Source organism: Myodes glareolus, chromosome 14 (assembly GCF_982192425.1).
Source record: "Myodes glareolus chromosome 14, mMyoGla1.1, whole genome shotgun sequence".
Lineage (NCBI taxonomy): Eukaryota > Metazoa > Chordata > Mammalia > Rodentia > Cricetidae > Myodes > Myodes glareolus.
This window is the reverse complement of record NC_142039.1, coordinates 76,390,946-76,463,034: the sequence shown is the minus strand read 5'-3', so window position 1 is coordinate 76,463,034 and position 72,089 is coordinate 76,390,946. Positions and strand designations below refer to the sequence as shown.

The following is a 72,089-nucleotide window of genomic DNA, read 5'->3' as shown; positions in this document are numbered from 1 at the left end:
TAATTTTTTCTGAGTTCATCATGTGGCTTGGTACCTTTATCATTGACACATTCTCATCTTGCTTCCTCTGAGTCTGGGTGATAATTGTAGACTGAGCCCTTCCTCTTCCCAGAATTCTCCTGTTCTGGTTGCCCTGCCTATACTTCCTGCCTGGCTACTGGCCAATCAGCATTTTATTAAACCAATACAAGTGACAAATCTTTACAGAGTACAAGACCATTGTCCCACAGCATCACCCTTAACTGCCCACTGGGAAGCCAGGAAGGAACTGGAGTGCTCACTCATGTCAGCTGTGGAACAGCACACAGCTCACTATTTGACTAAGTGTTCTGCCTTGTGGATTGTGGCTAGAGGTGATAGCTGCTTGTAGGTGACAACCCTGTCTTGTAGAAGTACTGCTTGGTGAGCTTTAAACATGACTGGTGTCCTTGAAGGGCAGGTGTTCCAGGGGAGGAATCGTGACAAAGCCATCTTGCTGCCTTCTTTCTAATTCATGCAATGTGTGCTTTGCTTCCAGCCAGAGTAACATGGATGGCAACATAAAGTACCCAAAGAGTGAAGCGACCACTGTGCCTTTGTCTCAGAGCCTCCTGCCCCAAGATGTGAGCTGCCTGATGGTGAGGAAGAAGGTCTGAAGTGGGGGAAGGGAGCAGAGCAGAAGGGGCCTCAACATCACAGGATCCAACATTCCAATCCCTTCAGAGCCACACTGTGGTGTGAACCCCGAGGCATGATCACACTAAAATAAAAAACCTTACAAATACTTTAACCCATGTTCTCAGCTCCTTTATATTAATAATTCTCAGAATGACATTTAGATACAACTTTTAGAAAGAACAAGTAAAGCTATGCCTTTAAAATAAAGTTTTATTTAAAATGCACTATCCTAGTTTCTATTTCTGTGCAAATTAAATTTTTAATTAATTTATTTGTTTTACATACCAACCACAGTTTCCCCTCTCTCTTCTCCTCTAGTTCCCTCCCTCCACCTCACTTCTACCCACTCCCATCCACTCCTGCTCCGTCTCCATTCAGAAAATATAATGCCTTCCATGCAAGTCAAGAAAGCATAGCATATCCAGCTGAGGCAGGCCCAACCTTCTCCCCCTTGCATCAAGGCTAGGCAAGGCAACCCACCATGGTGAATATTTACCAAAGAGCTAGCTCGTGTGTCAGGGACAGGTCCTGCTCCCACTGCTAAGGGTCCTAGAAAAGACCATGCTACACAAATGTCACCCAGATGCAGAGGGCCTAGGTTGATACCATACCATTTCCCTAGCTGTGGAGAGTCCATGAGCTCCCAATAGCTTAGGCCATCTGTCTCTGTGGGTTCCCCTGTCACGATCTTGAACCCCTCCCCATTGTTCATATAATCCCTCCTACTTCTCTTCAACTGGACTCCAGGAGCTCTGCCTAGTGCTTGGCTGTGGATCTTTGCATCTGTTTCCATCTGTTACGGGATGAAGGCTCTATGATGACAGTCAAGGTAGTCACCAATCTGATTACAGGGGAAGGTCAGTTCAGGCACACTCTCCACTATTGCTAGGAGTCTTAGCTGGGGCATGGAATGAGCCCCCACAGATTTCTGCAGCAGACTTGACTCTGGAGTGTTATTTCCTAGCTTTTGATCTGCCTTTTGTGATTGTTGCCTGCTGCCCCTGAATCTTCTGTTTGAAGTCTTATGTGAGAATCTTCCTGGGGGATCAAAGCCTATGAAAGCTTAGTTTAAGGAACCCCAAGAAAACTGTGGTATTCTTAGCTGAGAATTTGCATTTGGTCTTGTCCCTCTGGGGGACTCAGATCAAAGACTTTGGTATCAGAATTGACTTGATACCAGTGTGAATCGTATTAGAATAAAAAGGACCCTTTGCTCATATCTCAATCTGAGAGAAGCTGAGTCCTCCTGCAATTGGAAAGGCTAAAATCATCCTTAAGGTGGCTCTGTACTTCTTCCCATAAACTTGTGTGAACATCCATACCGACACCAAATAGACACCACTGGGTTCATCCTTGTGGGTTCCTAGGAATCTCCCTAGCACCAGGTTTCTCCCATAATGGCCTCCTCTATCAAGATATCTGTTTTGTTACTCTCCTCCTCTGCCCTGACCTCAACTAGACCATCCCTATCCCTCATTCACAGCCCCCATCCCCTCTTCCTCTCCCCCTCTACCCCTACTCCCAGTGTACCCAGGACATCTCATCTATTTTCTCTTCCCAGGGAGATTCATGTGGTCCTCTTAGGGTTCTTCTTGTTACCTAGTTTCTCTGGGACAGAGGATTGTGGCCTGGTTATCCTATGTTTTACATCTAATATTCACTTATGAGTGAGTATATACCATATTTGTTCTTTTTTTGGGTCTAGGTTACCTCACTCAGGATCTAGTTCTATCCCATTGCCTATAAATTTCATGATGTCACTGCTTTTTTCCACTGACTAATACTAATATTCCATTGTGTTAATGTATCACATTTTCTTTTTCTATTCTTCAGTAGATGTGATCTAAGTTTTTTCCAGGTTCTGGCTATTACAAATAAAGCTCCTATGAACATATCTGAGCAAATGTCCTTGAGATTTGATTGAGCATCCTTTGGGTATACACCCAAGAGTGGTATGCTGGGTCTTAATTGATTTTCAATTTTCTGAGAAATCACCATAATGATTTCCAAAATGGCTGTACAAGTTTGCACTCCCACCAGCAGCGAAGAGTTTCCCTTACTCCACATCTTCTCTAACATAGGCTGTCATTAGTGATTTTAATCTTAGCCATTCTGATAGGTGTAACATGGTATCTCAGAGTCATTTTAATTTGCATTTCCCTAATAACTAATGATGTCAAACAATTCTTTAAGTGTATCTTTCCCATTTGAGATTCTTCTGTTGAAAATTTCTGTTTAAATCTGCACCCCATTTTAAATGGGATTATTTGGTATTTTGATGTGTATTTTCTTGAGTTCTTTATATATTTTGGAGATCAGTCTTATGTCAGATGTTGGATTGGTGAATTTTCCCATTCTGTAGGCTGTTGTTTTGTCTTATTCACCATGTCCTTTGCATTAGAGAAGCTTCTCAGTTTCAGGAGGTCTCATGTAATAATTGTCTATCTCAGGGTCTGTGCTACTGGTGTTCTATTCAGGAAGTGGTCTCCTGTGCCAATGCATTCAAAGCTATTTCCTACTTTCTCTTCTATCAAGTTCAGTGTAACTGGATTTATGTTGAAGTCTTTGATCCACTTGGACTTGAGTTTTGTGCATGGCAAGAGACATGTATCTATTTGTATTTTTCTACATATTGACATTCAGTTATACCAGCACTATGTTTTAAAGATGTTTTCTTTTTTTCATTCTACAGTTTTGGCTTCTTTGTCAAAATTCAGGTGTTCATAGGTGTGTAGATTAATATTAGGATCTTCAACTTGATCCACTGGTCCACATGTCTGTTTTTATGCTAAAACCAAGCTGTTTTTATTACTGTAACTCTATAGAGCTTGAAGTCAGGGATGGTGATGCCTCCAGAAGTACCTTTATTATAAAGGATTATTTTACCTTGAAGAAGTCAAACTTTTGCTCTTTGCAAATGATATGACACCATAAGAGACCACAAAAATTCTACCAGTGAATGTCTACAGTTGATAAACATCTTCGGTAATGTGGCAGGATACATAACTAACTCAAAAAAATCAGTAGTTCTCCTATATACGAATGATAAATGGACTGAGAAAGAAATCAGAGAAGCATCACTGTTTATGTTAGGAACCAATAATATAAATTTATCTTGGTGTAAATCTAACTAAGCAAGTGAAAGACCTGTTTGACAAGAAGTTTAAGTCTTAGAAGAAAGAAATTTAAGAAGATAATCAGAAAATGGAAAGATCTCCCACACTCTTAGATAGTTTGGGTCAACATAATAAGAATGATAATCTTACCAAAAGCAATCTACAGATTCAATACAATTCCCATTAAAATCCCAACACAATTCTTCACAGGCCTCAAAAGACCAATACTGAACATCATATGGAAGAAACAAAAAAAAACCCAGGACAGCTAAAACAATCCTGTACAATAAAGGATGACCATTTTCAATATATTAATCCTACTGATTCATGAACATGGGGCAATCTTTCCACCTTCTGATAACTTCTTAAATTTCTTCTCAATGATTGATGATTTTGATGATATTTTGCCCTTTGGGAATTATTTCTTCCTTTTGTTCTAAGTCACTATCAATCTTTTTATGTAAGCACTTAGTGCCATGAATTTTCCTCTTAGGACCACCTTCATTGTGTTCATTTTTTGGACATGTTATGTATTCATATTTATTTAAATTTGAAAAGATTTTAATATATTTTTGATGTCTGTCTTGACCCAATTTCATTCAGTAGTAAGTTGTTCCATTTCCATGGATTTATAAGATTTCTGTTGTTGTTAATATTTAGCATCAATCTGTGATGGCCAGAAAGAATAGAGGGTGTTATTTCAAATTTTGCATATTTGTTGAGACTTACATTATGTCTACGTATATAGTTGATTTTGGCGAAAGTTCCATGAGGGCTAAAAGAAGATAGCAGAGAACAATAACCGTAGATTATATCTTGAGCACATAGCCAAAAATCAGGAACACTGCAAACATGCAGAGTTTCCTTTAATTTTGATTGTAATATGGAATTAAACTGTATGGCTATCTGTATATATCAATTTCTACTTATATTTTCATTCAATTCGACTTGGGGAGATTAAATGCATCTTTTAGGAAAGTATCCATCTGTTCATTCAATTCTGCTTTTAACAAACATCCAAAAATCTTCAAATCTCAATTATCAGACAGACAAGTATTCAGTAAAACTCCAGAGAACATCAAAAGAACGTGGCCATACAAATATGCTTTTATCTTTTTGTGTGATATATCAAAATAGAAAAAAAGTTTCTGATCACATATATGTTTTCTGTATTTTATAGGAATGTATATTTTCTCTAATTGCTCAGCCAAAGCCACTGCGTTGTTTTCTTAATTTTGTCCCATCTGCTTTGTAGTCATCTGCACAGCTGTGCTAGTCAGAGTAATGGTGAAGTCCACACAGCAGCCTCCTCCTGTCCACTCAAACCCTGTGGCCATTTCATTCTGGGTGCACGGGGCATCTGGTTCTTGGTTTGAGCAACTCTCATACTTTTTCTAAAGCTATAGGTTGAGATACTGATGGCCGGCTGAAGTATCTTTGACACCTCTCTTTCCTGTTAGTTAATTTTTTTATTTATTAAAAATTTCCACATCCTCCCCATCTCACATTTCCCTCCCACTTCCCCCACTTCTCCTCCCCCTCCCTCTCCAGTCCTAAGAGCAGTCAGGGTTCCCAATGGAATTAAAACAAAGACCCAGATATTAATCCACAAACCTATGAACACCTGATTTTTGACAAAGGAGCTAAAGTTATACAATGGAAGAAAGAAATCATCTTTAACAAATGCTGCTGGCATCACTGGATGTCAACCTCTAGAAGAATGAAAATAGATCCATATCTATCACCATCCACAAAACTCAAGCCCAAATGGATTAAAGACTTCAGTATTAATCTGACCACACTGAACCTGAAAGAAGAGAAAGTGGGAAGTAGTCTCCAACACATGGGCACAGGAGACCTCTTTCTACGTAGAATCCCGGTAGTACAGACAATAAGAGTAACAATGAATAAATGGAACCTCCTGAAACGGAGAAGCTTCTGTAAAGCAAAGGACACTGTCATTAAGACAAAAAGGCAACCTACTGATTGGGAGAAGATCTTCACCAACCCCGCATCAGACAAAGGTCTGATTTCCAAAATATATAAAGAACTCAAGAAACTAGACATTAAAACTCTAATTAATCCAATTAAAAAATGGGGTCCTGCTAGTTATTTTATCCTTTCTGAAGACGCTCCTGTCTGTCATAGGTTGAGGTTCAGGCAATGCAGCCACAGACAGGCAGGTACGCGTTGCTGGATTCTTCGGGTGTACTGTCAGCAGTGTCTTCACACGCTTAGGCTAGCACATGCTCTCCATCCACATACAGAATCTGAGGTAAGACTGTAGGGTCTACTGTGTGTCATCAATGGGTTCATCCTATGACAGCTCTGTTGTTTCTGAAGTACTCAATTATACAAAACAGAGAACATTCCATGAGCCTTGTGAGTGTCAGATGAGCTACATTCTCTATGAAACAGCTTCGGTCAGGGGTCTGGTTAGTCTTCAGAACTATGTTTCTTTTTCTGGGATGCTTAACACACTGGTCGAGCTAGCTTATTTCTCTATTCTGTGAGTCAGGCTGAGGCTTCAGGGAAGGGCTAGCCACTGCTCCTGGAAGGAAAGGGTGGAGCCACAGGCTACTCTTCTCTTACACCACTAGACTCCTTTATAAATAGCTCTTAGGAGACCCTGCACATCACAACCCTGGTTTCCACCTGTGAACAGGAGCTACAGCACTTCAGGTGGGAGCGGAGACAAGGTACACAGGCCCTGATCCTATCAAATCATGCTCCAAAATCATTCTCATTGCTTTGCTCTGGTTACCTGGCTCTTCTTTCTCTAGATTTTTTTTTTAGAGTTTTTGTTTTTTAAGAGAATAAAATGGTTATCTTCTCTCTCTTCCCTACAAGCTCTCTCATGTACTTTTTCTGATATAACACTTCTGATTCTTCTTTAAACTCTGACCTCTCCTTTACATTAATTGTTGCTACTTGCACATATACATATACATAAATATTCCTGACTATAACTTAGTCAGTATGCATAGTATTACTTGTGTGTATGTTTTCAGGGCTGACCATTTGGTATTGGACAAGTCCTTGTTCACCTGATCAGTGCTGTCTTTCTGCTTGAGAATGGCCTCAGCTGCTCTATCACCTGATCCCAGTTTGGATGCTGAATGGGAGGAGTGGAAGATGAATTATGAAAAAACCTACAGCCTGGTTGGTAACATGGGCACTGTCCAGAGGGATTTCAGAAAGAATGGCCCCTGCTGTTAAGAGTCTATAGATATAAACATGGCCACAGAGGCCAGCCATCTCTCAGGACTTGCTAAAGACATTCACTATAAACTCAAAGTGGTCGGCTTTGCTCATTCTCTGGGTGTGGAGGATGACTGGCTGTTGTGTCCTGAGATCCCTCTCCATGCCTTCTCTTGACTTGTCTGAAGGAAACACTGTCTTTTCCATGTATCAGGATGAGGAAAAATACAGAAGGACATTGTGGGAGGAGGAGAAGAAGAAGATTGATGAACACAATGCAGAATATGGGCAGGACCAGACCGGCGTCTATGCAAGCCTGAATGAATTTAGTGACATGGTGACTGAGCTATGGATTGTTAACTGTTTCTTCTCTGTACATCTTTCCAGTATCTGTTGGTTTTCAATGTTTTATTTGCTTTTTCATGAAGACCTATGAAGAATTCAGGAAAGTTTGCTGTGGAAACTTAATGTGGACAGAAGAAGACCTGGATTGTGATAATCATGAATATAAGGATTTGACAAAGAACAACAATGTAACACTTGAGAAGGATCAGGTATGACTCTGTCACAGTTCTACCCTCAAGTACCCACAGGGAAGCTGAGAAGGAACTGAACTTCTCACTTCTACCAGCTGCAAAACGGCATACAGTTCACTGTTTGACTAAGCATTCTGCTCTGTGGACTGTACCTACAGTTGATAATTTGGTTATAGGTGACAACCAATTCTTCTTTCTCAGGGTACCTGTACTACTTGTTCAGTTTTAAACATGGTTGGTTCCCTTGTCAAAAATGTGTTACAGGGGAGGTAATGACAAAACGACCTTGGTGCATTCTTTCTAAATAATGCAACAAGTGTGTTTCTTCCAGCCCGAGTAACAGTTCTGGCAGAAATGGCAACATTATTTTAACCTCGGGATAAAACAATCTATGTGCCATTGCCTCAGGAGCCCTCTGCTTCAAGAAGTGACCTGTGTGATGGTAACAAGGCTGAACAAGGGGAAAAATAGAAGACGAAACAGCAGGGGGCCTCTCCTTTATGGAGGCTAGCCTGTGATGTGTGGATTCCAACTCTGAAACCATTTAAGATACACACTGTGATATGAAATCTAAAACATGATTACTCTACAAACACTACAATACAAACCCTACAATACTTTAATCTGTGCTCTCACTTACTTTATATTATTGATTCTCACAAAATTTTTATTTTTTAACAAAAAGAATATAAACCACAATGTCTTAAAATTAAATGTTGACTTTAAATGTAATATTATGCTTTCTTTCTGGTTTTGTTTCAATAAGATTTTTCATCATTAAAACCTCCTCCTTGAAGGTATAACTGGCTATTAGGGTGGCTAACAGGAGTGGAGAGTTCTCTCATTACAGAGTCAATTTCCCATCCCTGGTGGAGCTCCGTTTTCATGGTTTCAGGTGCCCACTTTCAGCGATGATCTGAAAGTCGACAAGGGATTTTTCTGGGGTTCCAACTTGCTAATTTCCACTAGATAACCAAGTATAATTGGTGATTGGAAAGCATCCAGTGCAGAGAAAGCACCTTCGGCCCCACTGGCCTGAGGCCATGTCATGAACCTCATTTTATATGAACATAACAGTGACTTGTAGCATGAATAATAAGAACCCAGAGACAGATATTAGGGTTCAAGCTGAAGATCAGAAAAGCAAAGCAGCCAACCGCTGGCTTTTACCTCAGACTAAAATAGGTGATCCTGCCTCCACAAATCCTCAGATTGAGACCCAGCTGAGACCTGTTTTATATTTCTCTCTGTTGCTGGGATTAAAGGCATGCACCACCACCACTGGGCCTCTAAGGTTAACTAGAGCAACTGCTGGGATTAAAAGTGTGCACCACCACTGCCTGACCCATATGACTGACTAGAGTGGCTGTTTTGCATCCTGATCATCAGGCAAGCTTTATTTATTAAAGCACAAATACTATACCACTACAGTGACCTGTACTGGCTGTGCTGTGACCACATAGAAGTAATCTAAGGGTTATGATCTGAGGTCACAAGAGTGTAGTGTATTCGCTAGTGACCCTATCAGAAACCAATAGTGCCCACTTGTGCATGAAGATTCATGATTGTCTCTTGCGGCAATTGCATTCAGTCTAACCTCTGAAGTCATCAGTTTCCATCATAGTTTCAGGAGGGTTCAAATCTCCAAAATCCACTTTTTCTTACACTTGACAAAGTCCATTAACTGTGATTACCTTGTGTGAAATTAACACAATAACAGCACATTGCAGACTTCCAACAGACAAATGAACAGAGTTTAAATTTCCATTCCTGTGACGCGCTTCCTGACCAGCAGGAATGGACGATCACAAAATCAAGAATCCTTCTCAATCACAATTTATTAGAGCTACTTGATTGAAAGGGGGAATGGGGAACAGGGATGACGAGAGAGCGAAAAATCCAAAGACAGCCGCTTTTCTAGGGTGAGAGGCTCGAATGCTGATTGGTTGATGCCATTCTGCTAGTGCCCAAAGCCACAGGACAGGTCAGGAAACCAAGTCTCTGATATGCAAACAAGGCTCCGAGCAAACTGGCCTGGACGGCAGCATCAAAGGATTTGTATACCTCCAGGCTGTAGGCACTAACTCACCAAGGTGACATCCTGGCGGCTCCCTACACGGTCCAAAATGGAATTATGGGGACATAGCAAAGAATGAAAGGTCCAAAGCAAGACAATAATCAATCAGGTAAAGCACCACTCCCAAACCCCATGGCTGACACTGATAATTGAGTCCCTCAGCTACAGCTCCTGCAGAACCTGTAGCCTCTCTTGAGCTAGCTCTTGATATGTTCTGCTTTCTTTAGTGGATATCCTGTGGTTCTAGCCTCAGCACGTCCTGTAAACTCCACTGCAAGTTAGATTTCACCTTCACAGTTTCACGAGGCCCCATCCAGAACTGTTTGCAGAGTCTCTGACCTGAGAGCAAGTGTCTCACCTCAGTGTCTCTCAGAATCCATGACTCACCAAATTTTGGGATTCTCACAAGGTACACCACCTGATTTTCAGGTTTACCCTGGGGTAAAACTGGGCACTTTGGGATCTTCAATACATCACTTCTGTGCACTGATACTGGGGACACATTTCCCTGGGGAGTAGTTTCCCAGAGGCTGGAACAGTCAACCCACCCTGACTCTCCATTGTTACAGGCATGCTCGTGAGTCTGGAAGGGAGCCACTCTCACTTCCATGATCTTAAGTCTCAGCCATGAAGCTCACAAACACACGTGGATAGTTACAAGAAAGCAGAGCATTTGCTACATGAGAAGTAACCAAGCATTTGTAGGAATGTTAGAAGGCAGACTTGCTAGGGGTGTCCAATTATGACGTCTCTCTTGCTACCTTTCCTATATTAATATCTGGAATTCCCACTACCACCAGGCTCCTGTTCCATATTCTCCTGCCTCATTACCAGCTAAGGACAAACATGTGAGACCGTGGGATGTAGTGTATGTTCAGACCACAGCTGCTCTACTCTTACAGTTCATCTCCGTGAATGAATGTTGTCAACAGGATTGCCCTCCTGTATATAAAACAAATATTCCTTATATACTATATATGCATAATATATAGCTGAGTTATATGTGTGGCTGTTTGTGCTGAATTCCCAAAGTTGTACACAGGTCAGCCAGCCCCACTTTTCTCATGGTGCCAATTACATGCAAAAAAATCACGAGACCAATACATTTACCAAAAAGGAAATCAGACCCGGCACCTTTTCATGCAATACTATGCGCAGTAAGGCTGAACTCCAGCTACTGCCCAACCCTCTGTTCTACTGCAGGGTATTTAATAACCTATGCTTACTTTTCTGCCCTAAGCAATGAACGTATTTGACATCAGCAAATCCCTTTCTTGGTCTCTTAAACTTACAATGTCTTCTTCTATTTTCATGCCCCCCTTCTCATTTAATTGCTTACTTATGCTACCCTGCCACACACACTTAGACCCAAGTTCAACACATCTTAATACCTGTGTTGTTTGTCTTTAACACCCTGGTTTCATTTGCTGAACACAATCATATCCATTTCCATGTGTTAACTACAAATGTTATAATGTCATTTTCTTCATGTATAAAAGAAAGTATACTGAATAAGCACATTGTGCTTCTTTTATTCATCCATCACTTTGTGGATGACCGGACTGGTCACATGCACGTCTTAGCTGTTGAGAGTGGCGCAGCAGTGAACACAAGAGTGTGAATGACTCAGGTATGTTGGTTTAGCATCTCATGACATACTGTCTTTCAGCTATAATTTCGTTTCTTGAGAAACCTGCACATTGAATTCCCAGTGTCTGCAGCGGTCCACATCCCCGTTGGCCGTGGACACTGACTGTTTCCCCGGACTAGCACTTGTCATGACTTTTGATCCCCTGGCACTCTGACTCTGGAGGAGAGAGTCTGTGAGCAGTTTGAATCTGCATTTCCCTTCTTGCTAAGGACATTAAACTTTAACTTTTTTAGCTATGGACAAACCTCCTTAGATAACTTGGCAGTTCATTCACTATTTTTAAAACTATATTTTCTTCAATTTTTGAGATTATAATGTAATTATACCATTTCCTTCCTCCAAGTATTCTTATATATTTCCTCCTTCCTCTATTTTTCAGTCTTCCTCTATTTTTCAGTCATGGTTCATTTTTTTCACTGCTTACTACTACATCTATGTGGTGTGTGTGTGTGTGTGTGTGTGTGTGTGTGTGTGTGTGTATGTGTGTGTTGTATTTGTGTGTGTGCTTCGTAGAGTTATACCAAGATATTTTATATTATTTTTGGCTATTGTGAAGGCTGTTGTTTCCCTGATTTCTTTCAGCCCATTTTTCTTTGAATACAGAAAGGTTATTTATTATTTTTTTTCATTGAATTAATCTTGTACACAGTTCCCTGAAGGTATTTATCAGCTGTAGGAGTTCTTGGTAGAATTTTATAAGTCACTTATGTATACTATCATATCAACTGATATGATACATTATATCAAATATAGGCTATATGATACATGGTGTTGTCATAATCATATATGATACTATATATGATATATGACATTATCATATGAAATAGTATGATATTAATGATATATTGACTTCTTTTTGTTTTTGTTTTTTGTTTTTTTGTTTTTTCAAGTTGAAAGAAGTAAGTTTAGTACAGTAACTTACAATGTTACCCGAGACTCAAGGTCAGATGCATCAGAGAAAGTCCTGTCTTACTCTTTTTTTTTCTATTTATTTTTTTATTAAAAATTTCTACCTCCTCCCATTTCCCTTCCCCTCCCTCTTTTCCTGTTTGTATCTCCTTGATTTCCTTTAGTTGTTGCACTGCTCTAGCTGAAACTTGAAGTACTATATTTAATAGACATGGAGAAATTAAACAGCCTTGACTTGTTCCTGACTTTAGTGAAATTGATTTGAGTTTCTCTCCATTAAATTTGATGTTGGCTATAGGCTTGTTGAGTATCACCCTTATTTTGTTCAGTTATGTTCCTTGTATCACTGATATAAAACTTTTATGATGAAGGGGTGTTCGATTTGGTCAAAGGCTTTTTTAGCATCTAATGAGATGATCATGTGGTGTTTTTCTCTTTCAGTTTGTTTATATGGTGGATTACATTGACAGATTTTCATATTTTGAACCATCCCTGCATCTTTGGGATTAAGTCAACATGATTATGATGGATGAAATTTTGATGTGTCTTGAATTCAGTTTGTGAGAATTTTATTGAATATTTTTGCATCTATGTTAATGAGGGAAATCAGCCTATAATTCTCTTTTCTTTTTTGAGTCTTTGTGTGGTTTGGGTATCAGGGTGACCTCAGAAAATGAAGTTAATAATGTTTCTTCTGTTTCTGTTTTGTGCAATAATTTGAGACGTATCGATATTAGGTCTGTTTTGAAAGTCTGGTAGAATTCTGCACTAAAATTGTCTCACCCTGTTTTATTATTATTATCATTATCATTATCATTATTATTATTATTATTATTATTATTATTATTATTATTATTACTAGGTTTAGGAGGTCCTTATGTCTATGTATTGCTTTCATTGGTTAATGAATAAAGAAACTGCCTTGGCCTAATCAATAGGACAGAACTTAGGTAGGTGGAGAAAATTAAACAGAATGCTGGGAGGAAGAAGGCAGAGTCAGAGAAATATGCCATGGATCCGTCAGAGTGATACTTGTTGAATCTTTGCCAGTAAGCCACTGCCACATGGCGATATACAAATTAATAGAAATGGGTTAAATTAAGATGTGAGAGTTAGCCAATAAGACACTAGAGCTAATGGGTCAAGCAGAGATTTAATTAATACAGTTTCTGTGTGGTTATTTGGGGTATAAGCTAGCTGGGCAGCGGGGACTAACAAGTGGGCCCTCCCTCAGAAACAATTGGGAGACTTTTTTCCTTTTTTATTTAAAAACTTATTTTTTATTTTACAAACTAACTCCAGCTTTCTTTCCTCCTCTTCTCTCATCCCTTCCTCCCCCACTTCCCAGCCCCCATCCACTCCTCATGGGGGTAAGGCCTTCCTTGGGGAGTCAACAATGTCTGGCACAGTCAAGTTTAGGCTGAAGCAAGCCCCTCCCCCCTGTGTCGAGGCTGAGCAAGGTATCCCACTTTAGGGAGTGCATAGTATGAGTAATAAAAACCCAGAGACAGATAGACACTGGTGAATTAACAGAACATTTGAAAACTTTAGAACAAAAAGAAGCAAACTCACCTAAGAGAACTAGACGGCAGGAAATAAACAAATTGAGAGCTGAAACCAACAAAATAGAAACAAAGAAAACAATACAAAGAATCAATGAGACAAAGAGTTGGTTCTTTGAAAAAAATCAACAAAATAGACAAACCTTTATCCAAACTAACCAAAAGGCAGAGAGAGAATATCCAAATTAACAAAATCAGAAATAAAAAGAGGGACATAACAACAGACATGGAGGAAATTCAGAGAATCATCAGTCATATTTCAAAAACCTGTAGTCCACAAAATTGGAAAACTTAAAGGAAATGGACAACTTTCTGGATAAATATCACTTACCAAAATTAAATCAAGACCAGATAAGCAAACTAAACAGATCTATAACTGCTGAAGAAACAGAAACAGTCATCAAATACCTCTCAACCAAAAAAAGCCCAGGACCATATGGTTTTTAGCTCAGAATTCTACAAGATTTTCAAAAAACTAATACCAATACTCTTCAAATTATTCCACACAATAGAATGTAACATGAGGGGCCGGCTTGTTGGGGTTTCTGTCTGGTCCAGTACCCCAACAAGCCAGCAAATCCCAAGGAAAAATCACACACAGGACTCCATAAGGTTATTAACTGATTGGCTCATTAGGTCAGGCTTCTTGTTAATTCTTGTAACTTATATTAATCCATTATCATTATCTATGTTAGCCATAATGGCTCTGTACCTTTCTCAGCTGGGCAAGTTACATGCTGCCTCTTCAGTGGTCTGCGCAGGAGTGACTGAGGGAGCTTTCTCCTCCCTAGCCTTATCCTATTCTCATTGCCCCGCCTCTACTTCCTGTCTGGTTGACCCGCCTATACTTCCTGCCTGGCCAATCAGCGTTTTATTAAAATACATGATTGACAGAATACAGATAATTATCCCGCACCAATAGAAACAGAAGGAACATTGCCAAACTCTTTTTATGACGTTACAATTACCCTGATACCAAAACCACAGAAAGATATTACTAAGAAAGAGAATTGTTGTACCCAAGTCGAGACCCCCAGAGAGACTACCACCCGGATCCAGTCAAGTTCAGAATGCAAAAGCAAGGTTTATTCAGTGCGCTCTCCAGCCTGGCTGGGGGCTCGACCACTACTCAATGCAGCACAGTAGGGAAGAGATCCTTCATCATTTGGGGTTGACATTATATGGCAAAAACCACAAACCAGGTTTACTGGGGGTCAAGGGGTTTAGTTTTGCTAAGTACAGGGTATGAACTCCTTCTGCTTCTGTGCATGCCCCTTGCCCTCTCCCTGAGCAGTTATTAGCAGTTATTTTCTGCTTCTGTCTAGACCACAAAGCTGGGTGTTGACAGGGGTCTAGCTGTTAGGGACAGTTGGTTTTTTCTCTGCTGACTCCTATGATGTTGCAAAGGGCATGTGTCTTAACCAGATCCTAATCAAGTAAAGCTTCTTTAAGTTTTCCAAGTCTTTACAGAATTACAGATCAATCTCACTCATGAACATTGATGCAAAAATACTAAATAAAATACTGTTAAATCGAATCCAAGAACACACCAGAACCATCATCCACCATGATGAAGTCGACTTCATCTCACAGATGCAGCGATGGTTCAACATATGAAAATCTGCCAACATAATCCACCATATAAACAAACTGAAAAATAAAAATCACATGATCATCTCATTAGATGCTGAAAAGCTTTTGACAAAATACAACATCCCTTCATGATAAAGGTCTTGGAGAGAGCAGGGATACAAGGAAAATACCTAAACATAATAAAGATAATATACAGCAAGCCAACAGCCAACATCAAACTAAATGGAAAGAAACTCCCAGTGATTCCACTGAAATCAGGAACAAGACAAGGTTGCCCACTCTCTCCATATCTATTCAATATAGTCCTTGAGGTCCTAGCTAGAGCAATAAGACACCAAAAGGAGATCAAGGGGATAGAAATCATAAAAGAAAAAACCAAGCTCTTACTGTTTGCTGATGATATGATAGTTTACATAAATGATCCCAAATATTCTACCAAGGAGCTTCTACAACTCATAAACACTTTCAGTAATATAACAGGATACAAGATTAACTCATAAAAAAATTAGTAGCCCTCCTGTACACAGATAATAAAACGACTGGGAAAGAAATCAGAGAAACAGCCTTCACAATAGCCACAAATTGCATAAAATATCTCAGAGTAACTCTAACCAAATAAATGGAAGACTGGTATGACAAGAACTTTAAATCTTTGAAGAAGACACCAGAAAGTGGAAAGATCTCCCATGCTCTTGGGTAGGCAGAATTAACATAGTAAAAATGGCAATCTCACCAAAAGCAATCCACAGATTCAATGCAATGCCCATCAAAATCTCAGCAAAATTCTTCAAAGACCTCGAAAAAAACAGTACTCAACTTCCTATGGAAAAGCAAAAAACCCAGGACAGCCAAAACAATCCTGTACAATAAAAGAACTTATGGAGGCATCACAATCTCTGACTTCACACTCTTCTACAGAGCTACAGCAATGAAAACAGCCTGATATTGGCATAAGAACAGACAAGAGGACCAATGCAACTGAATAGAAGACTCAGATATTAATCCACACTCCTTCAAACACCTGATTTTTGACAAAGAATTAAAAAAAATCAAATGGAAAAAAAAGAAAGCATATTTAACAAATGGTGATGGCATAACTGGATATCAACATGTAGAAGAATGAAAATAGACCCATATCTATCACCATGCACAAAACTCAAGACCAAATGGATCAAAGACCTCAACAGAAAGCCAGTCACACTGAACCTTATAAAAGAGAAAATGGGAAGTAGCCTTCAATGCATGGGCACAGGAGACCGCTTGCTAAATATAACCCCAGTAGCACAGACACTGAGAGCAACAATAGATAAATAGAACCTCCTGAAACTGAGACGTTTCTGTAAAGCAAAGGACACAGTCAATAAGACAAAAAGGCAGCCTACTGATTGGGAAAAGACCTTCACCTATCCCACACCAGACAGGGGCCTGATCTCCAAAATATATAAAGAACTCAAGAAATTAGACATCAAAATTCCAAATAATCCAATTTAAAAATGGGCTACAGAACTAAACAGAGAATTCTCAACAGAAGAATCTCAAATCGCCAAAAGACACTTAAAGAAATGTTCATATTCTTTTCATTCTTAAGCCTATGTAAATTGTAAAACACACTGGAAACCATATAGAGGTTTGTTTGTTTTCCCCCCATTGGGACCTTTTTTAAATCTTTTGTCTTTTAGCCTTTTTACTGTTAAGCAACTACACCTGGATCCTCTGCATGCACTATAGGCTGGCCCCACCCACTCTGGGGTTGGGTCCTGAAAGTCAAGCCCGAAGCTTGCAGGCTGGTGAGGTCAAATGTGCCTGACCAGGAGTTGCAAGAAACTTTTCTAGCTAAGGAAGCTCCTACTTGCATCACCACAAGCGGTTTTTGCTTAGCTTGCCATTTCTAGTTCTACTTAGCGCTACTAGCTGAACAGTAGAACCTCTTAAAGGAGTCATGTCCTTTTTCTTTCTCTTTTTTTTTTTTTTTTTATTCCAGCGTTCTTAAGCCCTACATGGAAATTTGGGCACATGTTGAAATGCCAAAATGTAGTGTGATGTTTTACTCTTTTTGATTTTGGGGGTGGGGGGGCAGCAACCCAGCTCCCAAAGAAATCACACACACAGGCATAATCTTTCTTATAATCACCTAGCTTTAGCTTGGCTTGTTTCTTGCCAGCTTTTCTTAATTTAAATTACCCCACTATCTTTTGCATCTGGGCTGTTTCCTTTTCTTCTGCATGTCTCACTTTCACTCTTACTCTGTGGCTGGCTGAATCGCTGGGGGGTTGGGTGACTGAGTGGCTGGCTCCTGACATATTCCTCTCCTTGTTCTCTCTTTGTTCACTTTCTTCCTCATTTCTCCTCCTATTCTGTTTTCTACCTGCCAGTCCTGCCTACCCTTGTTCCTGTCTTGCTCTTGGTTGTTCAGCTCTTTATTAGACCATCATGTGTTCTAGACAGGCAAAGTAACACAGCTTCACAGAGTTAAACAAATGCAGCATAAACAACAGTGATACACCTTTAATCATTAAACAGATTTTCACAGCATTAACAAGAGTAACACACCTTAAAATAATATTCCTCAACAATTATATACTTAAAGAGTATATTTTAAAAATCCCGTAGTGAAGTCTGAAAATACACAAAAAAGGTCGTTTGAAATGATGAAAACAGTGCAAGACATAAAAGTAGAAGTAAAATCTCTAAGAGAAACCTAAAATGAGATAAAACAAGAAATGAAAACTTTAGGAAGTCAAACAAAACCCTCTGAGGTGAATCCTAACAACAGAGTACATGGAAGGGAACATCTCAGACAGTAAAGACAAGGTAGAAGAAATGGATACCTCAGTCAAAGAAAACATTAAGTCTAAATACATCCAGGCAAAACATCCAGGAAATGTGGCAAACTATAAAAAAAAAATCTCTGAGTAAAAGAAACAAAGGAAGGAGAAAAAATTGAAGTCATAGCACAGAAAAAGGTTTTCAACAAAAACAAAGAAAATAACCCAATGAAGAACGTGCCTATCAAGATACAAGATCCTTATAGAACACCAAAAAGACAGAACCAGAAAATAAATTCTCCAAGACACATAAAAATCAAAGCACTAAACATACAGATGAAAGGAAGATGTTAAATGATGCAAAGGAAAAAGACCAAGGAGTATGTGAAGGCAGGCCCATTGGAATAACACTGAACGTCTCGAGGGAGACTCAAAGACACAGAGGGATCTGGACAGATGTACAGACTCTAGGAGACCACAGGTCTCAGCACAGCCAACTACACCCAGCTAGACTTTAAATTATTGCATGATGAAACCAAATTCAAGCACTCTCTTCAAATCCAGCTCTGCAGAAGGCACTGGAAGTTAATTTAGCTAAGCATAAATACTCACCGCCGCTGGTGTGAAAAGGACAGATCTGATCTTCTTAGCCCCTTTACTCCTGCTGCCAGAAGCCCTGCTGCAATCATGGCAAAGTCAGCCTAAGAGAGCAGCCCTCCGGTCTTTCCTCAATATCATTTATTATTATTTAAACACAAGGACAGAACACTAAGCCAAGATTAAACCATAACTACTTTCCCAAACCCCAAGGACACTGTGAACATGCAGAGATTTTTTACATTTTGTTTGGAATTAAGAAGTAAACATTGTTTCTATTAATCCTTATATTTCAATTTGCTGTGCAGACTTCCATCCACTATGGTTGCCTAGGGCCAGCCTCCAGCAGCAATGAGAGTCAAAATCAGAAGCAGAGGCAACTTTATCCTAATTTTACCTATGTTAATTTTTCCATTAACCTAACCTCTGACATAATTCTTTACTGTATTTATTAAAGACCCTCAATCATCAAAATCCTATTTCAACTAATAATACTATTGTATAAAAGCATTGCTTCAGTTAAACAGTACAGCTTGGGAGGAAATTGTCTTCATAGTAATCCACAGGTAAAAATGTTCAGGGGAACAGAATATTTCCATGAGACAAACACACTACGTTATAGGAAGTGCGGGTCTCCCCACACCCCTCACACCATGCCACAGAGAAAGATGGCAGCAGCAAACATACAAAGACAGCAGTAGCAAGAGACATTCTTTTTTCTTTTTTTTATTTATTAGAGTCTTTAAAAAAAAATACCAATCCAAATTCCCACTCCCTCCTCCTCCCATTCCTTCCACACACCCTCCCACCCCACCCCCAAAGGCAAGAGACATTCTTTCTTTTTTTTTTTTTTTTTTTGGATCCACAATGGTTTATTACTGAATAATAAAATTCTATCATTTAAGTAAAGTCCCCCATCTCATTTTAAGGAAAATGGTTTACATTCCTCGCTTCTGGATAATTTTAGTAGGAATATATATGTATATGTGCAGTACTAAGTGAACTCAGTGGGTTTTTTATTTTTTTTCCGTTAGACTTGTTTATTCAAGTATCCGAAAACACTCTTTCCACTTCCTCCCCTCCTCCCAATACCCTCCCGCTCCCCCCACTCCCCCCACTCCCTCTCCTCCTCCCTCACCATTCCCCAGAGCAGTCAGGGTTTCCTGCCCTGTAGGAAATCCAAGTTCCTTCCCCCTCCCTCCAGGTCCAGGAAGGTGAGCACCCAAACAGGCCAGGATCCCAAAAAGCCAGTCCATGCAGACGAAACAAGACCCAGTGCCATTGTCAATGGCTTCTCAGTATTCATTTGGACCTTGGGGGCTCAGTCAGCCCCCATGTCAACCACATTCAGAGAGTCTGGTTTGATCTCATGCTCGTTCAATCCCAGTCCAGCTGGCCTTGGTGAGCTCTCATTCGATCAGTCCCCTTGTATCAGTGGGTGAACGCACCCTTCGCGGTCCTGACTTCCAGTGCTCCAATGTGGGTCTCCGTCTCTATCTCCATCCACCGTCAGATGAAGGACCCCTCTGATTTTGCTTTCCTTGCTCACGATCTCCCTCCCTCTGCTTCTCATTTGGGCCTAGAGAGTTAAGTCCAGTGTTCCAATATGTGTCTCTGTCTCTATCTCCATCCATCGCCATATGAAGGTTCTCTCTGGATAGAACTTCTCCGGCAAGAGACATTCTTGAGCCAAGGCTTTCAATGCCTTGCTTACCTGAGTTTAACCCAGCAGTTTCAGTTCCTGGTGGGCCGATCCCCTGGTCCTCTGACGTGGCCAATGGCAATCCACCCTGACTGAGGGGAAGGCACACACATTCTCTTGGGCTGAATCTAACCAATTCTGCCTGGAACCAACATATGAAATCCTGACATTTCAATTATCTGTCTGGCGATTACACAGTAAAACTTCATAAAACCCCAAAGAAAATGGGCACGAATCTACTTTGTTTTAACATTTTCCTGTAATATATAAAATAGGAATAGAACCAGATCTCTTCCCATGCAGCAATTTACATTCTCGGTATTTTTCAGTCACACTGTATCCTCTTTTATGATTTTTGCTACATCTGCTTTGTAACCACGTGGCCAGCTGTGTTAGCCAGAGAAATGGGGAAGCTCACACAGCAAGTTTCGCGTGTCCAGAGTCATGGTAAAGTTTTGCGTGTCCAGAGTCATGGTAAAGTTTCACGTATCCAGGCAAACCCTGTAGGTCACCTTTTTGAGCACATGAGGTATCTCTTCTTTGATTTGAGCAACTTCAATGCTTTTTCTAAAGCCATGGAGCCTTAGACTGAGAAACTAATGGTCAGGCTGAATGACAAAGTACCTCTAACATCTCTGTTTCCTCCTGGTTATTTCCTCCCCTCTGCAGACGCTCCTATCTGTCAGGGACTGAGTTTCAGGTAAGGAAATCACAGGCAGATACACACTGTTGATGTTTCAGAAGTGCTGTCTGAACGCCTTCACAGTTCTCCATACAGATACAGAACCTGAGGCAGGACTGCGGCACACACGAACTGTCCCCAGTGGGGTCTCCTCCCCACAATTCTGCTGTTTCTGAAGACGTTCAGTTATACAAAACAGGACATGTGTGAGTCTTAGGACTGGCAGAAAAGCCACATCCTTTATGACACAGTTATGGGGACTGGTTAGTCTTCAGAGTTGTGACTTCCTTCCTGGTGTGCATGAGTCATTAGTCAAGCTAGTTTAGGACTGCACCAGTGCACCACACTGAGGCTTCAGGGAAGGGGGTAGGCTTTGCTCCAGGAAGCGAAGGGTGGAGCCACGGCCTGCTCTGCTCTTGCAACACTGGACTCTTCTATAAATAGCTCTTAGGAGGCCTGCACACCACAGTCCTGGTTTCCACGTTTTTGACAGAAGCTGCAGCCCTGCAGAGACAAGCGAGGTACAGAGGCTTTGCTCTGGTTACCTGGAACTTCTCGTCTTTCCTGCCTTTTGTTTCTCTTTATTTTCTTGTTTGTTTGTTTGGTTGGTTGGTTAGTTGGTTGGTTTTGTTGTTTTAAGATACTAGTGGAATTACATCATTGCTACTCTCTCCTTTTCCTCCCTCATGCTCTCAGAAATACCCTTCCTGATTCATTTTAAAACCTGGCCTCTTTTTTCATTTATTTTAACTATGTGGCTATAGGCACATACTCCTAAATATAGCCTGATAAGTATGCATAATTACTTGTGTGAATGTTTTTAGGGCTGACCATTTGGTATTGGGCAAATCCTTGTTCACCTGATCAGTGCTGTCTTCCTGCTTGAGAATGGCCTCAGCTGCTCATTCACGTGATCCCAGCTTGGACGCTGAATGGGAGGAATGGAAGAAGAAATTTGAAAAAACCTACAGCCCGGTTGGTAACATGCACCCTGTCCAGAGAGATTTCAGAAAGAGCGGCCCCTGCTGTAGAGAGTCTATAGACATAAACGCGGCCACAGAGGCCAGTCACCACTAAGGATTTGCGAAAGACTTAAGGTGGCCATTGTGGCTAATCCTCTGGGTGTGGACAATAGCTGGCTGTCGTCTCCCTGGTTCCTCTTGACTACGCTCCATTTGGTCAGCTTGTGTGGGGGTTAATAAGAAAAAAAATACCATCTGCTGAATTTGTTTCCAGAATGAAGAAGGACACCGGAGGGCACTGTGGGAAGAAAATAAGAAAATCATCGAGAAACACAATGCAGAGTACGAACAGGGCAAGACCAGCTACACTATGGGCCTGAACCAGTTTAGTGACATGGTGAGTGAGAAACGGGTTACCAGCTCTGTGCTTCTTCACTTCGGATCTTTACGGTTAGTCTCCTGTTTCTCAATATTTTCGTTTGCTTTTCCATGGAGACGAACGAGGAATTCAGGACAAGCTGCTGTGGAAGGCCAAAGTTTACACAAGATCTGCCTAAATCTGAGACGTTAGAAGAGAACAACTGAGTGACATCTGAGACAGATTAGGTACGACAGTGTCTCGTCCCTCACGGACATCAGCTGGGAAACAGCTGGTACTTCACTGCTGACTGAGTGGTCTGCTCTATAGAGTGTGGAGAGAGTTTATACTGGGGTGTGGATGATGTTAATTTTCTTCTTAATTGGGGTGCTATAGTTGGGCATTAAACCATGGCAACCATGAAGGCGCTCTGACAAAGTCACTGTGCTGTAGTGTTTCTAACACAGGTATAAGTACTTTTCTTTCAGTCAGAATAAGGAGAGGGGATGATTGACAACAATAAGATAGCCTAGGTGTGAGGTAATCTTTACTCCTTTACTCTTTCATTGCCTCAGGAGCTTTGTGCTGCCCAAGATGATGCTGAGGAGAAAGGACCTTCAGAGGAGGAGCAGGAGGGGTCCTCTCCATCACATTGTCCAGCATGTGCCCTGCAGGAGAAAACACTGACTTCATTTAATAGCAACATTGTGATAAGAATGACCAGGCATAGTCATGCTAATAAAATGTTTTTTATAACAATATCTTAAAATTAAAGCTTGACTTTAAATGTAGCATTATGCTTGCTTTCTGGTTTTATTTCAGTAATATTGTACATCATTAAAACCTTCTGCTTGAAAATATACCTGACTGTGGGATGGTGTTCTAGGAGACGGATGGTTCTCTCATCATAGGGTCAGATCAGCAATGATCTGAAAGTCAACAAGGAATTTTCTGGGGTTCCAACGTGTTAATTTGCCTTAGTTGACCAAATATAATTGGCCACAGGGATGAATTCAGAGCAGAGAAGGTACCTTCTGTTCCACTGTCCTGACCTCTGCCACAAATTTCATTTTATAAAACATATCAGTGACCTGTTCTAACTGTGCTGTGACCAAGTACAAGTCATCTAAAGAATAAAGGCTGTGGTCAAACTAATGTAGTGAATGCTCAAGTGACACTCTCAGAACCCAACAAAGTCCAGTGGTGCAAAACAATACATGGCTGTCTCTTGCTGCAATTGCATTCAGTCTAACCTCAGAAATCATCATAGTTTCAGGAGGGTTCGAATCTCCAATATCCAGTTTTTTTCTTAGACTTGATGAAGTCCATTAACTGTGATTACCTTATGTAAAATTAACACAATAACAGCTCATAACAGACTTCCAACAGACAAATGAACAGAGTTTAAATTTCCATTCCAAAATGCAATTATGGGGACATAGCAAGGAATGAAAGGTCCAAAGCAAGACAATAACCAATCAGATAAAGCACCACCCCATAGGCCCACGGCTGACACAGACAATTGAGTACCTCAGCTACAGCTCCTGCAGAACCTGTAGCCTCTCTTGGGCTGGCTCTTGATACGTTCAGCTTTCTTTAGTGGATATCCTGTGGTTCTAGCCTCAGCACGTCCTGTAAACTCCACTGCAAGTTAGATTTCACCTTCACAGTTTCACGAGGCCCCATCCAGAACTGTTTGCAGAGTCTCTGACCTGAGAGCAAGTGTCTCACCTCAGTGTCTCTCAGAATCCATGACTCACCAAATTTTGGGATTCTCACAAGTTACACCACCTGATTTTCAGGTTTACCCTGGGGTAAAGCTGGGAACTTTGGGGTCTTCAATACATCACTTCTGTGCACTGATACTGGGGACACATTTCCCTGGGGAGTAGTTTCCCAAAGGCTGGAACAGCCAACCCACCCTGCCTTTCCATTGTTACAGGCATGTATGTGAGTCTGGAAGGGAGCCACTCTCACTTCCGTGATCTTAAGTCTCAGCCATGAAGCTCACAAACACTCTTGGATAGTTATAAGAAAGCAGAGCATTTGCTGCATGAGAAGTAACCAAGCGTTTGTAGGAGCTTTAGAAGGCAAGCTTGCTAGGGGTGTCCAGTTATGACAGCTCTCTTGCAATGGTCCCCGAGCCGTAAAAGAGGGCATTGTTTTGTAAGTGTATCAGCTGGGCTGGGCTTCAAAACCCTGCACATTGGCTGGTTGTTGTTCTCTATAAGGTCTCGTTTTTTACAAAGAGAAGTCTTCTTGATTGTGGATGAAGAAATACATTTATCTTTTGGTATAAAGAGAATTATTTAAAATGTGGCTAGAGATTATGCTGGTTTAGTACATTGTGATTTTTGATTCTCCTGAAAGATCCATGACCCCACTAGCCCTAGGCAGTTGACTAGGTTTTCAATACCAGCATAGATTCCTTCCTGTTGAGTGAATCTTACACTCAATTAGGAAGAAGTTGGGTACCTCTAATATATGTGCGCAACTGCTACATCTTTAGGGTTCATAGCTGTCATAGCTGAGTAAGGCCGTTTTTTGCTTCCGTCATTTGGAAGCTTGCATGTTGCCTTCTGGTGCTAAGAAAGATGGTGCTCAAAGAGGTGGAACTCTGGTCAGTCCTACTGATGAGCATCTCCCATCTTTGTGGGTCTCATGACCAATTTTCTTAGTTGTCTTGAGGTTTGTGTTGAAAAGGATCCTTACTGCACTGTTTAAGTGGGTGTGGTGGTTGTCGTTATTGTCGTTGAATGCTTTGGGTGCATGCCTGGGTGGGAGTTTTACTGACTGAGCTGCACAGGGCTTAAAGGTCTATTTAGATTTTGAAAGCTTTACATTCCTCCCTTGAATGTGTTATTCTAACCCAGATAGCTAAGGAACTTTAAAGCTGCTGCCTTTGAGTGCGCCCAGGATAAGATAAGGCTACTCAACAGGTCCTTGCTGCTGAGGCTACTCAACAGGTCCTTGCTGCTATGTAGAATGTTCTGTCATGTGAGCAATTTACCCAACATACTTGATTCAACCTGAGTCCTCAGTGAGAGATAGGATTGCTGTCTGGAGTCTGTAGCAGGACCAGTATGTGATCTCCAGTAGAGGCCCCTGAGGTCTGTGAAAACACATGCACACAAAATAAGCATTCAAACAAACAAACAAAAACAACACAGTGTGTTGTCACAGTTAAAACAAAAACAAAAAAACAGTGTAAGACATGAAAGTTGAAGTAGAATCACTAAGGAAAACCCAAAATTAGCTAAAACAGGAAATGAAAACTTTAACAAGTCAAACAAAACACTCAGAAAAGTCCCCAAAACAGAATACAAGACATGGAAGGGAGACTCTCAAACAGTGAAGACCAGGTAGAAGAAACGGACACTCAGTCAAAGAAAACGTTAAATCTAAACACACTCAAGAAAACCATCCAGAAAATATGACAAACTATGAAAAAGAAAAAAACTAAATCTATGAGTAATGGAAACGGAGGAGGGAGGAGAAACTCAAGTCAATAGCACAGAGAAGGTTTTCAATAAAAACCAAGAAAATTCCCATAACCCAATGAAGGAGGTGCCGATCAAGGGACAAGATCCTTACAGAACACCAAAAAGTCAGAACCAGAAAATAAATCCTCCAAGACACATAAAAACCAAAGCACTAAACATACAAGATATTAAATTATGCAAATGAAAAAGACCAAGTAGCATGTGAAGGTGGGCCCTTTGGAATATCACTGAACGTATCAATGGAGACTCAAAGACACAGAAAGATCTGGACAGGTGTACAGACTCTAGGAGACCACAGGTTTCAGCAAAGCCAACTACACCCAGCTAGACTTTTTAAATCGTTGCTTGATGAAACCAAATTCAAGCACTCTCTTCAAATCCAGCTCTACAGAAGGAGCTGGTAACGATAATTTAGCTAAGCATAAATACTCACCACCGCTGGTGTGAAAAGGACAGATCTGATCTTCTTTACCCCTTTGCTCCTGCTGCCAGAAGCCCTGCTGCAACCATGGCAAAGTCAGCCTAAGAGAGCAGCCCTCCGGTCTTTTCTCAATATCATTTACGTTTCAAACACATTACAGAAGACTAAGCCAAGATTAAACCATGACTACTTTCCCGAACCCCAAGCACACTGCGAACATGTAAAGATTTCTTTCATTTTGTTTGGAATGTCAAGCTAAACTTTGTTCCTATTATCTGTATATTTCAATTTGCTGTGCAGACTGGCATCCACCCTGACTGAGGAAGAAGCATACACACGCTGTAAGGCTGTATCTATCCAGCTCTGCCTGTAACAAACATACAAACATCCTTAACTATCAATTACCTGTCTAACAAGTGAAGAATAAAACTTCGGAAAACTCAAATGAAAACGGGCATGAATCCACTTTTTTTATATTTTTTCTGTGATATATTAAAATAGAAACACACCAGCTCTCTTCACATGCAGTAATTTACATTCTCTGTATTTTTCAGTCACACTGTATCCTCTTTTCTGATGTTTGCTACATCTGCTTTGCAGTCATGCCCAGTTATCTAGTCAGAGTAATGGGGACGTCCACACAGCAAGTTTCATGTGTCCAGTCCAACCCTGTAGGACGCCTTTTCATACACATCTCTTCCTTGGTTCAGGCAACTCAGATGATCCTTATGTACGATGAGAGTTCCAGGACTGAGGCACTGATGGCCAGGATGAATGACGAGTGTGTCTAACATCTCTGGTTTGGGGTGGGTACTTCATCCGCTCTGACCGCTCTGACCACATTCCCATCTGTCAGAGGCTGCTTCAGGCAAGGCAGACACAGACACCTACCCTTGATTCTTCAGATTGTTGTCAGCAGCGCCTTCACAATTCTTAGACTAGCACATGCTCTCCGTGCAGACACAGAATCTGAAGTAGGACTGTGGGACACTAGCTGTCCCCATGGGTGTCATCCTGCCATGACTTTTGCTGTCCCTGAAGATTTTCTTTGTAACAAACAGAATATTCTGAGTCTTAGAACTCTCAGAAAAGCCTCATCCTATAACTCAGAGGTTGGGCCTGGGGTCCTGTTTGTCTCCTGAGCCACATTGTTTAACTCTGTGGCCCAGATACACTAATTGAGCTTACACGTGATGCCAGGTGGCGTCCAAGGCCTCCAGGCAGAGAGAGCCACCACCTTGAGGGGACTGGATTGGAGGCGGGACTGAGCCTGAGCCCTGGGGGCCTCCTTTGTATTTAAGCAGCTCCTAGACAACCAAGGACAATGCAGTCCTAGCCTCAGCCTCTACCTTGGTAACGACAAATTTCAGTCAAAAAGCAGACCCCAGCCAAGGTGCACAGGGCACGAGATCGAGCTGACTGATGCTGCAAAAATAAATATGTCAATAGCTTTGCTATGGCTAACCCTACACTTCTTTCTCTAGGTTTTTGATACCTGACTCCTGTTGTTTTCCCAACTATCCTTTGCTTGGAAATGGCTTCAGCTTCTTCACCAGCTGATCCCAGTTTAGATGCTGAATGGCAGGTGTGGAAGAGGAAATATGAAAAAATTTACAGCCAGGTTAGTAACATAAAGGCCGTCCAGGAAGATCTCAGAGAGAATGATTTTAACTCTAGGAAGTTCATGGACATGGAAGTGGCCACGGAGACCAGCCGTTGCCAAGGAATTGCCTAAAGTGGTGTTATGCACTCCAGGTGGTCAGTCTCGTTGATCCTCTGGGTGTGGAGGATGTAGTGTCCTGAGGTCCCTCTCCATAGATCCGCTTTACCTGTCCTACACTTCATTTGGTCAGCTTGTGTGGGGGTTAATAAAAAAGAGATGTTACCTGCTGTATTGATTTCCGGGATGAAGAAGGACACAGAAGAATGGTGTGGGAAGAAAATAAGAAGAATGTCGAGGAGCACAACGCAGACTATGAGCAGGGGAAGAGCAGCTTCTGCAGGGGCCTGAGTGAGCTCACTGGCTTGGTGAGTGGCGTGTGGATTGTTAATGCTGTGGTTTTTCTTTTCACACTTTTCTGGTATCTGTTGGTGTAAAGGAAAAAAATATATATATATATACCACTCTTGATGCTGGAATGCAGGGCCTTAGAAATAAACAATTCAGGCCCCTTGCTGTAAGGGAGGGGAAGGGGGCCTTTTGTCCTGTGACAGGATGTGAGTCAGGATATTTACAGCCGGCCATCGGCCATCGGGTCTCCAGCTAGGAAGGCAGGAAGAGATAAGGAAAGCAGAAAGCTCCTGGACAACCCCCTCCTTGGTATTTAGGTAAAAGGTCAAGAATGTGCCACTCAGCTTAGCCTTATTTGAACTGACCAATGAAATGAATCCCCGTAACCACGCTTTTTTTGCTTCTGTACCCGCACTTTTGCTCTCCTATAAGAACCCCTCACCCCCAACCTGGGGGCGCGCAAGTCCTCCGAGAGACTCTGTCGCCCCAGGTATCTGCGTATCCAATAAACCTCTTGCTGCTTGCATCTGTGTTTTCGACTGATCTCTGGGCACGGGGTCTCTCCCGAAGGAAGACGCCCACGGGAGTCTTTCATTGGTTTTCAATGTTTTGTTTGCTTTTCCATGGAGACTAATGATGAATTCTGGGAAATGATGACTTGCTCTTCAGACTCAGTATTGGAAGACCAGGAGATAATAGACACCCGTCTCTTGAGTGACATTCCTGCATTTGAGGATGTGACAGAGGACAGCAATGTGTCACTTGAGAGAGATCAGGTACGTCAGTGTCGCCATCAACTGGGAAGCCAAGAAAGAACTGGTCTTCACTTACGTCAACTGTGGATAAACACCCCGTTCCCTGTTTGACTAAGTGTACAGTTCTGAATGAGTGGCTAGAATTGATATTTGATTATGGACGACAACCTCTGCTTCTTGCTCACTGTAGATGTTCTATGAGTTTGGTTTGAACGTGGATAGTGAACATGAAAGGTCGAAGATCCAGGCAGATACTGTGCTAAAGCCACTTTGCTGCACTCTTTCTGGTTCATGCAATGTGTTTTTCTTGCAGCCAGAGTAGCAGCTGGGATTTGGATGGCAACACAAAGGTAGCCTGAGTGAAAAAATTCCTGCAGTGCTGCCTCAGGAGCATGCTGCCCCAAGCACATGCATGCTGCATGTGCGCTTCGTGATGGTGACAAGGTTAGCGCAGGCTAAAAGAAGAAACAGCGAGGGCACCTCCTCCGTTATACTAGCCAGCCTGTCCTGTGAGGGATCCAACACTCAAGACTTTTAAGGTCCACGCTGTTGTGTGAACTCTGTGTCGTGTTCACACTACGAAAACTTTACTGACATTTTATTGCGTGCTCTGAAGTCCTTTATGTTATCTATTCTAACAAGGATCTTTAAATTTGCTTTAATAAAAAGAGCATACACTGTAATGTCTTAAAAATAAAGCTTGGTTTTAGCTGTAGTATTCTGCTTTCTTTCTGGCTTTTGGTTCAGTAAGTTTTAATGCAGGTAAAAGATATAATTCTGTTTGATGGTGCACCTGACTGTGGAAACTGTGTTCTGGGAGATGTTGTCTGTGGCCCTTTTCAGTACGGAGTCGGTATCCCACCTTTGCTTGAGCTCTGTCTCCGGAGTTTTGGATGCCCTTGTTTAACAATGACCTGAAAGTCTATTTGGAATTTTGTACAACTCAATGATATTAATTCACCTGGGTTTGACAAGTGAAAATTGTTTGTCTTTGGTGAGAGAGAAGGGACCTCTGCTATTCCACTGCACTGCACCTGTGCCGTGAATCTCTTTTCTCATGAACAAATCAGAACTGTATTCTAGCTGCACTGTGGCCTTGTAGAAGCCATCTAGAGACCACGGTCTGTGGTCACAGGCATGTAGGTCATACGCAAGAGACCCTATCATAACCCAACACAGCCTTGTCATGGAAGAAGTTCATACCTGTGTCAGGATGCAAAATATATCTTTTGTGTTCTCATATAAATTTTAAAGATGTTTGTGGTTTTCAGAAGAACACTGAAATTTTAGTAAAAAGGCCATTAGCTACATAACTTTTGATATTCTACTAGTTTTTGCACTGTCGTATCAATCCATGAGCATGGGTCAACTTTCCATTTTCAAGCTTCTCCATCCCTTGTTTCTCTGTCATCTTAATGTTCTCATTACAGAGGTCCTTTACCACCTTGGTTAGGTGTATTTCTGGGGATTTTTTAAAAAACATTTTAGTTGAATTTTTTCTTGACTTCTTTCTCTTGAAGTTTGTATTTGACATACAGAAAGCTGTTCGTGTTCCGTTTTTTTATTCTTTGATAGTTTTGTATATACATAACTAATTTTGTCATTTCTACCGCCCCCAATATACTTTCTTACCTCCTGTCTGCCATGCAAACTAACTTTCTCTATCAAATATTTCTTCTGCCTCAGTGGCTCTTTTCAGTAAGAGTCTCCCTCCGTTTACTTTGGGTTGCTTGCACGTGGCTGGGTGGGAAGCCCACTGACTAAACACACAGAGCTCAGTGGCCTGTTTGGATTTTGAAAGCAGCACAATCCTCACTTGAGTGTGTTACTCTAACCCACATAGCAAGCGAACCTTAAAGCCACTGCCTTTGAGTGGAGCCAGGACAAAATAGGGGTTTTCAATGGTCCAGGCATCTCTGTAGAATGTTCTTTCACTTGATTCATGCAACCCAGCAAACTTGATATGACTTCTGGTCTCAGCAGCACCCAAGAATGCTGTTTGGAATTTTGGCAGACTCCATGAGCGAATTTCAGGAGAGGCCCTTGAGAATTTGGAACAAGGTCTGATGATGATCACCTTTAGACAACTTCTCTCCTCTGAAAAATAGCTATGGGTTTATTACTGGCCCTCGTGGGAACTGAAGGCTTGACAGTGGAACACCAATGTGTTCTGAGTTACCGTGTGTTACCATGTTACCTTCAGTGTTACCATGTGATCTGAGCAAGACTTCATGAGTTGAGATTGATGTGACTCACTAAACCATGAAATTAGACATTCGTAGATGGAATCTGTCATCTAATAGCTGTGATCTATGTTGTTGAGAACGTCCTGAGGGAACAAGCGACTTGTGAGAAAAAAATTGTTCAAAAGCCTATGGTTCTTAGATCTGTAGCAATGCCTTTCTAGCCCAAACATGTACCTTTGGCTTCACACAATCTAGGAAGGATTGAGAAAGTGGTCAGGGTGTGGTACTGATGGTTCTTCACACTAAGCAAAAACCACACAGAGGGCATATCTATATTATGAGAGCCCCTATCTGGGACATCCATGAATGCCCTGGTGAACAGACATCTTTACATGGTCAGAACCCTGAGCAAGGCACATGGCCACATATTTTGCTTGAAAAGAATTACCAGATGTTCAACTCTATTATAATTTGTGGACCATAGCCAATGGTTTGGCTCTGTGTCAGAGACTTAAAAAGGAGAATGATTTAAAAAATGGTGAAAAAGATGATCAGAGAATAAGTATTGTTACAGAAGTAGTCAAGGTCCATTGGCAGAAAATTATTTTCTTCAGATCTAGGACCTCTGATGTGAATGGACCCTGATTATTCAGATATCTGTCTAAGAGACCATCCTTGCAGGGAGTCAGGCCTCACACTCCGGAAGGCAGATCCTCAGTAAGATAAGCTAAAGAGACAGGAGGAATAATTATCCTTTTAGTGAGATCACACTCTCCTTTCCAGAATTCCCTCCCCTTATCACAGTGACTCACGAAGCAATAGCTCCTAAGTGGTTTTGCTTTTCTGATTCACCCAGAGAAGTATGACTTGCCCTTTTCTCCTTTCTGCCTGTGTTTGAAGCATGCTGTCACTAACACTTTGGTTTTTTTCTTTGTTTAAAACTCCCCTCCCTGATCTGAGGCTGCTTGTCCACCATGTGGCTAACCTCCATGCTAACCTAACGCAAGTGCCACGGCTTCCTGTCCTCTTAACTCTCTCACACCTTCAAGAAGCTACTGAGATGTACAGCTTGCTTACTTTGAGGTTTTCTTTTAAAACCTACTAAACTTGTAATTACAAGTTATCACACTTTTTAGTTCATTCTTAAGTGCTTTCGTCTCCACAGAAGAAGAAAAGTTATGACTACTTTTGTTATGCTGTATTATATGCTTCTATCTTTTGTCTAAGGTATTGTATCTGTGCAGCTCATTCATGAATGTAATGTAAAGTTTTAGTCATTGAAAACTATTTAGGATAATAAAAGAATTCAAGTTAGTAGTCATCTATAACAATAAAACATAATCATGTTTGGTATAGTTTCAAGGTAAATCAGAGAGATATTTTAAATGGATAGATGGTCTTTAAGCACTTCAGAGACCTACACATTATGGCATTTTAATGGTTTAATAACATTGGAGCTGCCAGGAGCACACATGTCTCATTGTCATGAAAAGACCTATTTCTCTAAAATAGAATAATGGGCATTGAAAAACCTCCATATGGAGTTTGCTTTCATTTGTGCCAATGGACAAAGAAAATCCCCTCTCCTTGACTGTTGGCAATATGCTGTGCAAAGTGGACAAGCAGGACACAAAATAAAGCAATTGCCATGCTTTTTCAAGACAAGGTGGGACAGTCCTTCAAAATTCCTGCTTCACTGAAAAGTCTGTCAGATATTCTAGTCTGTAGTCTTAAGATGAGTGCCACAATGCTACAGAGGAAACTTGGGTGACTGTCCAGGCAGCTAGCTGTTTCTGTCAAGTTTATAGTTTTGGAAGTGGCTGTTCTGCACTTGCTGTTTATTCAGGCAATATTATATCTTTCTTGGATCTTTGATGAAGTTGAAGATTAGATAATTATAGTTACAGTTTTCCTTAGTCACGAAAGAAAGCAAATTAGGTACAAAACTTTGAACTTACCAAGAAAGTCTAAATAATGGCATATTTTCTCTGTATTTGCCAAATATAAACAAACTAGACATTGAGAACCAATTCTTACTTGATGATTGTTCTTATTGTACATAGTTTAACTTACTAAAGTTAATACTTTTCCTTTCTATTTAGATAACACTTGATAATAGTTCTTATTGTATATAATTTTACTATATTAAAATTAAACCACTTCTTTTTTATTTAGACAAAAAAGGGGCAGTGCTGAGGGATGTCTGTTTGTGATGATTGCTCCAAGATCACCGATAGAGTCTGGCCTTGGTTGGGAGAGTAAAGCGTATATTCAGTTGACCAGGTGGACCAAAGAGTTTCCTGGTGGACTCAACGGAGATATAAAGACATACAGGGAAGGAAGAGGAGGAGCTAAAGAGTGGTATGACCCTTTTGATTGGAGAAGTAGAGACAGGGAGGATTGTGTTTCAGTCAATCTGGGAATCTCTTAGGTTTATTATCTAATACTTATCCCTGAGTTTTATTTTTTAATAAAACAATTAAAGGAATTGCAATAGTTCCAGCCTCCATGTTTTTTGCTCCCCTCAGTAATGGACTACTACTTAGAAGCTAAAATTAACTATTTTCTCTTTAAGTTGATTTTGGTCATAGTTGTTGATCACAGGAATAGAAAACAAAGTGAAACAACCTTCAAATAAATTTATGTTTATGCTGTCTTCTAGAACTAGAACCTTTTTCTGTGTTAGAGGACTTTGGGGTTATTAAATTTGTTTCTCCAGTGAGAACCATATGGGTGCTCATACCCAGACTATACTCTCCAGTGGCAAGAAGCACAAACTCCAATCATCCACCAAAGAGAAAGATTTCAGGAATATTTACGATGAAGGACTATATTGTCTTGTGTTGTTTTGGAATTCCACAAAGGTTTTTTTTTTTCAATATGAGGGAACTTCTGGCAAGAAAAGACTGGATTTCCTTAGATCAAAGAAGTAAGAGTGCTCTGTTTTCGGTTGCCCTTGGAGATGCTGCCCACTTTAGTTAGAGATTAGGCTCCTCATTTATGTCCTCAAAGCTGGAAGTGAAGGAGCATATGACAGGCACCTCAGGGTTGATGGACATCAGGGAGATGTGGAAATGTCCTGTATTCAGAGACAGAGGGTCATGTGACATCAGGCTCCTTTCCCTTTTTCCTTAAGGGTCATTCTGTATCAATTCCTCATTGAAAACTGAGAACTAAAAGGCCTCCGGAATTGAAAATAAAAATTGAGATTATTTATATGATCTAGCAATATTTCTTTGTCCTTTTTTGTAAACAAAAAAATACAACCTGAGCAGAAGAATTGTTTTAAAAAAATCTTCTACCTTTTTCCTTCTGTAGCACCTGTTTGGTGAAACTACTATGATTGTAGGCAGAGAAAGAAGTGAGAATGGTGTATAGATTCAAAACTATGCTTTCTAGCCACAGCTCCCCAGCATTTTACAGCACACTCTTTGTGAAGTATGGTTCACAGTACTGTCTTAGTTAGGGCCTCTCTTGCAATGATATAACACCACGAACCAAAAGCAACCTGAGGAGAGATTAGTTGGCTTATGCATTCTGATTCACAGTCCACTGAGGGAAGTCAAGGCACAAACCTAGTAGGAACCTGGAGGCTGGAGCTTCTAAGACCATAGAGGAGTGCTGCCTACTGTCTTGCTCATCATGGCTTGCTCAACCAATTTCTGTCCAGAACCCAGGACCATCAACCCGGGGGTGGCCCCACCCATAATGGGCTATGCCCTCCCACATTAGTCACTAATTAAGAAAATGCCCTACAGAGTTGTCTACAGCTCTATCTTAAGGAGGCATTTTCTCAGCTGAGGCTCCCTCAACTTGGATGACTCTAGTTTGTGTCAAGTTGACATGAAACTCGCCTAGACAACTGAAACGCAATCCATTGAAAAGAGCATGTATACACAGGCGATTGTAGAAGATTGACAGAAATCAGTGACTAAACTACCACAGATTCATAGTAGGAAGATGTGTGCACTAAAGGGTGTGCTTCGACATGCAAACGCTGGGACTTGGGATGCCATGAGATATCCCCAAGGCAGATCATCGTACCTACACTGACCCCAGTACTCCCTGCAGCAGTGGGATGGCACCGTTTTCAGAAATTAAGAGAGGAAGAGCATTAAAGGAAAGTGGTAAATAGAGCAGAAGAATCGTGTCACAAAAATGGAGAAGGAAGGGTAACGGGGAAGAAGAGGGGTCATCCGAGAAAGATTAAGGGGATGGCCAGCAGGGGGAGGGAATGAGACCACATAACCATGGTGAATCTCTGGTTTTCTGTTTCTGTCTCTGTTTTTTTGTTTAAAATTTCTTATTGACCAGGTGGTGGTGGCGCATGTTTTTAATCCCAGCACTTGGGAAGCAGAGGCAGGGGGATCTCTGTGAGTCTCTAGGCAAGCCTGGTCTACAGTCAGGGCTGTTACACAGAGAAACCTTGTACAAAAACAAACAAACAAACAAAAATAAAACTTTGTATTGATTCCATCTCATTGGTCATTATTGTTTTATTTACATTTCTTATGTCTATGTGATCCCATACTGGTACATGATGTATGCCTAGTAACTAATTTGCAATTTATTTGCTAATTTGTGGGATTACTTCCTGTGCTGTTGTGGTTCTATTCAGAAAACCTTAACCTATATTTATACATTCATGTACTTCTGCCAAATTTGATTATGACTGACATCACATTGAAACAGTGTATTTTATTTGGAGCACAAGTCCCTGCTTCACCTTCCTTCTAGCTTTTCTCTCCTCCCCGTTTCCCTGTAGTTACTGCTTCAGGTCCAGCAGCACCGCAGTGTTAACCTTCTCTCAAGAATTTGTTTTTACTTCCTAATGGAGGCGTCTGCTTTATTGTTTCTTTCTTTCATTGCTGGCTGCTGTGGGACTGAGTCAGATCTGCTGATAACAGAACCAAGGAAGCACCGATACCCATTATATAGAGGGTCAGTCAACAAAGTCCCCAATTATGATTTTATTAGTCACATAACCAAATTTTCTAAAGTGCTTTATGATACCCATATTCAGTGAGTAACCTTCAAATCTTTAAAGATTTAGGGAAAGGGAAGGCTCCAGGAGAGACTATATGAGGTTAATATGTGGGAATTTTTGAGTGTTTCATAAACAACGTATTTATTATATTAGCAATTACAGTTATTTTTAGTAATGGAGACTTTAGGCTGCGAGCGTAGTGAGAGCCATTTTGTCCTGTTTTCACCAGCCTAGTTCTGCATTGCTCCTTACCACTGTGCATCATTTGTGTCTTGCTGGGACTGAGGCTGTTAGAAAGAAGGCAACACAGCAGGCATAAATGTCCGTAGGGCTGGCTGAAGCACAGCGTGAGAGTGAGAAACGTGTTCAAGCTTTATATGACTCTCTCTCTCTCTCTCTCTCTCTCTCTCTCTCTCTCTCTCTCCCAGTTTTACATTTCATTTCTGTATTGTTATCTCAGGACTACTTACCCAGCCTGCTAGTGCAATCTCTGCACTCCCAGACCTTGATTGTCAATTTGTGCAGAGTATTTGCCTGGTGAGCTCCCAGAGCCTTGCCCACCAACACTATCCCATATTCCCAGGCCTAGTTCCTATAGGAATCTCCCAGAGCAGATTTGCTTGATGTGCTCCACGGAAGTTTGCCCATCGGTGCTGTATCTACACTCACAGGCCCAGTTCTGGCCAGACAGCTCCTGCATTGGATCAGCCTGAGGTGGTCTAGAATTACAAAAACGTGAACAATACCAAAGGACAATACAGTAAAACTCGGAAGCCAATACTCACAATTCAAACAGGACAAACTGACCTGTGTGTTTCAGCTCACAACCAAGCCTTGGAGGCCAAAGACCAGAGGATCAAGGGGCCAGGAGACAACCAACATTTTACCCCTCACCTTCCAAGTTTACCCAGAACTCAGAAGATGATGGGACCATCTCCCAAGATGCCATACAACTCCTAAAATTCCACAGCCCCTTGAAAAGAATATTGCTGTTATTGGTTAATGAATAAAGAAGCTGCTTGAGCCTATGACAGGGCAGAATAGAGCCAGGCAGGGGAAAACTAAACTGAATGCTGAGAGAAAGAAGACAAAGTCAAAGGGAGACACCATGTAGCTGCTGTTGAAGGAGACAGACGCCTGTGAACAGTAAACCAAAAGCCTCAGGGTAATGTACAAAGTAATAGAAATGGGTTAATTTAAGAAATAAGAGCCAGCTAGAAAGACACTTAAACTATTGGCCAAGCAGTGTTCTAATTAATATAGTCTGTGTGATTATTTTGGGTCTCGGCAGCTGGGAACAAGCAGGTAGTCTCTACCAACATTTCTCCAGTGTGTGGAGGTTCATCCCACAGAGGTCTTCTTTAGAGAAACCATGGGGACTTTGACTCATAACAGTGACTAGATCTGATGAGCAGGACATCCCCTGTTGAAGTGGTAAGCATCATCTCTTCAGGGAAGCCAAGTTATATAACTGCCATACCTGGACTCATTAACTGTATGGGGCCATGAGTCAACATTGTTCTCATGGTCACCTTAATGGGTGTTTGCAAGCACTGGATATGGGGTGATACTGTCTATGTTATTTCACAGAACACAATTTAGCCACTGAGTTCTACAGATAGAGTCGCCTACTGAAGCTCTACGTGTGAACACTGAGCAAAGAGCCAAAGAATGAGACGGTGAATGCAAAACTAATTAGTATCACACAAGGTGGAATAGCTACACTCACTAGGAAGCACTGGTAGCTATGTTATGAAACAGAGACATACATGATCCTCATGTAGAAGGTGATACAAAAGCTGTCGAGTCTCTTTGGGTCCCTCACTAAAAACATGGAAAGAATTTCATTGGTCATGAAACCAAACTTTCTAATGTATTTTTATGATACCTGTATCCAATAGGCTGCTTTTATTCCTTTAAGTATTTTGAGAAGCAAGACCTGGACAATTACGAGTTGACATGTCAGCCAGGATGGGGAATCTCACAAGTCCCTACCTCAAAATAAAAAGCTACAGGCAGTTAATGGCTACTGACAGGGAGAATCGATCCTCTCCATGGGTTATTCAGATTCTAAGTGGTCAGACCTAAGCACATATATTTATGAGAAGTACTGCATGGATTTACCAGATTGTGTGTATATATGTGTATCAATGATGATTAATGAAGAATAGACCATTTGTCTGAATAGGAGCTGGAGTAGGGAAATAACAGAGGAGTTGAAGGGAAAAGGGGAATATAAGTGGTGTAAATATGGTACTTGTGTACAAAATTCTCAAGAAGCAAAGACTTTAACTAAAAAAGGGAAAGCAAACAAAAATCTGGTATCTCTTTCAAGAGCAAGACTCAATTCCCTATGAGCTGCCAACTCTAACTCTTCCATGGTGTTAGTGGTAGTCCTCAATTCTGGGAGGCCTCAGAGAGAGAGTGAGCAGGTACAGACATCCACCTACCCAGTGTCTCCAGCTTCTTGACACAATCTCAAAACAAAACAAAACTTGGAAGAAAGAGTCCAAAGTAATGAATGAAGAGGAAATTTCATTGCAGAGCAAAGAACCCACTAGGGGAGTAGAGAAGGGGTCTTTAAAAGAGGATCAACTTCACAGGGTTTTCTTGATGAACTTTATACAAAACGCAGGGGGAGAATGGTGTCAAAATCGAGCACTCAATGGTGCACATCTTGTCTTTTGTTAGTATCCTGTGACCAAAGAGTATGCTGTTTCATTGTCATGACAGCATGCAGAAGGTCAGGCGCTGGTTTTCCTTTGAAACACTCTCAGTTTGAAAGCTGCTAATTGCACAGCTGGATGGTGCATAGTATTTAGGCTACAGGTTCCTGCCTTGCATTCCTTCTTGACTCGGTTCAGATTCTACCCTTTTACTCCTGTTGTTTATTGGTCTTTTTCTACATCAAGACCAATACGCTCAGGTACTAACCTTTTCAAATTCCCTTAGCGAGGTTTCTGTTTTCTTTGGCAGGGCAGATATTGAGGCAGGGTTTCTCTATGTAGCTCTGGTTGTCCTGGAACTCTCTCTGTAGACCAGGCTGGCCTCGAACTTGGAAATATGCCTGTGTCAGCCTCTCAAGTGCCGGGATTAAAGTCTTGCACCACCACTGCCTAACTTATCTTATTTAAATTTTTTCATACAATATATTTTGATCAGATTCTTCTCTTTTCCACCTCTTCCCAGAGTCTACCCAGCTCTCTCTCTCTCTCTCCTTCTCTCCTTCTCTCTCTCTCTCCTTCTCTCCTTCTCTCTCTCAAAAACAAAACAATAGCAAAACACCCAAAAATTATCTTTTGATTTCTTTCATTGACAATCACTGCATAATTTTGGTCCGGTTTGCTGACTTCTGAACCAAAGGAAATGTTTGCACCTGCCACATGGAGGTGGGCTGCAGGGTCACTAGAGTCATTCAGGAAACCACTGGGGTTCTGACTATAAATGACACCAGAACTGGTGAGCAGGAATTCATCTGCTGAGTGGATCCATCCTGTCTTGAATAAACCACACGGTAGAAATACTGTGCTCCTTTCCACTCAACCAAATGATTTCTGCAAGGCTGTTGTCAGCAACAGTTTCGTGTTCACCACCCATGAGTATTTGGTCAGCACCACTCATGAGATCCACAATTCACGTGGAAACTGAGGAAAACCAAGTAAGCCGAGCAACACTTCTGTTACAGTAGCTGTTGGGTGTCTACACATGAACAAGGAGAGGACCAAGGTCTATGGATACGTCTGCTTGAATCGCTAATGATAGGATGGATTCATCCTCACTCACCATAGAGCATCCAATGACTCACTCTGATGAGACAAAGGAGAAGGTGTGTGGTCTTCTAATATAAAAGATGAAGCAAAAGTACTCAATCTCTCAGAGATCAAATGCTCTCTCAAAAGACTGAAAGAGGCCTTTATTTGGTCCAAAACCTAAATTCCTTAAACATTTTTATGATATTCATATGCAGATCTTGCAATATTTGGGCAATTGGCAGACTCTAGGAAGACTGCCTAACGTTAACAGAAAGTTCTGTGCGTCTATGAGGAAACAATGCCTGTATCTCTTACACAAATCATTGCGCAGTTGTTTGCAGACGTAGAGATTTTAGGTCAGTACTGGAATCAGAACAAGACTACTTTCTTCTGATTCTGAACAAACCCCACTACAATACCCCCATTATGTCCTTTGTGAATTTGTAATAACTGCCGCGAGGACCACCCTCAGCAGGTCAGGTACCGAAGAGGAGGCATGGAGTCAGGGCAACTGCATGTACACACACAGGAGACTTAATCTGGGTTAAAAATTAATTCTTTATTTTGTTTTCCTCCACCTGCTGTTCCTACTCTGTTCTTTCTCTGTTCTGTTCTTCTTCCCTGTAGTCTTCCTTCCACCTCTGTTCTGATGTTTTCCTTGCATATCTTTAATTCTAGTTTCTCTCCCGCGAAAGGTTTTGACCTGGTACTTCCTTCAGTGGGTCCCCTCCACTTACTTTTACTGGGACCCCAGCAACTATGGACTGTCGTAACCTGACAGTTCTTTGCTACAACAAGTCACTTAGTGCTGACCATTGTTAATTTCTTAATCCCAAATGTTTTGTGACAGGACCCAGGGATCTGGTTTAATGCTAATGTCCTCCTCATGTTCCTTGACTCTGAAAAACCGAAATAACCAGTTTAGCAGAAAATACGTAACTCTCATCAAAGTCTAACTAGATCAGAGTCAGGAGTGAGAGCAGCAATCAAGATAAGGGGAGCTGCTGTGGGGACCTTGTACAACCCTTGGGCAGGACTGGGAGGTCGCCAGCCAGCACACCTGCCATGAAAGCCTCCGTGCAGCTCTTCTGAGCTGGCATGGGGAGATACTAGTGACAGGCGCGGCACACCTCAGATTAGTGGAGGTGTCACTCAAAGCTGGGTCAGAATCATGGCTGAAACACAAGGCAGTGTCAGCTGAATAAGAGACAGAGTCTTGATTAGGAGCCACTCCATCATCACAGCCTCCAGTCCTAAGAGAGGGCAGGGTACCCTGCCCTGTGGGAAGTCCAAGGCCCTCCCCACTCCATCCAGGTTTAGGAAGGTGTGCATCCAAATAGACTAGGATCCCTAAAAGCCAGTACATGCAGTAGAGACAAATCCCAGTGCCATTATCATTGACTTCTCAGTCTGCCCCAATTGTCAGCCACATTCAGAGGGTCCAGACTACTCTCGTCATGGTCTCCAGGCCAACTTAAGGGTTTAGAATGAGCACGTTCCCATAAATGTACGAAACAGTCTGGGATTGTGCTCACGGAAAGACAAAACACTTTGTAGTCTTTAAACCAAGCCACCCTGTCTCACCATGGCTCTCCTAATGCTTCATTTTTAGTAAGAAACTCAGTTTCCTTTGTAGAGCTATAACTTCCAGCTCTATGCTGCCCACTAAGTTTTCATGGTCTGCTATGCTCACCAGCGTTCTCCCCCACCACTGTCCCCCAGATCTATACAGACAGCAAAATGACCGGCCCGAGGATAGGTGTGGCCAGGCACCCACATCCACCTGGCATAACTGAGCTCTTGGGCGATCCTTCTGGCTCTGCTCACTCAGCTCTTGGCTCTGGCATTCTCTGCCAGACCATCCAATCCCCGGCACCTTGCAGCTCCAGCTGCCCTTTGTGATGTGAGCAAGCTGTAGAGAAGGATGTGTTTCTTTATGGGTAAGGAGAGATAAGCAAGTTAAGTGTTCTTAAGAATATTTTATTTTCATTAAAAGTCAATTTCAAAGAATCTAATCTCAACACAAAATTAATTCTTGGAATCATAGTTGAAAGCCAAGATTGAAAAAAAAAGAAAGTCAAGATTTCTGAAAATGATTTAGTGTCGGAAGAACATTAATTCTATTCGTCTCATTTTTTTTTAAAAAAAATAAGTTTAGATTGAGAGATTTTTTTTACTAAAGAGAACATTTAGAAAAAAAATGCCAGTGTTGCATAGAAAGAGTTTAATGGAGATAGAGGGATTTCATTGGTGGCCCCAAGATGTTGGAGATGCCAGAGCCGTGGATCCCTGCCAAGGAAAGCTGCTAACAATAGAGGACGCAGCCCAAGAGGAGTGTGCTGCAGGCAACAGGCTGAGAAGACTGGAGAGCTGAAGAGCCCTTTGATACCAGACATGGAGGTTCAGAGTTTGGAGTTTGCGCTGCTGGGTTTTGGTCTTGCTTTGGTCCAGCATGTCCTCACAACACCCTCTTTTCTCCCTTTAGGAATGGAAATATGTTTTCTGTGACGTGTGCTAAAACAGGCAATTTGAGTTTTACTTTTACATTAGGTTACAGTTAAGAGATTGATGAGTCTCAGAAAAGATTTTGGATTTTAAAATAGTGTTAAGACTATGAAAGACTATGGGGACTTTGGAACTTTGATGAAGTGAAATCTGCTTTAGGACATTGCTTTGCTACAAGCCTATGGAGGGTCAGAGAATGGAAATTCCAGGTGGGAATAAACCCCATAGGCTCATATATTTGAGTGCTTGGTCTCCAGTTAGTAGAACTTTTGGAAGGGATTAGGAGGCAGGGCCTTTTGGAGGAGGTATGTCACTGGAGGTGACGTGGAGGACTCTATTTCTGACGGAGTGTGCAGATGGAATGGAAACAGACACAAAAGGCTGTGGAAGATGGAGCCCCGGTGAAGCCTAGCGGACAGGGAGTGATTGTTTGGTCAGCTCTCCCTAGTGCCCTTCCCCACACTCAGGAGCCTGTGGAGGCCCAAAGAGGCCAGTCAGAGAGTCTGGGACTTGTTTTTAGTTCATTGAGATTATTGTGCCTCTAACTCAAACAAAGGTCCCACCTAGCTGTAAATCAGAGTTCTGCTCTCTCAAGGCCGTTGTCAACAGGTGTAGCTGGTTGCCAGCCCTCCTGCTCCTGAAATAGGGAAGTAGTTAGTTCCTACTGAAAACAAAAGTCTAAGGATCCAACTAAGTTCCAGTTCCCTTTATGGAAATAATTTGGGATTCCACCCAGGGAGTGGTTTGCCTACAGTGTTTAGTCTAGGGCAAGACTCAAAGGCATGAGCAACCTAATACACCCCTTGAATTTCAATTTGTATGTTAATGCAGTCCTTTTGTTCTACTCCTACCTTTTAAAATCAGGGTTATATTAAGCTGTTGGAAATTAAACATGGACAGATTTTCGGTACTCACTGAAATTCCCTCCCGATACTATCCTATGTGTCTCTGCGTTTTATTATTTTCGTTCACGTCTTTATATTCCTTACTATATTTCTAAATTCCCATGCATCCACTCTGGAAGAAAGGTAATTTTGTCGAGGCTGGCCCCCCACAGGAGCCCTTTGTGACAGGGAAACAGGAGCTGTGTGATGCAGGCCTAGGCCCAGCTGCCGACTCCCAGAAAGAACTCTCAGTGTTCAGTTACCTGAGAGCAACAGTGCGATTCAGATGGAGAATGTTCTCTCTCTTCTGGAAAGCGTTGATCCTTCATGGCTGACCCCCAGCTCCACCACTTGGACAACAGACATGATCTTTGCCTTTGTGTGTGGACTGGGGCTCACACACATTATATTAGGGTAACCTATTATTACCCCTCCTCCCCCTAGACTCACCCTCACCTCCACCAGCAGATAACACAACCACCAAAAATGTAAGTATGCCTTAAGCCCAAACCAATGAAGAAGAGCTTCCTCTCTCTCCAGACTTCACTTTCCAAATCAAATAGTGAGGTGGCTGACAGGGGATCTCAGCCTGGAGCAGAACCCCATCCTCTTGAGAACTGGCAGGTAGGGCAGAGGGGAGAGTGGGCTCCAAGATGTCTGCTCTCAGAACATCCATACTTGGGAGAGTTCCTGTGACTCAGTGGTCAGGGACAATGTTCCAGGGTTGGTTAGGGACCTCTGAGAAAGGAAAGGTTCTGAGTGATGGTTTCTGTGTTCCCCTCTAACATAAATGCTTATAGGGTTCATCCAGCTGATATGAAGTGGGCAATGACCTTCAGGTCATCAGGAAGTGACAGCTGGTAGCTCAGAGCTGAGCCTCTGGTTCCTCAGCAGAACTTTGCTCAATTACATCCATGGCGGATCTCACAGAGTCAGCCCCCATTTGAGTTTTCCGAGAGAAAAAGAACACATTTACCCACATTATAGATATGTGAATGGGGCTGCAGGTTCTCTCTCTCTCTGTGTCTCTGTCTCTGTCTCTGTCTGTCTCTCTCTCTCTCTCTCAGGTGGTGAAGAGGGAGCACAACAAAGTCAAGAAGAAAGTCAGGATTGTGTAAGGTAGGCTAGCTACTTCCTTCCCCTGGCGAGGTGACTTCAGCCTTCCCCCATCCCTACCCCATGATTATACTAATGAGCTGTAGGACCCTCAAGGCAGCAGCTCCTGGGAAGGAACCCAGAAGTGAAGACATTTCCCAGGTTCTGTGCTCAGAATGAAGCTATGGACAGCCAGGACTGGATACTGCCTGGGGAGGGGTGGTGTGGGAGGAGGTAGGGCCATGGGATGAAGTGGGGCCACGGGATGACGTGGGGTCATGTGATGAAGTGGGGCCATGCTGCCTGTTTTGCAGGTAAATTGGTTGTTTGCCTCTTCTCTGAGACATTTTCCTCTCTCAGAGCCCTGGTCGTTCCCTGCCCTCCACAGGGAGATAATGACACCTATGGAGGTCAATAGAAGTGGAGGCGCCTGGTTCATGGTGTTGTCCTGTCCAACATGCGCCTTGCTCTCCACGTATTTGCTCACAAATAACAGAGATTCTGTTTAACTGTTAATTCCATGAAAGGGATAGTTCATTCCATCTCTGGTAAGATACCTTATCCCTCCTCTACCCGCCAATAACCCAGTCTCCATTTCCAGCTTATAGAGGCAGCAGGAAGAAACCGAAGGAGGACAAGGTACTGGGTTCACTTCTGCACAGGTGAGCCATCTCCAGTTCTCTCTGACTCATTCCTATTGCCTGCTATGTGATCACCCGTGACCAGGGCATGAGGTTATCCTGGGAATAGGGGCTCTCTGCATGGGTGGGATATGAGTACAGTCCTGAGGTTAAGAGAACAATGTCTCATAAAGAGCAGAGTGTGGAACCGTGGTTGTGATGGACTGTGAGGGTCCTTCCCTATTCATCTTACCCCATCTCCTGGCCCCATGAACTACTGTTTGCAATCATATTGTTGGACCCTAAAGTCCAATTACTGAGGAGGAGCTGCCCCAAGAGACCACTCTCACACCACAGTTGATGAAAAGCAAGAGGATTTAAATCTGTTGCAACAGGGTTCTTCAGCATTGGAGAAGCCAAAAGACCCCGAATGACTGTCACAAGTTACTTTTAAAGCAAAAAGCCATAGATAAGTGTGTGTGTGGGGGGGACTCAGGGGTTGTTTTTCAACTATTAGGATTGGCTTATTCAAAGGGCTACTAACAATAATTGGTCTGAGCCAGGGCTGGAGAGCGGTTGCCAGATCAGGCAAGGTAAGAGGGAATATCCAGGGACTGAGTTAAAACATCTGTGGACATCTGTGGGTTATCTTGTCCCAAATCCAGGAATGGGGCTCTATTTGGAGAATATCCACAAGGACACAGGAAAATGGGAAGTTCCCAAAATTCCAGTATGTGCATGTGTAGTTGTTAGATTCCCCAGGGGAGTGGGGGAAGTACTAAGGCTGAGAGGCCTCAGAAATGGCCTCAGAGTTGTCCTAGAGTTCCACAATATCTCCCGTCTCTTACAGCATGCAGAAGAGGCTTGTCAATACCATCAGCATTTGCCAGCACCTAAGACAAGATTCCTCGGGTGAAGCATTCCACCAGATGTTGCCAAAGCCCACCTGCCACCTAGGCAGCCCACAGAGGTGTCTGTGGCCATCAGTTCATCCCTAGAGACTTCCTCTGCTCCTCATAATAAACACCTGTTTTTCAAAGATTCTAAACCCTGTCTCCTGTCCTGCTGAATTCCTCACCCGACTGAGTCACAGTCACCTGTGAATGCCTCTTGGCCACCAGAGACTTTGACAATTGGAAGACGCCATTCACCACCACAAAGGGCACCTTCCTGCCCATCTCATCCACTGGATCCTGTGGCTTGTCCTCCACCTATGACAGATCCCAGCATAGCAGCTCCTCAGTTTGACTGGAAAATACTGGTGACCTCAAAGAACACACAGCTGCCAGGTTTGCCTTCCCCCACGCCAATCACCCCAAGCCTTAACCTCTCAAGCAGGCCTACCTCAACCACTTCAGGCCTTGACCACTTCAGCAGGCCTACTTCAACCATCCAGGCCTTGACCACTTCAGCAGGCCTACTTCAACCACCCCAGGCCTTGACCACTTCAGCAGGCCTACCTCAACCACCCCAGGCCTTGACCACTCAAGTAGGCCTACCTCAGGCCCTTTCAGGTACCAGGTAGCTGACAAAACCTTGGGTCACTCTACCTCCTCACCTGATGAGTCTTTGCAAGAGGATCTTTCTCTCACCATCCACAAGGCCTCATTCTGGGCAGGCCCCACATACAGGCAGAAAGAGGCTGGGGAGCCCCCTTTCATCAACTCTGATATCCAGCAGATGATGGAAATTCAAACTAGCAAAAGAGTCAAACTAAAAGTTTGGAAGGGGAAAGGAAAAGAAAGATCTGACCTTTCCTCAGGCTGTACGGGCGGTATGCCATATTCCTGGAGCAATGAGCAGGCCGCCATCACCTCACGCCCCTTCTGAAGCAAAAACCGCAAATCAGAACAGTTTCCAGGTCACCAGAAGGTCTTAGGCAACGACTTAAAGGATACATATAACCAGCTTTACTGGGGTCTCCCCTTTCTCCACAGTGAGACCCTTGTGGCTACTGTCAGCATAGCAGGGTCCCTGTCACCTGACCCCAGCAGGGATCAAGGAATGATCACTTGCACTCAAACTTCCTTACCCAACTCCAGCAGCCGAGGGAAGTTATTATGTTTTCTTTGCAGATAAGCACCTCAAATGGGGACAGGGAAATGTAACTCAGGGCTGCAATTCCCACACAGGACTTCATGTCCCTCAGCACAGCCAAATGAAAGCAGTCAGCATCCACAGAGTGTCTCATCAAAGGGTCCAGAGATATTCCAACCATGGAGGAACCCACCCGAGGATCTGACAAAATGTCTGGGAAGAGCTCTGAAAAAAAGATCTCTACAGGAGCCCAAAAGGTTCCCTAGGCAAAATTCTCTAGGCTGTCTCTGAGACAGAGTTGGAAACTTGCCACATGAGACACCCAAGAAGTGATGTGCAAAGTGTCTCCCAAGTGGGACCAGGAAAGAAGCAGCTAGAAGGCACCCTGAGAAACCACTGGAACAGTAAGTGGAGGCAAACCAATGACACTAAGGTGCCTATGGGCACCTGTCATGGAATATGTTGAGACCATGCATTGGTCCTGTCTGAAATCTCAAAGCCAAATATGGAAACTTGAGGGAAAAAAAATTCTTTCAATGATTCACCCACTAGGGAGAAAACTACTAATGTGCTTCCTTCCTAGATCCGGGCACTCAGAAGGTGCTAGAAGCACATATTACACGGCGCCTGGTGAGGCACAGATGGAGCATGCCCCTCAGAGGCCTCAAGACCATACATATTTTAAACATGAAGAAAGCTACAGCTTTTCCCTTTCCACAGTCCTCCAATGCCTCTCTGTCCTGGGACTCTAGAGATGACTCCATTATCCAAACGGCCAGTGCCCTGGGAAAACCCTTCTAGAGAGCCCCAGAAAAGGAAGTGATGAAAACAGCTTCCACTGTGGAATCTCAGTCCACACAGAACTGTCCTCCTGTCCCCCACCTAGAATTGCTGAGAGAGGCTCCACCTAGTACCAACTCTGGGTCCTTTGAGGCCCCTACGACTGTCCAGTGGGAACAATGTGACTTCTTTGTCCACCCCAACAGAGCCTCGTGGGCAGAGCCTGGCACAGTGATGTCTTGTTAGATCTAAGACAGACAACCCAGAGCCGAATCCGGGCCTAGAGAAAGGTGTCTGTGAGTCAGAGGAGAGTGAGGGGGTGACCTCAAAGACATAACTACCAAGAGGTGTCAGTTCAGGACATCAGTGTGGTTCCTCAGTTCTCACATAGCAGGGATACCAGGGAGCTGGAGGAGACAGAGGAGGAAGAGTCCTGTGAGTGGACACTCCCCGTGGAAGCTGGGGAGATGGGTAATTTTCAAATCTGTGAATTGGAGACCAATGGAAGTCTCTCATCCCCTTCTAAAACCTTTTGCCAGGATCCAGAAGACTCAGGCCTGAGCACACCTCACTGCTCAGCTGATGGCATTGTCCTGTGAGATTGGACCACTGGCAAGTTCTGCCAAGCCTGGGCCCCTGAGGTTCTGCTCGCTGCAGATATCCTGGCCTCCAGCGCCTCCCAGTCCAGCTTCAAGACTGTGCCTGCTATAACCAAGTAACCCTTCTTGCTGTAGGAATTCCTACCACCCGTAGCCTTTAAGTTACCTGCCCACTGGTGGTGGTGCACCCTTTAATCCTAACACTCGGGAGGCAGAGGCAGGCAGATCTCTGTGAGTTCAAGGACAGCCTGGTCTACGAGAGCTAGTTCCAGAACAGACTCCAAAGCTACAGAGAAACCCTGTCTTGAAAAAAAACCAAAAACCAAACAAACAAACAAAAACAAAATAAGTTACCTGCCCACATGGGTGTGGCCTCTTATTCTATATATGCCAATGTAAAGCACGCATCTGGCCTTTTTTCTGGCTGCTAGATTTGGTTGCTGTTCCCCATTTGAGCAGAGGATTGTGATCTGTGAGTCTATCCCTAAACAACCTTTTTACTATACTCAATTCTGAGCTAGAGTGGGATTTCTTTTTTAGCGTCCTTCTTCATCTGGCACCCACAACCGGCTTAAAGACTTAAACGGTCCACAGCCCAGAAAGTCTCCCAACTCTTCCCACTTGGCTTGCTTTTACCTAAGTGTGTTTTTTTTAACCCCTGCAACAGCAGAGCTCACTGCATCTAGCAACTTGGAAATTTCCCAAGCATGCGCATGCCCTCACCTCCACTACTGCGTTCCCTGCCACAGTTGTGGTGACTAGCATAACTTCCAGTTTGTGCTCCCTGCCTTTAAGTTCTGAGCTTTTTGCTCCATGTACAAAATTGATTTAATTGCTTTGAAGTTGCCAAGCGAGCCATATTTCTCAGTATTTATCCAGCACCAAGGCAAGAAAGCCAAAGCAGCTCGGGACTGTTCGTGGCACCAGGTTGTGCTGTTACTCTCAACTCTCCAACCACGACACCTGCTGGACAATGAAGATTATTACACCTAAAAGAATTTACCAGATCTCATGCTAGGTAAATATTTTTACTAATTAATAAATCAATAAACTGGAAAGTTATATAATTGCAGATGATACTACAATTTTAGTAACTTTTTGCTAATACTATGGATTGTATTCTACAAGGCTTATATGGTTATTGTGATACATCCATTTATTAAATATTGGGACTCAGTTTTTTCTTTATATTATGTTCTTAAGAAAATGGTTTGATAACAGAGCCAAGAATGAGGTGCTTTTAGAAATGATACAGTCTTTACAGATTAATAATAAGCAGCTAGATGACAGGATTAATATCATTGAAAATCAGTTACCTGAAAAAATTAATACTATTGAAGGGATAACATTAATTTGACAGACAAAATTGAATCCATCTCAAAGGATACTGAGAAATTATCTGAAAGAATTCATACTGTTGAATTTGACAATGAAAATTTGTTAAAAAGTTATGATAGGTTAGCAGATAGAGTGTCTCTCCAGGATGGCAATCTGCATGCTATCCAAATAATGTCCAAGGATGAGGTGTTATCTTTAAAGAAGAAACTTCAGACCTTGGAATCACATGTGCAGAATGAGGACCAGAGGCTAGGTACCTCAATGAAATCTCTAGAAATATATACAGGCCAGGAGATTCAGGTTTTACGAGAGATAGTAATAAACAGATTTGAAATGATTGAGGAAATTATTGGAGCTGATGTACAGGGAAAGAAGGTACAAGGACAGGATTCAACATCACCAGTAGCTGTCAGAGATGACTTACCCAGGGTTTTAGCTTCCTACCCTATAATCTACTCTGACAAAGCATCAAGTTCTAAAGGCCCAAAAGGATCCAAAGAAGGTAGGTGGATACCTATAGGAATGAATGATTTAACAGAAATTAAGCAAGCAATTGTAACTTACTGTTTGCATTCTTCATTTGTTAGGGAAATGGTAAACACATGGCCTTCTAGCATTAAAGCCATGCCACACGACTAGCTTCAGTTAATTTCAGCAGTCCTGGATGACGGGCCTCAACTAATGTTTAAATGCTATTTCAGAGAAGAGGCTAAAATTTTAGAACAACAGGGAAAAGCAAAAGGATTTAAGGCTTCCCAAGATCAAATTCTTGGTGAGGGCACTTATGCTGACCCACAGGCTCAAGTTCTTTACAATGAACAAATCTTGTCTTTATGCCAAAAAGCAGCCTTAAATGCTTAGGACAGGATTTAAGAACTAGAAAAAGAATTGAATTATATACCATGGATAAACAGTGCCAGAGAGAACACTTTAGTGACTTTTTACAAAGACTAACTAAGGCTGTACAAATAGGAGTAACAGATCCAGATGCTAGAGTACTTACTGAAATTCTGGCTTTTGAAAATGACAACTTAGAATGCAAAAAAAGATACTTGGGCCTTTAAAGGTTATATCAGCACCAATGAATGAATGGATCTTGCATACAATGAACATTGAGACATTTGACTATAATACTGAATCTTGCATAGGAGAAGCAATTTCCAAAGGAATGAGGAGACATCAAAATGCCAAATGTTTTAATCGTGGTAGAATAGGAAATCTGAGAAGGGATTATAGACAAGGAATCCTAGGAATAATATCTCCTCTGGGAATAGGAGGACTCAGCCTTCAAGTAACCGTAGAAGGTGTGACAAAGGCCAACACTGGACCAATAAGTGCAGATCAACAAAAGACAGACGAGGCAACCTGATACCATTAGGAAACTCCTTGGGCTTCTCACAGGTCCCCAAGTCAAAAGTGGTCTAGCCATTCCCAGTCACTGTGGAGAACATGTCTCACCAGAAAAATTAAAAATGCTAGAGCCTTCTGTAAAAAAAAAAAACACATTGTTCTAGATGATGGAATAAACATGGAAGATGAATCAAAAATTCCAATAGAAAATAGGAAACATATATTCTGGCAGACTTCTATAAATGATCAAAGACCAAAGCTAACAGTGCACATAAGTAGCATTGTAATTGTGGGCTTGATTGACACAGGTCTGGATGTGAGTATTATTACTCCAGGATCTTGGCATCCAACTTGATCTCTTCAAGAGGCAGATGTTCAATTAATAGGAATTGGAACTCTATCTCAAGTGAAACAAAGAATGAGATGGGTTGACTGCATAGGGCCAGAAGGACAGAGAGGAAGGTTGAGGCCATGTGTGGATAATATTATAGTGAATTTATGGGGTAGTGACCTGCTACAGCAATAGAATACTCAGATTAACACTCCTGCAGCCCCAGAAACTCATAATTCTAAGAAGGATATTATAAGATACTATGCACAAGAATCACCAGCCATTGAAGCTGTACAAGAATACAAAGCAACTAGCAAACATTTAGAGGTACCAACAATCCTACCTTTAAAATGGTTAACTGAGAGACCAGTATGGGTTAAACAGTGACTGTTAACAGAAGATAAACTGCAGTCTGGTACAGGAGCAACTAGATGTTCACCATATTGAAGAATCAATCAGCCCTTGGAATTCTCCTGTATTTGCTGTATTAAAAATATTCTGGTAACTGGAGAATGGTGACAGATCTAAGAGCTGTCAACAAGGTTATTCAACCTATTGGGCCCTCTACAATCTGAAATTCCTCTGCCTTCTCTATTACCGAAAGGATGATCTCTCATAGTCATTGGTTTGAAAGATTGTTTGTTTCTTCACTATACCTTTACAAGAAAAGGACAGAGAAAAATTTGCCTTCACAGTTTCTACTTAAAATAATTATCAACCTACTAGGAGATACCAGTGGACTATCCTTCCACAGGGAATGCTCAATAGCCTCACCCTATGCTAATACTTTGTAAGTACTGCCCTTCCTGTAGAGACTGCTGACATCCGGGTCTGAGCCATGCACGTTAGCCTCATTCCAGGTTCTTCACCATGGACTGGAGGAACCCTTTAGCTTTAAAGGACTTGAGACAAATCCTGCAAGGATGGAAGTTAGCTTCCCAACAGCACGTCCAGTAATCTGCATGTTCTTACCTCCTCAATTCTAGAGACGAGCTGGTGGAAAGGCCAGAAGTTAGGCATTCTGGATGTGCCTCACAGCCTGGTGGTTTTGCACGCACACATTGTGCCATCATTTACTCTGAAGGGAAGGAGGACACCTGAAAAGGGTTGAGGGGATGCACTGTGGTCACACAGCAAGTCATTCTAGGCCTCCAGCCCTTGCCTTCCCATGAGACAAGCAGAACAGGCCCCCTCATAGTGCTGGTTCACACAGCAGAGTTAACTTGCCCAAAGTGCAGGTGTTCTTTGGATCTTTGGGCTGGATTCTTTGGATTCCTGGGCATCTCCCTGCTACCTTTCCAGGTTTCTGTGCCCCAGGCTCTGTTTCTTAGGAAACACGTGGAGGTAACTGCACACAAAAGCAGCCACTCCCCAGGGTGGCCTGCACTGTTCCTCACAGAAGGCAGCCAGTGAACCGTTCCAACAGCGCCACTTATTCCCTGGTAAAAAACCTTGTCCCAGAAGGTCCCACCCAGGTAGAGGACATAGACATGGGGCCTGTCCAGCACATTTCCCAAGACTCTACCTGTGACACTCAGCAGGTTTTTAGGAGTGGATATGAGAAACACAGGCCTCGTCTGAGCCAACCCAGTATCAATGATAGCAGCCTACAGTTGTCACAGAGGACAACTGTCACAGAGGACAGAGTGAAGCCAGGACCCTGAGGCTGGCACTACTGGGTCCTCTTGGAACCCAGGAGGCACATTTGGGTCCAGCAAAGACTTGGGAATGGGTCCTAGGATTCCTCCCGGTACAAGTGCCGGAGATGATGATGCTGAGAGACCAGGCAGCAAGAATGGGGCTGCCACTGTCAGTCCTGTCAACTGTAATGGATATGCTCTAGGATTGGAGATCTCACAGAGACCTCTCTCATTTCTTCTCTTCTTTTTCTTTCTTCTTCCATTTTTTCTAGCACATTTCTAATGTGCAGGTTATATGGCATCATACAACATATAGAAGCCATGAAACATCTGAAAACTATAGAGTCCTTCAGTGTTTAACACATCTGAACTCATGGATAAGATATGCTCTTTACATTTTTATGTAGGAAACATGGAAGAGAAGATTATTCGATAGTTTAGCTGAACATCCAGAAATGTCTCGTCTGGTTTCCAGTCAAATGATGGGTTGATAACTTTACCTTAATATAGTAATGATGAGGAATAAAAAAGGTAAATGTAAGCTGCTTAGAAAGTGGTTGCCCCATGAGATTTCAACACAAGGAAAGTGCATTTAACATCAATTTTAAAAAGAATTTTCAATTTTATGATAAATGCAGTGTTGAATAATACTGAGTTTGTAATGATAACATTTAAAATTAAGACAATTATTGGAATGAGAGTGATAAATTAGACCATAGTTTGCTTCTAAGTATTCTTATAAATGTTGAAGAGATGGGAATTAGCTTACCAGATTTTGGAGTGTACTTCAGATTATCTCTTTTGAACTGGACAGTTTCACTTCTAGAGAATAAGTTATGATAGTTTTTGCCCATTACCATAAAGTTACATATGTGAACATATGCATTATAATGTTGTTTGGAAGCTAGCAATAGAATGACATGACCCTCAACATGAACAAAGGTACTTATTAAATCATAAATTTTTGTGTGTAAGTTGGAGTGATATAAATTAATTTAAAAAACACTTCCATAGAAGAAAATTAAATATTAAATAGAAGCATTTGCATGACCTGATGGTCATGGAGCATTGTGTCTACCTTGGTGGTAGACACAGAATCCTATTCTCTTTAAGGGAGCACACATCCTTCTTAACATCCCCCCCAAACCACTGAGAATCTTGCAGTTTACTTGTATTATGTGGCTCATTGTAGGGTGATGTAGCTTGAACTGCTTATTGGTTCTCTAATCTTGGTCACGTCTTGTGACTCCTGTAAGCTTCAGGAATTTCATGGACCATACACTTTTTATTTATAGCCTTCATGCTGCAAGGTTCTCAAGGATGTTGCCTTCATGAGTCACCAGTAGAACTGGGGTGGGCATCTCACTGCTGTAACTGTGTCACCCAGCTCTTTTTAACCATACCTTCTCTGAAATGATGCCATTAAACTTAACGCCTTGCTAAGCAATGTTTAGTAGAATAGCCTTTGTCTAGTTTTTGGTGTCTATTAAGTAAAATATGTATTTTTACAGATATCAATAAAGAAATCATAAAATATCAGACTAGTAGGTTCAGAAGTAGAAGCGGGATTTTAGGACCTTCGTATTCATACCAGTCTTGTCTCTCTATTGCTAGCTCAGCAAATTCAAATCTTGGATCATGAAGGAACCAAAATCAGTAGATCTTGAAGTCTGAAATTAGTGGGGTTGAAGCCTGAAGCCTTGCCAATAACAATGTCTACATTTGATGAGGGTATCCTCTTACCTAACATTGGAAAATTTAAATAAAATATAGGTGACCTACTGTTTAATAGAACGTTATTCCATAATTCTAATTAAAACACAAGTAGAAAAAAACTTTATTAAGGACCATGGAAATAGGTAGAGGGGTCATAGTAAGCTCAGAAATGAGGGAAAGAGTATCCTCTTTGAGCCACCATTGACACAGGTGGGGGATATTATAGCCAAGAAGCAGGTTGGAACTCTGTACAGGTAAATTCCCAATGCATAACCCATTTTTCAATGCAAAATAACTCCTTCCTTTGGGCGGTAACCACTTGTGATTCCATGAGGGACTATTATGTAACTGGGAGACCTAAATCTTCAGTTACATCTTTCATAGCTTATATATGAAGCAGTTCCTTGTAAGTTCAACTGAAGTTAGTAAATTTATTTTAAAACAAGAATTTTGTTATCTAAATAATAGAATATGAAAATTGTCAGAAGAATATTTAAAGTAATCATAATGTCAAAATTTCTGAGAACTCCTAAGAATTCTAATTTATTTAAGTCACTGAATCTGCAAGGGCAGCAAAAAAGGAATTTGAAAACACTGAAATAAACTTCTTTTCATTCTATATTGTAATCCTAAAATGAATTACTGTTGCTGAAAAACATACTTGCAAAAATTTAAAATAATATTGCTGACTTGGTTGCATCCTGAAGGATCTTGCTGCAGGCAGACCAGGTGTGCGGAGTTTACCTGGGGCGTGGTGGAGGAGAACCTTTATCAGATATGGAGGGCGACGTGCTAACCTGGATGGTCAGGATGGTTGCCTGGAATGGCAGGATATTGGGAAATGGGAGGACATTGGGAAATGGGAGGGCATCGGGAAATGGGAGGGCATCGGGAAATGGGAGGGCACAATTCGCCATGACTCAGAGGCCAGAGCACTCTCTGTTCAGTTTTGTCCCACAGTCTCCGTGACTTGTAGTCGGGCGACGTGCTCCTCTCTGACTTCAGTGTTATTTCCTATTTCTCGCGCATCTATAAACTTCTTGGTATGAGCTTTGATTTCGTATTCATTGTGCAGTGTAGGGGAGACAAAGACCAAACCCATCCGCTCACCAGACACAGGGGAAGAAAACACATGTTATGAAGCAATAAACAGGCAAGTAAACAGGCTGTGGCCATGGATGCAAACACTTAACTGTCGTAGGCAGCTTAGGTAAATAGTGACACAGGATTTAGGGCCCACTCTATCTCTTAATGCTCCTACTTTTTCATGCTGTTATAAGGGCAATTACATTTCAACATGGCTGTGGATGAAGACAAACGCTTAACCCATAGGAGGTAAGTTCATGCACACAGAAAAGACAATGTTGAATGGAAGGTTTAGGAAAGTCAAGTGGACGATTATTGGTTAATGAGTACAGTGTCCCTGAGATCTATGGTGGTATTTCTATATCAGTGTGATTTTCCCTAACGCCACTGAGCTGAGCACCCACCTTGGCTTAGATGGGAACTTTTTACTCCACAGAGAGTGATGTTTTAGATTATGCTTCTTGATGGGGATCAATTTAACCTCAAGCAAAAATTAGCGTGGATGCACAACAATTCTGCTTTTATCGAACAAGTCAAAATATGATTTTAAAACACATAATAAATTAATTGACTGAGTTCTATAGTGAATACGTATTTATATAAGTGGAAAATCACAAACTTTATTGCATTTGGGGCTGTGTTCTTTACTTCCTGAACTGTAGGAACTAAGATTTACATACATACTTTTATCAATTAATGTTTTTAATCTATCTAAAACCTCCTGAGTTCTCGTTCTCTTTCATATTCTGATATTAAGGCTTGTGAAGGTGTCTAGAATTAACTCTCAGAAGGAATATTGAGAAGAGCAAAAAAAAAAAAAAAAACAAATTGCAAAGAGAAAAATGGAAGCTGTTTTCCAAAGACCTCAGCCACTTTTCTGCATTTAGTATCCAGGCTATTTTGCAAATGACTCAGATTTCATGACTTTTTGGCTAAAGACAGGGAAGAGGAATTAATGGTTGAATGGGGAAACGGTAAAGTTGTTCCAAAAGCCAGGCAGTGTCAAGAGACCTGGTACCCCATCTGTTCATTTTCCCACCTAGGGTTGACTTTCACCTTCTCAATCATGACTGGCAATGGTGTTCTGTTAAGACTCTTCTGACATCTCCCCAATACTGAAGTCAATGTTCTCTGGCATCTGTATGCACATAGGTCCCAACCTTAGCTTAAACAGGAAACACTGCCCTAGAGGATTGTGACTCAGTCTATTCCAGAATATTTTACCAAACCATAGTTTCTAAAGTAAAATCAGTGTTGGGTTAACCTTAAACATGGATTTATTGGGGAGCTTTTTTATTAATAAACCCTCCATGCACATTGTCAGGATTCAAGGTCTCGAGGATGATTTATCACTTTGCCTAGCAGTAACACTCTACAAATTGTCCCACACCATGAGGAGATGGGATCAGTTATGGGATAGATTCCTGGAGGCCTGATGCCTAGAAGGTCAATGTATTTACTGACACATCCAGTTATAAGCAGGACAGGACTCAGAGGTGGGGCTTCCTAGGCAAAGGCTCAGTTGTTAAAGTCTCAGGGAGATGCAGTCAGACATATCTGTGGAACCCAGGGATCTCTGAAACTCAAGTTTGTGGAGGGTATCTGAGGAGCAGCAGACATCCCAGGTGAGCCCTCTAGGCCAGGGAAGGTAGACCGGAAGCTCACACTAGAGGAGAGTCCTGGGTAGACTCCCAGAGGAAGTGAGCACATTCCTCAGGAAGGACATCTCTTCAACCTCTCCAGCCCCAGTGTAGGGGAGCAGGGGAGGGTGGAAAGAGAAATCTAAGAGATTATGACACCCCCAAGATTCCCACTGTGTGCTAATTCTCAGTAAGAAAAATCTGGTCTTGGCCGCAGAGACATTGAGGGTGTCCTCTGTTTCCAGGGGCTGTGTCCTTCACTTGTTTTGTCAACAGGCATCATTCTCTTGCCTGCGCTTTGCCCCTGGCCTGGCCCTACCAGGAGGGTTGAGAGCCTGATCTTGAGAGTGGCCTACCTTTGTAACTTCCCTACACTGGTGTTTCTGGCTTCTAGCTCCTTGACCATGGGACCTCTTTCCATATTTTAAAAGTGAGTGTGAAGTTGAAGGTACAGTTCAAAGTGTAGAACAGAGGGACTAGTGGATGTTGCCCTTCCCTTATTCCTCAGGGATTAGATACTGAGAAGTTTTTGTTCCAGAAGGGAAGTTCAGAGACCCCATGTGTCTCCTGTTCTATGTGAGTCTGGAAGAATGTGTTGTGCGTGCTCAAACTCCTGGAGTCCCCTTTTTCTGTACTTGGGGTCAGATGTCATGTTAGAAAAAGTTTGTTAGGGTGATCTACTTTTGGTCCAAATATTAAGCTAAGTATACTCTAAGTACTTACTTCAATCTGTAAACTTCTGAACCACAGGGGACACCAATCTATTCTGCTACAGACGTTAACAGAAAGACCAAAGAAATGAAAACTTAAAATAGGGAGATCCGGCATCAAGTATGACGTTGCAAGAGTTGTCAAAAATGGGAGAGGCAAACCTGGTTAGCTATTTAAGGAGGTGGAAAGAGCTTAAGGAAGGCTCCACCTGGTGGGCACAGGTGCCCATCTGAAGTTAACCTGTGATCCATTTTGAAGAGAGTGTATGAATCCTCAACTACCTTGTTCCAGTAGCTGTTTCCTGTTTCTCATTTTAAGCATTTTCTGGAAAAGAATTTTGATCCTAGATGAGGATTATTAATATTTTTGGCCAAGCAATGGTGGCACATGCCTTTATTTCCAGTACTCCAGAAGCAGAGGCAATTTCTGTGAGTTTGAGGTCAGTCTAGTCTACAAAGTAAATTCCAGAACATCCAGGGCAACACAGAAACACTGTCTCAAAACACCAAAAGAAGAAAATTGGTATTTGGACTGACCAAAGCTGGTAGGACTGTCTCATATTCCTAGCTACACTTTGCTCTTGGGTGTTTAGACCATGTAGGTGGTCACAGATTAATGCTGTATATATTTAAAGCCTACTGAGACTGCTTAGAGCTCACTCAGAGTGACTTAGACAGAATTCCTGAATTCTCCAGGTTTTCTTCTCTGTGGTGACATCTCAATGGCTGGCTCAGGGTTCTGCTGACCATGTGGCTTCCTTCAGAAGTGCGGGATGTGTTCATCTCCATTGACTTTTCTCCCTGAAGGATAAACCCTGGTTCCAATGTCTGGAGACACCATGTCCTCAGTGGAGAGAATGGGTCCCATCTTCTCGTGGGTCTTGGCTGACAAGGATTATAACGGCTAACATATTAAGTGTTCTCTTTGACCACCATGTCATTGTTGGTGTTGGTATTGCCCACCCAGGACAGTTTTATCGGTATTGAAATTTCAACTTTCATGTTACACTTGGATAAATTTATACAAAAAGGAAACAATTTTACATGAATCTTGATTTTGCTAAGACTATTTACTCAGATGGTTAAAACCAACAAAATTGACAAAAATCACAAGTATTTATGCTGATTATACTTTTTAAATCAATTTTTGTACATGTTATCATGAGTAAACCATAAGCAAACCAATATCTTAAAAGAATTCCATTCATTTAAATAAAAGTTGGATATCAATGTATCAAATTTTGACCTGAGAAATTTTAATAACCTTTAACCATCAATCATCTATCTCTGTAAACCTCATCTGCCACACACCTGACACATTTACTCAGACTTTTTCCCACCTGTCTTTACTCTTTCTTGATATTCCTCTCATAGTAGAACCTTCTTAGTAAAAATTCTTCTATCATACAAAATCCTTTCTTATCTAAAGCATTCTATTTTCCTTCTCAATCTTTTAACCAAGCACAGCCTCATTTTTATGTTCTTGCTAGCATGTCTCTTTCACCTACTTTTTGTTTCATAGCTACTTTATTCCTCTAAAGCTTGTATTTTTACACCCTTTTCTCTTCATTTTAAAAAAAAAGTTTAAGTTAGAATATGATCATGTAATTTCCTCTCTTCCCTTTCTCCTTTCATTGTCTTTTCCCTCCAACCTCTCCTTTGCCATCCTTAATCTCTCTCAAATTTACCTTCCTGTTTACTATTATGGTTGCATATATTTTGTAAATATGAATGTACAACATTCTGGGCCAGTTTCATGTTTCTTGTACATACATGATTTCAAAGCTGAACCTAGAATTCTGGGACTGACTGGCTCTTGTGACCCACCCTGTACTGGTGGCTCTGGTATCCAGGGTCACAGCCATGGAATCTCACCGAGGCAGGAAAATGAATTTTTCAGTCACAGTTCTCGTAAAGATAATAGAAACTAATGCATGTTGTATATAATGTATGTATCTATGATTGTATACAGAGACTGTTCCCAAAAGGTTTCTGAAGGGAATGAACCAAGACATCTGCTGCATTCGGGCCAAGGAAAAGATTTCTTGTAGTCCCCAACTCTTGGGGCTGTATTTCTCCCTACTTGGGATCATATTCTGCACTAATGAAATTTTGCTCATGTGACCTCAGCACCACCAACACAAAGCCTGAGCCAACTATGTCTTAAGTTTTTGTCTTATTTCTTAAGTCTTTAAGATTCTGAACCATAGGTGCACATACACCCTGTGATGATTTAGGTTCTCAGTGCACACACAGTCCAGTTCCTGGAGCCTGGCCAGTTGCTCTTCATTTTAGTGGATAAATCAAATCCCTCTGTATGTCTACTTTAGGCCAATCAGAATCTTAACTTTTTTCACAGTGTATTATTTAGGGCAGTTCAAATGATTTCCTTCCACCATTATGGTTTTAATTTCTAGATAGAAAATTAAATTTTCAGAGGCACTGATGCAATTGGAATCTCATCTCTTCTCCTCTAGGTTTATGAGACATGATTGTTGTTCTCTTCTTTGTCGCCCTCTGCTTGGAAGTCGACTCAGCTTTTATCACACTGGGTCCCAGTTTGGATGCTGAGGGGCATGAATGGAAGACAAAACATGGGAAAACATACAACATGGTTAGTAACAAGGAAATTCCCATAGATGATCGGCCTGGCTTTGTGTTTTTATGTATTTGCGTCCTATGGCCATACCATAGGTTCTGGAATCCAACTCTACTCAAGGCTTAAACTAAAGACATGCTCCATGTGTACTATGTGACAAAAGTCCCCATTGCTGTTGGGTGATGTGGACAATGGCTTCCAGAAGAGTACACCATCTATTGCCATGGCCCCTCTTCACCAGAATGTCCACTGAGTGAACTTGGGTTGAACTTAAAATAAAAGGAAAAATCACAACTTGTATTTTTTCCAGAAATGAAGAAAGTCTGAGGAGAACAGTGCGGGAAAAGAATTTTAAAATGATTGAACTGCACAATTGGGAATATCTCGAGGGGAAGCATGAATTCACCCTGGCCATGAACGCCTTTGGTGACCTCGTGAGTGTGACATGAATAGCATCACATGGTATTTCTCCTCTTCAGTTCTTTATAAATACCCTCAATCACTTGTTGCCTTTCTTGAAGACCAATACAGAATTCAGGAAAAGGATGATTGGCTTTCTACGGCAGAGGATGAAGAAGAGGCACACGTTCCAGGATCATCTGTTTCTGTCTGTCCCCAGATCTGTGGATTGGAGAGAACGAGGCTATGTGACTCCTGTGAAGAATCAGGTGTGGCCGTGTGATGTCCCCAACTTCCCCTACTCACAGGCGGCTAAGAAACAAATGCCCTCTTTGCTTTTTCAGACGGTGGAGCAGCATGCCGTTCACTGCTTTATAAAAGTATTCTGATGTACAAATTATTCACAAATATCCGTTATTAGACTTGCTAACGAGCAACGACCTTTTCTTTACTCCCTAGGGTCATTGTGCTTCTAGTTGGGCTTTTAGTGCCGCTGGAGCCCTAGAAGGACAGCTGTTCAGGAAAACAGGGAGACTGATCCCGCTGAGTAAGCAGAACCTGCTGGACTGTGTGGGATTTAATGTCACCCATGGCTGCAGCGGTGGCTTCCTGCAGCACGCCTTCCTGTACGTGAAGGACAGCAGCGGCCTGGCTACTGAGAAGTCCTGTCCTTACAAAGGGCAGGTGAGTGGAATTCCGGTGCTCTTGCCAGTACAGCTCAGGCTGTGGAAAGCAGAACAATTGCAGAGCCATTGGCTCTCTTCAAACTTGCTTTGTTACTGATTTATCTTTTTACTGCTGGAGAATTGCATGCACACATATAATGTGCTTTGACCAAATCCATACCATTCCTTTGCTGCTAACTCCTCCCGTGTCACCCCCAAACACTTTTCCTTCCCAACTTCCTGAGCCCTTTTGTTAATCTCACCAAGCCCACATCATACTCCATGTGTCCAGGATAGGACCATTTATTGAAGCGTAAGCAAACTCTCAGGCCACATCCCTAAGAAAACACTCTTCTCCTACAGCAGCTCTCAATTGCCAATAGTTCACAGCTAGGGGTGGGACATCATGATCCTTACCATTGTCCGTGGTGGTATTTGGCAGGGTGGATCTTGCATAGACCATGTGTTTAAAGTCACAACTCTGTGACTTCCTGTGTGCAATGCCCCTGATGTGTATCAACATCAACATACACTTTGTCATTACAGATGCTCATTATCTCTGGCTTTTACAACATCTTAGACCGCACTGCCCCACAATGACACCTAACTCTGATCTAGCATCTACATATGAGCGAGAGCCTGACGGAGTTGTCACTCTGGGTCTACGCTACCTCACTCAGAAATATTTCCAATTCTAACCAGTAGCCTACAAACTTCGTAAGTTCATTTTTCTTTATGACTGAACATATCCCATTGTGTGTATGTACCAAGTCTTCATTATCCATTTGCAAGCTGATGGACATCTAGTCTGTTTCTATATTCTGGCTACTATAGATAAAGTAGCAACAAACACGGGTGAGCAAGTACTTTAGTGCTAGGTTATAGACCCCGTGTTCGTTGCTACTTTATCTATAATAGCCAGAATATAGAAACACTCTGATTTCCATAGTGCATGATTTCTGTGAGTGCTCGGCTAATCGGCACTCTTTCCAACAGTGAGTAAGGATCCCCTGATCCACATTCATGTCGTCTTGTTTTGGTCACTTGTTTTATTATCTTGGCTATTCTGGCCATAGTAAGATGAAATTTCAAAGTAGCTTTTAATTTGTATTTACTTGATGACTAAGGATACTGAACATTTTGAAAAGTATTTCTTGTCTCTCTTATTCATTCTTTTCGGAACTCTGATTAGTTCTAATCCCCTCAAATTTGATTAGATATTAGTTTTCATGGCGTTTGTTTTGTTGTTGTTGTTGTTTAATCTTTGTGTGTTCCATATATTAATTTTCTGTCAGATGAATAACTGTTAAAAGTTCCCATGTTCCGTCTTTATTTGAATGATGGTTTCCTTGGCTGTTTTGAGGGGTTTTAGTTTCCTGAAGTCCTATGTGTGTCCTTTATTTGTCTTTTTTCTTAAGACTCGACCATGTGACGTGGGGCTGAAGAGATGGTTCAGCAGCTAAGAGCACTGGCTGCTCTTCCTGAGAACTCAGGTTTAATTCCAGGCACCCACAGGGCAGCTCAGAGTCAGCTCTACTCTGAGATCACATACTCCCTGCAAGCATCAGCCACATATATGGTGCACAGACATACACACAGGCAAAACTAGCATAAACAAAAAATAATAAAATAAAATAAAAATTTTAAAGTAAAATAGAAAAAAAGATGAGGCCACATTCATTCATTAAATTTTCATAAAAAACTATTTAAAATGTCTCTCTCATTTAAGATAAAATTCACTTACACAGAGTTCTAAAACCTTTAAAGAAATACACATGATATTATTTAAAAATACAGATTATAAGCATAGAAGGAAAACATTATCTTACTGTGAAATGGAGGCGTGGAGGTCATTAACTTCCCAAAGCACGAGGCAAAGGGTTGAGTTCTGTGGGGGTGCACTGGATACACATTTTTCCAGATTAGTTGTGACTTTCCTCTGACTTCTGCACTTTTTTTCATGTAAAATATATTGAAGACATCCATCCATTCTACCTTAGAAAGACAGTAACCGATGATTCCATGAATTTGGTAATATTTTTCATCAGACTAAAAAATGCTCTCTTGTCTGGTTTGGTTCTGAGGCAGCATCTTACTATGCAGCCTTGGCTGGCAATGAATTCAGTACGTTTGCAACCCAGGCTGGCTGGGAACTAGCAGAGCTCTCTGCCCGTGCTTTTCTGCCAACAGCATCGTCTGAGAAAGAAGGAGCTCCCTGAGTCTTGGCAAACTAATGACAGAGAGAAATGAACTATGAAAGAGCCGTTTCCACATCCAGGGTTTGGAAATGTGCTATTTCTTAAGAGGTATGAGATTTTTGTCTGTTTGTTTCCATATATTTTTCTACATTTATTTCCTGGTTTTTGTTCCTCCTGGTAATCTATTAACTAAACCTTTTGTTCCCTGCAAACACAGTTTAATGATTGTATGGTATCTTTGTACGTGGTTGCCCTGATACAAACTCTGCACAAGATGCACTCTGGATCCTTAGGGGTTTTTGCTCTTTGGGTCCACAGCATTCCTTGTTGAAAATTCACATTGCAGACTCAGAGTCTTGTTTCATGGACCAAGCTCTCCTATCTGCGGCAGCCTTTGCCTCCCAAGAACTAGGGTTAAAGGCATGCATAACCATTCCAGGCTCATAAAATGTTTTCTTGCAAATAGTCAAGACAGACTTTCTCTAGCAGAAAGGAGTGGTTCCCAGGACACCTACATCACATGGGAGTGCCTTGCTCCAAAGGAAAGATAGACTGCATTTGTAGTACAGTAATTAAGTTCTCCTAGATCATTCATGGAACAAGATGTTAACAATGCCTTGCTAATAGAAGCAGCTGGCAGAGAGCTGCAGAAGATGTACTCATAAGTTGCTGTGATCCCAGAATCCTATCTATAGACAATGAAACATGAATCTAGGCCCAGAGAGCTAAGTGATTCAGCCTACATTTTTTAACGAATAAAATGAAAAAGAAGCTTTAGAGAGGATCTTGCTTGAATTATGTTGAGGGCTGTGTTCTTAAATGGTTTTAGAATGAAAAGAATAATCTTGGTTAAGAAGTAAAAGTAAGGCTGTGTTCAAAATGGCAGAATTGTGCCCCAAATTGGAACTTTGTTATGAACTAGTATAGTTCTCTAAAAGTCATCAAGAGATAAGAGCTCTGACCCACAGAGCATCTGACTTACGTCAGGGTATCCAGGTGACTGAGATCCCCAGATGGTTAAGGGGACTGCCTAACTTCCCTGACTCCTGTCTCACGTTCATCAATCCTGATTCAGCAACAACTGCAGCATGTTATCTCAGACCATTGGCTACCAGGACAGACGGCGTGGAGTTCTAGTTTAAGCTAACTGATGGCGTTTAGATGTCAGCAATTCCTCAGAATGGGTTCTATAATGAATTCTACGGTGTAACTTCAGACCAAAGAACATATCACATCTTTTGCAACTAAAGGCTGTCATGCCACTGAATTATCTGATGTGTCCTAAGACCTGAGTATCAAGTAAATGTTGCATTCCTTCCATTGGTAAGGTTTCTCTCCCGAACAGATCCTCTAGGGGGTTTTAGGTGTGGCTCATACTTAAAAGCCTTGTCACATTCTTTACGTTTCTGTGGTTTCTCTCCAGGATGAAATTTCCCACTTGAGCTTCAGCTTCTGAAGCAATTTCCACCCTTCCTACATCTGTGTGGGTCCCCCTCCCCTATGCATTCTTTGCTGCAGAAGTTTGAGTGCAGGGTCAAAAGACATCACGTTCTCAATGTTTGTGCTCTTTCTTCCCCGGATTCTGACTGAGAAGGTTAAACATTTGTCACGGTCTTATATTTCAAAGATCCTTTCCAGGGCCTAAGCCTTTTTATCTACTGGAGTTTGAGGATTCACCAGAGGTAGTCCTGTGGCTACTATGTCTGTTTCAGTTACAGATTTCCCCTGTGTTGCTTGTTTTGTAAAGTGTGTGATTGGGGGAATCATAAGACACTTTGCTGATCTCATTCCATTTATGACTTCTCTTGAATGCTCACAAACTGATGAATAATATGCTTTGAACTTTGACCCAAGATCTTCTCATACTTAATTACATAGCCAGACTACTGTAGTTCTCCAGCATCACATGGCTACAAGCCCCGAGTAGAGTCCACACATTCCCACTGCTTCTGGGAGAAGTCCTTAGCCACATCCTTACCGTCAATGAACCCTGGGACACATTTTCCTGAGAAGTAGCCATTTCTCCTAGTGCTCCTCTCTGACTTTCTTTCTCAGGAACAATGACTGACCTCTTCTTACACTGCTACCTTTCCTACTGCCTCCCTCTCTTTACCTCCTGGAGCTCTCTGTTAGCACAGTGAGCAGGCCTGGTTGATCAGTGTAAGACCTGGGTTCCAGAACCCTGAGTTCTGTTCCCACCAGGCTTCTTCAAAGAGTACTTTCCTGGGACATTCTGCAGGGCTCCTGCCTCTGCAGTGAGTTTTCAGGTCCCTGTGAGAACACTGGCCGATTTTCTGTGTCAGGCCGGTTTCCACACCACACTGTCTCAGGAGGTTCCTCTGGAAATGTTGAGTTTTTCTGTCCTGCTTGCCCTTGGGTACTCAGCACTTTTCTAAATTGTTGGTCCTAATGACCTGTGCTACAAGGGGCCCTGTTCAGAAAGTCCTTTCCTATGTGTCTAACTTAAAGTGTTTTCTTACTTTCTCCTAAAACAAATTTGGGCTATCAGATCTTAGGTTGAAGTCCTTGGTCTATGGAGTTGGGTTTTATTCAAGGTGATAAATAATGATCTAACTTAATTCTTTTATGTGTAGCTATCCAGTCTGACCAGAAGGATTTGTTGAAGATTCTGTCTTTTTTCCAACTGGTATTGTTGGCTTCTTTGGGTGAGAAAGTAGGTTTATGCCTGGTCTAGTCCATTGTTGCATGTCTGTTCTGGTGCCACTGCCAAGCTGTTCTCATGACTGTATCTCTGTGATAAGATTTAAATCAGGGGTGGTGATAACCCCAATTGTTTATTGCTCAAAACTGTTGTGGCTGTCCTGTTATGTTTGTTTATTTTGGTGAGGGTGTATATGTGTGTGGCTGTCCTGTTATGTTTGTTTATTTTGGTGAGGGTGTATGTGTGTGTGTGTGTGTGTATGTGTGTGTGTGTGTGTGTGTGTGCATGCATGCATGCATGTGTGTGCTTCCATAAGAATTTAAAATTTTTTTAATTTCTGCATAGAATTGCATTGGAGTTTTGATGGGGATAGCACGGAGCCTGTAGACTTCAGCAGAATGGGTAGTCACAGTGTTAGCCCTACCTCTTCATGAGCATGGGGGCAGTTTGTGTCTGCTCATCTTCTGGTATCTTCTTCAATCTCTTAAAGTTTTCATTATATAAATCTTCACTCACTTGGCTAGCTTTATTCCAAAACTATTACAAATGCTATTGCGTCCCTCATTTCCTTCTCAATGTGTTTGTTGTTAGTATATAGTTGGGATATAAATCAGAACACACTAAGATCTGCATTCTGCCTTTGTATCTTGATACATTGCTAAATGTATTAGTTCATTCATTAATATGTTAACTAGGGATTTTCTGGTAGCATCTTCACAGGTTTGTGGGTAGAGGAAAAACAACACCTGCGAATGAGGACTTGCAGGGGCTGTGGCTTTGTCTGTTTCCTCTTCATCTTCTTCGCTTTCTTACTGCACTAGCTGAGATTTAAATGAAATGGGGGGGTTGGGTCCTGGGAAATATTAACAGGACTGAAAATTATTTGGCCAAATTAACCAAGAGAAAGTGAGAGAAGGTCAAAATTATTAAAATTAGGTAGGGAAATGGAGCTATTACAGTAGACACTGGGAAAATTCAGTAGTTCAAAGGCTATATGTTAAATTTTTATATTCCTCTGAACTAGAAATTATTAAAGACATGAGTGAGTTTCTGGATGCATGTTACTTATCAAATTTAAATCAAGATAAAGTAAATAATTTATGTGAACCCACAACAATTGACATTGATTCTGTAAATAAAAATGTCTTAGTTATAAGGAAGCCCAGGGCCAGATGGATTCGGCACAGAATTTTGCCAATTCTTTCCACAGAGAATTAGCATCCATTGTCCTTGGATTATTCTACAAATTAAAGAGGAAGGAACACTTACAATTATTTTATGAAGCCCAAAGTAACCCAAGAGAAAAGCTAGACAAAAGTCTAAACCAAAAAAGAGAATTATAGGCTAATCTCTCAATCACTTTAGAAGCAAATTAAATTCTAAAACACATCCAAATGATCATACACCATAATCAAGTCAACTTCATCCCAGATATTCGAGGTTGGTGCATATACTTAAATTAGTAAGTGTAATTCACCACATAGACTCAAGGACAGAAACCACATGATCATTTCATTAAGTATAAAAAAAAGACCTGTAGCAAAATCCAACATTGCTTCAAGATAAGATTCCTGGGGAAATCTGTGGATACAGAGAACATAACTCAACATAATACAGCCGATGTGCTACCAGCCCACAGTCAACATCATGATAGATGAAGAGAACCTCAAGCATTTTTCTGACATCACCATTAAAGTAGTAGGACCTGCCTGTAAGCCATCACTGCTGTCATGACAGTGTTAGCCCGTGTATGGTTATGTATTTTGATAGGGTACTTTCCAAGGACCCCTTCTTTCTGCTGTGAACACAGAGAACAGGGAAGCCACTCCACGCGGTACAGATCTCTTCACTGTAAATATTTGTTATGAATAAAGGACTATGGAGTGTCATTGGATACCAATGAGCTAATTTTCAGACCCAAATCTCCCAGTAGAATTTCACTTCCTAAAATGGTTTATAAGAGCACAGACTTGGAGCCCCTCATCTGCAGTGGGCTGAGTTCTGTGGTTCTAGCTCATCTTCTCTGGGAGGTGGATAGCCATGAATGAATTTCTTTCTCCTCAACTTTAAAAGGGTAGAGAGTGCAGGTACCATGCTGAGATCTCTGCAGCTAATGTCAGAGACTTTGTGCAAGTCCCAGGACACGAGAAAGCCCTTATGAAGGCAGTGGCTAAGGTGGGGCCCATCTCTGTGACAGTTGATGCCAGCCATAGCTCCTTCCAGTTCTATGAGAGTGGTAAGTGTCTTCCTTCTAGAAATCCATGCTAAAAAGTTGTACTGCCACCATGACAAATCAATATCATGATTTCTTTCTTAGCGTTAAATGTATATGCTCCCATTTGTAAATTTTACAAATTCTGTAAAAAATTCTATATAAATTTTCCTATTTTGCATTACTTTAAAACAATTCCATGAATGAGAGCCAATTGATGTTTTTCAAATTAGCCTAATGTTTCATGTGGTAAAATTTACTTGAATTTTCTCCAGCTGTTTGACCTTTAAAATTCTAACCAGATATTTTATTTATGTAGAAAATTATTATAAGGAACCTGTCAGTTCTATTAATTTTTATTTTCTGTGGGTTTTGCTTGAACTCACCTACAAGTAAATCAATAAGATTTCTCACATGCATCCAAGCAACCATTTTACCAAAGGATTTATTCTAATTTTTTTCTGGTACATTTACCTGACAGCTTACAGTTTTAGCCCTGATAACAATGAAACCTCTTGTTTAGTCCTACGTGGTGTGTCTGTCATTCCAGTGAGCTTAGAAATGTTTCTCTTATTGCTGGTGACATGGTACTGGGAGGTCACTGGAGCCTCTCAACTCAACTTAACTTTGGTTTTACTTTTTTAGGCATTTATTATGAGCCACAGTGCAGAAGGGTTCACCTAAATCATGCTGTTTTGGTGGTCGGCTATGGCTTTGAAGGAGAAGAGTCAGAAGGCAACAGTTACTGGCTGGTCAAGAACAGTAACTTCAGAAAACATTTATATTTGAAATTCAAAAGGGAACTACTGTCATCAGTATTTGGATAGATGGACCAGCGGTTCCGTACACGTGTAGGTAGAAGACATCCTGTTCTTTCTCTGCAGCGATTTTCAGAGCCTGTGTAATTCAACTACTGGTATCCAGGAGATGAACCTCTGTGTCTTCTGAATCTTTCCTTAAGTGTGGTTTCTGACATGGTGCTTACGGGAGGTTAGTGTAATGAACCTTCTGGGCTGTGTTCTTTCTGTTTAATGACAGCCATGCTCTTCTTCCAGCTGGGGTGAAGAATGGGGCATGAAAGGCTATACGAAAATGGCCAAGGACCGAAACAACAATTGCGGAATTGCTATCTATGCCACCTACCCCATTGTGTGAGCTGCTGGGGGCAAGAAGGACTGGGCACAGCGTGTGCTAAGGAGGGCGTTCCGCTCCACAGACCAGCTGCTGCTGTGTGGAGAATGACACCTGAGTCACTGAGGATCCATTCATGTTTGATGTGAACTAAATTCATAAATATCAGTGACATAAACAGATTTGTAGCAGTGAATCTCTTACAAAAAATTTGAATTTTCATTTTTAAAAGAATGTACAAATTTACATATTCAAAGATGAAGCTTAGTTTCAAAATGATAGTGGGAATTCTTTTTGTAGTTCAACCCTTAATGAAACATGAGGACATAATTGTTTGTGTGTGTGTGTGTGTGTGTGTGTGTGTGTGTGAGAGAGAGAGAGAGAGAGAGAGAGAGAGAGAGAGAGAGATTCAGTCAATGATGCCAAAGGAAGAAAAGAAATCAATGTGTCCATACAGAAACTCTTACAATGTTGTCCGTTGTATTGAGTGTTCCCATTCTGTAAGAACAGGTCCTGTTGGTACCTGAGAATTCTTCATGATAAGGAACGTTGTCTGTGACCTCCTAGAGCAAATGCCTCTGTCTGGCCAGGGTTTAGAGCACATGAAGTACCCATTTTGCCTTGCCATAGTTTTATGAAATGAGAGTGTTCCTTGCAATCCAAAGATGAAGAAGTAAACTTGTGCAATCAATCGGATGAGGAATTGCTCAATGCTTTGTAGCTGGAGGACAGAGCCCATTTGAACAAGACTCAGTGTAGACAAGAGATTGCACAAAGAGAGGGCAAACCTGAGCTGTTCCAGGCCCATCTCCCTTCATCTCTGGCCACATGGGTGGCAACGACAGCAGGGATGAACTTCCCTTTCCAGAAGACTTCTTTTGCTCTTGACCAAGCATTTTCTTCTTAGTTGTGCCTTTCTGTTTGGGTTCAGGGAACTGATCTCTCTTGATCTACCTGGGTTCAGAATCATGAGATACAGGCACTCAGAGTGGTTGGATTTCTTTTAGAGACCCAACAAAGCCATTGTTAACTGTGAGTGACCAAGTCAATGTCACTAATATACGGCTCTATTTACTCTGGCCATTATCATATCCCCACAGCCTGTATATCGACAAGGGCTGAAATTCTCTCAAGGGTTAGAGTGGAATATTAGAAGGTATATCCCTTGAGACAACAACAACAAATTCAAAATTATACAGTAAATTTATTCTCAGATAAAAAGACAGAAAGATGAGATGTAGGTAGATTTAACATGTGTCTCTTTAACATGTACCTTTAACATATGTGGACATCTTGTTATATGGGTAGAAAGACAGTGCTGTTTTACTCATTTGTACTGAGTGAGTCAACTTCTTAATGCACGGGAGTCAGCAAATGGCAAGTGCCCCACAGCATTAATTGGTTTGTCTTTGCTTACAGTGTTGTGGGAAAGTGATGCCAATTTCAGAAAAGAGAGACAACACAGTTACGAGCAGTTTGTCAATTCCTTCTTAACTACTGGCTCCGACTTTTAAAGCGAAGGCCAGGAATCCTTACGGTGAAAAACACGAATAGATATGTTCACCTACCCGGTGTATCTGAGCTCTGGAGACAAGCTCAGAAAGAATTCATGGAAGACTCCTAAGTACTGAACTGAGAGACAATTTTATTATAAAGCTGTGATGGTGAGCTTTATTTTTAAATGATAATTTACTGTGCTGGACAACTTGTAAAAACAAAATTGTATTTAGCTTATAAGCCATGTGGAAGTTGCTCCTATCTCGAGAAAAATGTGCCCTGTCAGCTACCTTACCCAAAATGGATGACTTCCCGAGCAGTTGGACTATTCTTAAAACCTGCTGACTGTTGTAAAATCTCCCATTGCCTCAACTATTCTTACAAGATAATGGGTCACATGACTAACAGGCTA

The 72,089-nt window shown here is 41.7% G+C and overlaps 1 protein-coding gene and 1 long non-coding RNA gene across 4 annotated transcripts; both read left to right on the top strand.

Annotated features, from left to right (window-relative positions):
• Positions 1-21,409: 21,409 nt before the first annotated feature.
• LOC125408961 (testin-2-like) lies at positions 21,410-70,204 on the top strand. 3 transcript variants are annotated; one of them, XM_087896650.1, is made up of 8 exons: positions 21,410-21,569; positions 21,873-22,023; positions 22,285-22,407; positions 61,435-61,581; positions 61,772-61,996; positions 68,911-69,073; positions 69,695-69,809; positions 70,102-70,204. In XM_087896650.1, the coding sequence occupies exons 2-8, from the start codon at positions 21,937-21,939 to the stop codon at positions 70,202-70,204; spliced, it is 963 nt and encodes a 320-aa protein (XP_087752776.1). In that variant the 5' UTR covers positions 21,410-21,569; positions 21,873-21,936. The 3 variants fall into 3 exon arrangements, with proteins under 3 accessions (XP_087752776.1, XP_087752775.1, XP_087752774.1); XM_087896649.1 differs by lacking the exons at positions 21,410-21,569; positions 21,873-22,023; positions 22,285-22,407 and adding exons at positions 60,803-60,924; positions 61,221-61,347; XM_087896648.1 differs by lacking the exons at positions 21,410-21,569; positions 21,873-22,023; positions 22,285-22,407 and adding exons at positions 60,803-60,928; positions 61,225-61,347.
• Positions 44,380-46,135, top strand: LOC148119924 (uncharacterized). Its single transcript, XR_015734914.1, has 3 exons — positions 44,380-44,491; positions 45,069-45,129; positions 45,938-46,135. It is a non-coding gene; the product is annotated as an uncharacterized LOC148119924 (long non-coding RNA).
• Positions 70,205-72,089: the final 1,885 nt, after the last annotated feature.

Coding starts and splice junctions, on each gene's coding strand:
- LOC125408961 (XM_087896649.1), top strand. CDS start 60,803: ATGATTGTTGTTCTCTTCTTTGTCGCCCTCTGCTTGGAAGTCGACTCA. Junction 60,925..61,220: donor AAACATGGGAAAACATACAA/CATGGTTAGTAA, acceptor TTGTATTTTTTC/CAGAAATGAAGAAAGTCTGA. Junction 69,074..69,694: donor CTTCCAGTTCTATGAGAGTG/GTAAGTGTCTTC, acceptor TTACTTTTTTAG/GCATTTATTATGAGCCACAG.